This window comes from Malus sylvestris, chromosome 17 (genome assembly GCF_916048215.2).
Source record: "Malus sylvestris chromosome 17, drMalSylv7.2, whole genome shotgun sequence".
Classification (NCBI taxonomy): domain Eukaryota; kingdom Viridiplantae; phylum Streptophyta; class Magnoliopsida; order Rosales; family Rosaceae; genus Malus; species Malus sylvestris.
In genome coordinates, this window is record NC_062276.1 from 19,291,290 (window position 1) to 19,363,378 (window position 72,089).

Here is a 72,089-nt window from a genome sequence, read left to right on the forward strand (position 1 = left end):
CCAATCTCATTCATACTCTGGCCAAAGATTCCAAATCATATCATAGAGTATTCTCCCTCAACTGTTTGAAGGTTAGAGATCCCTTGTTGCGCATTTACTTGTCTCCATAGCTAAGTGGCTTAACCCCAACGATGCCGTGACACCCCTAGGGGGTGAATTAGACATAATCAAAGATTAAGGACTTAACCACAAGACAACTGTGATGCCTCAGGTCAAAGGACTACTTTGCATTATCCCAACCATGAGTTCTCATGTGACATGGAATATAAGAACTCTTCGTTGATCACGTTCAGTGAACTCATTCTCTTATTGAGCACCTACGTACTTGTCTTGATGTCACACACACCAATGACTCGAGACTAGTCACTCTCCCTGAGAGAAGACACAGTACGTACTGATCTTAACGGACTGTCAATGCCCAATTGGTAATCCTATGATCAGGAACATTTAGGATGTGTCTACGAAAGAATGGTCTCATTAATCTAACTTCATTAGATTGCATTCTCCCAATCACATATTCCTTGGACTTTATCGTTTAAGCATATAACATTTATATGAGACGGCTCAAACAATAATCTTTGCCCTTTATATGTTAAACTAGATTAGTTTAACATTTGAAATGTCCGTAAAGTATCATCATATGATTGGTTTTAGGGCACATTTCCAACAATCTCCCACTTGCACTAGAGCCAATCAGCATTGGTCATCAGTGATGATACCTCTTCTGTAGTCATTTCATAAATGGCTGAAAAGTAGGCCTAGACAATGGATATCTATATGTGTTATCCACAGAAGCAACCTTGAGAATAACGACGTCACCATTATACATGATTCTCAATCATGTGGTTCAGTCTCTCATTTGTGTTCGGATCTTGATGAGACCTTGATTCCCAGGCTTGAGCTATCGCCCCATTAGTGTCATACACTTTCTGGTTGGAATCGAATAGAGAGTTCATAAATGAACTTTCCCATCCAAACAACATTGTTGTAAACTTCTATATGGCAATATATCTTGCATTCATAATGGAACACACTAAAGTCATTACTTTAATGTTTCCATCCAAATATCTCTTTAGTCATAATAAAGAGATATTTGTTTATCTCTTCATTCATAATGAAGAAACATCCAATGATGGATTAGATTCATAATCTAATACATTTACGCTTCCATTACGTTACTCTAATTCTTCCTCATTCTTTGAGGAATCTATCCTTTAGTATTTCTTAAATACTTAAGGACTCACTTGACAGTTGCCACGGTTCTGATCCTGGGCTTACACTGATATCGTCTTGTACCGTTCTAGGTACAACTCATATCAATGTTTTTCATACAATATGAAATACATAAATCACCTTTCTGCTTATGCATAAAGGATTCAATTTACGCATTATTTCTATGGGAGTCAAAGGGTACGTTCCCTTTGAGAAGGGCAACTTGCTAGTCTCACTAGAATCGTCCTTCTTATTGAAGTTTATCATCATATGAGAAACTTCCTAGCATCCATTGTCTATTATTAGGGATTGATATAATCCAATTATATCATGAAATATATCATTATAGATTTCCATCCCATGTATATAGACTATATCTCCCATATACATTCTATCTTCATATAATGTATTAAAGTCATAACTTTAACGAAGAAGTATTCTTTTCATTTCCAAAATTAATATATCATATATACTTAAATTTTAGGAACATGATTAACTCCCACTAATCTTTTGTAAAACTCGTAAACAAAAGATTTATTTACATCTTGATGAGAAATCAAACGATTTGAACCTTTTTCCTCATAAAATGCAAATAGCTCCCACTAACTTGCTAAGATCCATGATGGATGGATCTCTACAACTTACATGTCTTGTGATTTATAGTTTTGGACATATATTATCAAGACTATCTTAATAATGGTTTCGGAAACCCATATTATGTCAAAACATTGAATCACCATTTTAGTTGTAGCTAGCAATCTTCGAATTAATTGAAACCAAGCCTATCTCAAAGATGGTTTCTTCAAAGTCAACCATTCTCTTTGATTGTAGTTACCTTAAGCTACCAATTAGCTATGAAGGTTTCATTATTTCGAGTCAAATGGTACTTTACCATTTCCTTGAGTATATATCGTATATGCACTCAATGTAGTCATAAGGATTTTCATTCTTATCGACTACCTTGGAGCTTGTGGTATAGGAACTAGGTTGTTATATTTGTTGATTACTTCCTTGTCTCTCAAAGAACCCATTCTTTGAGTTCTATCTCTCGTTCATTTGCTCTTAGGCAAATCACATTGTAGGATTACAATGAACTTCCCAACAAAACAACATTTGTTAGTTGGTTTATAGAAGCGATATCCAAAAGTTATTTTAAGGATATCCTACAAGATTGTTATCAAACGAATATTGCTTATTAGCACACAACCCCAAATCTTTAACATGCTTAAGATTTGTCTTTCTTTTCCAACTACATCTTATGGAGTCATGAAAATATTGGAAGATCTTCTCATTGACAATCATATTGTTTTAGAAGTAGATATCCTATATATGGGTAATAGATAACATTTAACGAACTAAATCTTATTCGAGTTCGTTCTTCTCCTAATGGAGAAATACATTATCTTATGATGCTATTTTCCTTGATATCTTTCAAGGAAACTCATCTAAAGTGTTACCTTTCCTTGGATCAAATCTAAGGAGGTAAATACTTTAGATATCTTACTCATCTATTTACATTTCTTGAATTCTTTGAAACCTTTTGCAAAGTATTCGGACTTGTGTTTATTCAAAATAAACTATAGTCCAACCGAGAGTGATCTTCGGTGAATGTCATATAACATGAGTAGTATTATGTTGTGGACAAGTGCCACTAACATCTAAGTGAATTAACCTCAACAACTTTGTGATTCTTTCTTCTTTCCAAAAGAATAAAGATTCGAACATTTCGCCTCCATACAATTTTAACAAGAAGGTATTGGATCCGGATCTAACGATCCAAAGCGTCCATCTATGACCAACTCGTAATTTATGTTTTTAGAGGTATCACAACTTTAGTTGGGATTAGTCACTACCTTGCAACCTTTTGGGTTTTAAGCATCATTATTTTCTAAACAGTTAACACTACCATATTATCTCTACTATAGAGACAATCAATTAGATTACTATAATCCAATTTCTTTGGTAGTTCATATGAGGAAGTAAGTACTATCTGCTTTCGCAGAGATCTATATCTTATTCACGTTCCGTATGTGAAGCACCTTTTCTTCTCTCATATATCTTCTACTTCTTATTAGTCACACTTTTACAACGATTTGTAAAACATAGTTACTAATACGGAATCATACATTCAAGTAGAAGAACCAACTGTTTTGAACTATTCAAGAACAATTTACAACACCTTCGAAAGGTGTGTTCTTGACACTTGCAAGACATTTCTTGCAAATACCCCTTCCAATGTCCATCCTTTCATAAAGAAAGTTTGTTCCCTTGGAGTTATTTATCTTCTTTATTTGACTTTCACCTTTGACTACATTAGTCATGGTCCCTAAACTCCCACTATCTCTCTTGAAACCTTTTTCAATTGTGTTATACACATCAAACAATTTGGAGAGTATGTGGTTATTGTTCACTACATAGTTTACCATAAACTTAGTGAACCATTAGGATAGGGAAACAAAGGTGAAGTCCTTGCCTAGTTTCCGTCTCGTTAAGTGGTTTATCACTTCAACATTTTATGATTCAAAATCATCATAAGTCCATGTTAATGGACTATTTTTGTCAACCAACCATTATGTTCTAAACATAATTACAAACCTTTAAGAGTTGTACAAGGCAACTCTCATTTCTTCATACAACAATTTGTAAGTGAAGAATCATGGCACATAATGTATTCATGCCTTTGTGCTTTCTTCTCAAGTTCTTTGTTCATTTAACAAAGAAACAAGCACTAAGTGTTTGCATTGACTAAGAGTTGTTCAAAGCAACTCCTATTTCTTCATACAACAATTTGTAATTGAAGAATTATGACATTAAAAGTGTTGTCCTCTTTATGATAGACCTTTTCTAACATATTCTTCTAATGATACATTATCAATAGGAAGATTGTGAGGATGAGACTACTTAGGTACATATGCAATCCTTTTTAAGACATTCTTTGGGATTGTGGTACCAAGTCCGGAAACTAAAACATTCGGTTTTATTTGTCAAGTGTTGGATAGCGTATGCAAATATATTGGTAAACAAATACATAACGAATATAAATTGATTGATTTTAAGCCATTTGATTCGGGTCTTTAAATCAAATAGCATCACCCACTATTTTTGGCAAATTCCATATCCCTCATTGGAATTCGAGAGTTTTGGATGAAACTCTTAGTAGGTTATGGGAGGCTCACTATTACCAAGCCCACCTCAGAATTATATCATGTTGGCTAGCGTTAATGATAATGAGAGAGTACGCTTACTCATTTGCAACTAATGCAAGTACCCATCTTATTTGGCCTCTAGAGAATGATTGCCTCAGAATTATATCATGTTGGCTCCATTGCACTTAGTTAAGTCATTCCCACCATGCTTAGTTCATGTAGGGGTTCAAGCATAGCCTCAGAATTATATCATGTTGGCTAAACTCGTTGCCTACACTCACCTCATCATATGCGTATAGACTCCTCCTGAGTATAAGCATGCACTTTGTACTTCCCCATTATAGGGTGAAGGCGGTGTACAAGTCATAAACGATTGGAGCCTACCACGGTGGAAGGCCACGAAAGAGTGTTCAAAGCACTCTCACGCTTTCAACTTAATATTGGGTTGGTTGAGGGTTTTAGGTCTCATCACATTTCAATATACATTTTAATCTCTATTAAAACAATTTTGGTCCTATTACAACTATTGGTCCATATGATTGTTTTAGTTGTACATAATACTCCCACTATGCTTTTAAAACGGTTTTTAAAGCAAGAGTATATGTTACTACTAACATAAGGTTTGCATTCATTTGATGGACTATATAGTTGCCTTAGGGCCTTAGGATGACTATGAACCTTTGTTTAGATTCAACACGAGCCTTGTGTTGAATCTCGGTCTAGGGATGGAGATTGATTTTAGTTACGCGTTTAATCACATTAAGGCGTGTTGTCTTAGGGGCGTTGGACCCAATTACTTCATTTTCATGCATATCATATGAAGCAAGAAAGAAATTCTTCAAAGTAAAGGATGAGCTTATGCTCATTACAACATTTGCATAAAACAAATTACCTTAAAGTAAATAAGGACTTATGCCCTTTTACAACATTTGATCAAATCAAATTACAACCAAAATTTAATCTACACATTCCCATGGTTCAAACAAATTTGAAACGCCTTTCACATAGCTCAATTATATTAGGCTTAGGTTCATAATCATCCTTTAATTAATTAACGCTTTAACTAATTAATTGAATGCAACATTTTCATTTGGTTTTTGTATCCATAAAATTGATTTAAGTGGAGCTAAACAAAATGAAAATCCAATTCTCATTTAAAGAGACAAAACAATTTTGTTCTCATCCTATTTGGGCCATCATGCAATAACCACAACTTTTTGGGTCATATTGCGAAAACATAAACTTTTGGGGTCACTTTGTAAAAACACAAAAGTCACTACTTCATGTAAATACAACTAGAACCCAAAATTTAAATAAATTCAAAAACTTCATTAAAGGAGCAAAACAATTTGTCCTTTAGCGTTTTTAGGCCTTAACGTCAAAACGTAAACTTTCGGGTCAAAGTACAAATACACAAAAGTATCAAAACTTTATGTAATTGCATAAAAGCCCCAAAAATACCCTATTTTATTAGGGTGGCCGGTTTTTAGGGATAAAAATGAGTGATGGGTGTTTTGATTTATTAGTTTTGTCAAAAAACAATCAAGTAGTGCTTTCACCTTTCATAAAAATAATATATGTTTTGATGATTGATGTTTCCATCATCATTTATACAAATATTTAACACTTTAAATACTTTCATAAAATTAATATATGTTTTGATGATTGATGTTTCCATCATCATTTATTCAAATATTTAACACTTTAAATACTTTCATAAAATTAATATATGTTTTGATGATTGATGTTTCCATCATCATTTATTCAAATATTTAACATTTTAAATACATGATAAATCATTTGTAAAACATATAACATAAACTTTATGAAATATTCAAAACTTTGAATCAAAACACAAAACCTTTTTGTTCTTGGCAAGAACTTCAAGAACAATGAAGAACATCCATGAAAACCCATAAGAGCTCCATGAATGTTTTCAAGCCATAAAACTCAAATTTTTATCATTCAAAATGAGGCTAACATCCTAGGGTACTTAGGGGTTCCAAAAGTCACCTTAAAACCATTTTAACAAGACAAACATGAACCCAAAAAATCACCCTTTGGATTTGGCCGAAAATCCCTAAAATCATGGCACCAAATTTTAGCTCCAATATTCATCCTCATATGAACTACATCTACAACATTTGAGATGGCAAATTTTCAAACAAAATTTACATTCAAAGAAGCAAGAATAAAGCTTGTAACAATTACAACTTTTAAATCATAAACTTATGAACTACAAAACCCAAAAGGATTCACCAACTACTAGACCTAGGCTCTGATACCACTTGAAGGATTTATTTTGAAAAACATGTTCATTTGAATAACATCATATGGCATGCAATTAACAAATTAAAGGCGGAATCATGCTTGTATGCATTCAAAAACAAAACATTACCCATGAAATTCAAAGCCTAGTAGATTGGTGAACCAATAATCAACTCAAAACAAAGTGAGTTGAAATTAATACCTTTGTAGATTCCTCTTTGCATAAGCAAAGGCTAATCACCCAAAGAGATAGGGCCTTCATTCCTTGCTTCTTAGATCCATGGATTTGGATGGAAGAATAGGTTCTCCAAGTTCCCAAAATTGAGAACCTCTAAGTCTCTTCACCAAGGTTTGATTGTAGAAGAAAATGAGTGACCTTGGAGTAGTAGGATTGCTAGATGTACCCTCCAAGGTGTTAGCTTCTTTAGAGAGAAAATGGAGAGACAATTCTCACCCATTTTCACCCAAAATAAACCCTTAATTTTTCCTTAATGAATTTTGGCTATAAAGTCATTTATATAGTCACTTCTTTAAGTAACCTAAACAACCAAAACCCTAATTTATCTAATATGGCCGGCCATTTAGGGATGTTTGGGCTTTTGGGCCTTTGTGAATCTTTATTCATTAAGTTGTCATACATCTTAAGTCAATGGGCTTGACATTCGAAGCCCATTGGGCCTTAAGGTCCAAAACTATCCCGAGGTCTTTAACGAACTTATTCGTTTGATTAATTAACATATTAATTAATCCTTGCCATAAATAAATGATTAAACCATTTAATCATTCTTACTCATTTCCGTTTAATCTTCAATCTCCACCTTTTATGGTGTGCGATCCATTAGGTTCCTTTTAGCGAGGCAGTGGGCGATTAAAACCATTTTTACATCGATTGTGAATTGAAACAATTTTCAATTCTCCCTTTAGTGGTTATACACGTATAGGGCTTCCACAAACCATGGTTGACGCCTAGCAGCATGTCATGGTTACCCAAGCTAATCAGAAGAGGTTAGAGAACCTATTCAGTTCGGGATTACAAATGCAATACGGTCCTTCTCTAATCTAATACTCTTGACCACATTGTTTGGTATGATAGTTTATTTACTCATGTCTACTATCCAATGTGAATCGTTTGCTTATATGATTTCCTTGAATGTGATTTGGAACGCATTCCCCAATCTCATTCATACTCTGGCCAAAGATTCCAAATCATATCATAGAGTATTCTCCCTCAACTGTTTGAAGGTTAGAGATCCCTTGTTGCGCATTTACTTGTCTCCATAGCTAAGTGGCTTAACCCCAACGATGCCGTGACACCCCTAGGGGGTGAATTAGACATAATCAAAGATTAAGGACTTAACCACAAGACAACTGTGATGCCTCAGGTCAAAGGACTACTTTGCATTATCCCAACCATGAGTTCTCATGTGACATGGAATATAAGAACTCTTCGTTGATCACGTTCAGTGAACTCATTCTCTTATTGAGCACCTACGTACTTGTCTTGATGTCACACACACCAATGACTCGAGACTAGTCACTCTCCCTGAGAGAAGACACAGTACGTACTGATCTTAACGGACTGTCAATGCCCAATTGGTAATCCTATGATCAGGAACATTTAGGATGTGTCTACGAAAGAATGGTCTCATTAATCTAACTTCATTAGATTGCATTCTCCCAATCACATATTCCTTGGACTTTATCGTTTAAGCATATAACATTTATATGAGACTGCTCAAACAATAATCTTTGCCCTTTATATGTTAAACTAGATTAGTTTAACATTTGAAATGTCCGTAAAGTATCATCATATGATTGGTTTTAGGGCACATTTCCAACAGAAACAAGCACTAAGGTTTGCATTGACTAAGGGTTGTTCAAAGCAACTCCTATTTCTTCATACAACAATTTGTAATTGAAGAATTATGACATTAAAAGTGTTGTCCTCTTTATGATAGACCTTTTCTAACATATTGTTCTAATGATACATTATCAATAGGAAGATTGTGAGGATGAGACTACTTAGGTACATATGCAATCCTTTTTAAGACATTCTTTGGGATTGTGGTACCAAGTCCGGAAACTAAAACATTCGGTTTTATTTGTCAAGTGTTGGATAGCGTATGCAAATATATTGGTAAACAAATACATAACGAATATAAATTGATTGATTTTAAGCCATTTGATTCGGGTCTTTAAATCAAATAGCATCACCCACTATTTTTGGCAAATTCCATATCCCTCATTGGAATTCGAGAGTTTTGGATGAAACTCTTAGTAGGTTATGGGAGGCTCACTATTACCAAGCCCACCTCAAAAGAACTCCATATTGGCTAGCAACAATAATAATGAGAGAGTACGCTTACTCATTTGCAACCTATGCAAGTACCCATCTCGTTTGGCCTCTAGAGAATGATGCCTCAGAAGAACTCCATATTGGCACCATTGCACTTAGTTAAGTCATTCCCACCATGCTAGTTCAAGTAGGGGTTCAAGAATGGCCTCAGAAGAACTCCATATTGGCCACACTCGTTGCCTACCTTTCACTTCATCATATGTTTATAGGCTTCTCCTGAATGTAAGCACATACTTTGCAACCCCAGAACTGGACGAATACATTGTACGAGTCACAAACGATTGAAGCCCACCACGGTGGAAGGCCACGAAAGAGTGTTCAAAGCACTCTCACGCTTATCAACTTAATATTGGTTTGGTTGAGGGTTTTAGGTCTCATCTCATATCAATATACATTTTAATCTCTATTAAAACAATTTTGGTCCTATTACAACTATTGGTCCATATGATTGTTTTAGTTGTACATAATACTCCCACTATGCTTTTAAAACGGTTTTTAAAGCAAGAGTATATGTTACTACTAACATAAGGTTTGCATTCATTTGATGGACTATATAGTTGCCTTAGGGCCTTAGGATGACTATGAACCTTTGTTTAGATTCAACACGAGCCTTGTGTTGAATCTCGGTCTAGGGATGGAGATTGATTTTAGTTACGCGTTTAATCACATTAAGGCGTGTTGTCATAGGGGCGTTGGACCCAATTACTTCATTTTCATGCATATCATATAAAGCAAGAAAGAAATACTTCAAAGTAAAGGATGCGCTTATGCTCATTACAACATTTGCATAAAACAAATTACCTTAAAGTAAAGAAGGACTTATGCCCTTTTACAACATTTGATCAAATCAAATTACAACCAAAATCTAATCTACACATTCCCATGGTTCAAACAAATTTGAAACGCCTTTCACATAGCTCAATTATATTAGGCTTAGGTTCATAATCATCCTTTAATTAATTAACGCTTTAACTAATTAATTGAATGCAACATTTTCATTTGGTTTTTGTATCCATAAAATTGATTTAAGTGGAGCTAAACAAAATGAAAATCCAATTCTCATTTAAAGAGACAAAACAATTTTGTTCTCATCCTATTTGGGCCATCATGCAATAACCACAACTTTTTGGGCCATATTGCGAAAACATAAACTTTTGGGGTCACTTTGTAAAAACACAAAAGTCACTACTTCATGTAAATACAACTAGAACCCAAAATTTAAATAAATTCAAAACTTCATTAAAGGAGCAAAACAATTTGTCCTTTAGCGTTTTTAGGCCTTAACGTCAAAACGTAAACTTTCGGGTCAAAGTACAAATACACAAAAGTATCAAAACTTTATGTAATTGCATAAAAGCCCCAAAAATACCCTATTTTATTAGGGTGGCCGGTTTTTAGGGATAAAAAGGAGTGGTGGGTGTTTTGATTTATTAGTTTTGTCAAAAACAATCAAGTAGTGCTTTCACCTTTCATAAAAATAATATATGTTTTGATGATTGATATTTCTTTCATCATTTATACAAATATTTAACACTTTAAATACTTTCATAAAAATAATATATGTTTTGATGATTGATGTTTCCATCATCATTTATACAAATATTTAACACTTTAAATACATGATAAATCATTTGAAAAACATATAACATAAACTTTATGAAATATTCAAAACTTTGAATCAAAACACAAAACCTTTTTGTTCTTGGCAAGAACATCAAGAACATTGAAGAACATCCATGAAAACCCATAAGAGCTCCATGAATGTTTTCAAGCCATAAAACTCAAATTTTCACCATTCAAAATGGTGTTAACATCCTAGGGTACTTAGGGGTTCCAAAAGTCACCTTAAAACATTTTTAACAAGACAAACATGAACCCAAAAAATCACCCTTTGGATTTGGCCGAAAATCCCCAAAATCATGGCACCAAATTTTAGCTCCAATATTCATCCTCATATGAACTACATCTACAACATTTGAGATGGCAAATTTTCAAACAAAATTTTCATTCAAAGAAGCAAGAATAAAGCTTGTAACAATTACAACTTTTAAATCATAAACTTATGAACTACAAAACCCAAAAGGATTCACCAACTACTAGACCTAGGCTCTGATACCACTTGAAGGATTTATTTTGAAAAACATGTTCATTTGAGCAACATCATATGGCATGCAATTAACAATTAAAGGCGGAATCATGCTTGCATGTACTCAAAAAACAAAACATTACCATGAAATTCAAAGCCTAGTAGATTGGTGAACCAATTAATCAACTCAAAACAAAGTGAGTTGAAATTAATACCTTTGTAGATTCTTCTTTGCATAAGCAAAGGCTAATCACCCAAAGAGATAGGGCCTTCATTCCTTGCTTCTTAGATCCATGGATTTGGATGGAAGAATAGGTTCTCTAAGTTCCCAAAATTGAGAACCTCTAAGTCTCTTCACCAAGGTTAGATTGTAGAAGAAATGAGTGACCTTGGAGTAGTAGGATTGCTAGATGTACCCTCCAAGGTGTTGGCCTCTTTAGAGAGAAAATGGAGAGACAATTCTCACCAATTTTCCCCCAAAATAAACCCTTAATCACTTTATGAATATTTGGCTATAAAATCATTTATATAGTCACTTCTTTAAGTGACCTAAACAACCAAAACCCTAATTCATTCACATATGGCCGGCCATTTAGGGGATTTTGGGCTTTTGGGCTTTAATGAATCTTCATTCATTAAATTGTCATACAACTTAAGTTAATGGGCTTGACGTTCGAAGCCCATTGGGCCTTAAGGTCCAAAACTATCCCGAAGTCTTTAACGAACTTATTCGTTTGATTAATTAACATATTAATTAATCCTTGCCATAAATAAATGATTAAACCATTTAATCATTCTTACTCATTTCCGTTTAATCTCCAATCTCTACCTTTTACGGTGTGCGATCCATTAGGTTCCTTTTAGCGAGGTAGTGGGCGATTAAAACCATTTTACATCGATTGTGAATTGAAACTATTTTCAATTCTCCCTTTAGTGATTACACACGTTTAGGGCTTCCACAAACCATGAGTGACACCTAGCAGCATATCATGGTTACCCAAGCTAATCAGAAGAGGTGGAGAACCTATTCAGTTCGGGATTACAAATGCAATACGGTCCTTCTCTAATCTAATACTCTTGACCACATTGTTTGGTATGATAGTTTATTTACTCATGTCTACTATCCAATGTAAATCGTTTGCTTATATGATTTCCTTGAATGTGATTTGGAACGCATTCCCTAATCTCATTCATACTCTGGCCAGAGATTCCAAATCATATCATAGAGTATTCTCCCTCAACTGTTTGAAGGTTAGAGATCCCTTGTTGCGCATTCACTTGTCTCCATAGCTAAGTGGCTTAACCCCAACGATGCCGTGGACACCCCGAGGGGGTGACTTTGACATAATCAAAGATCAAGGACTTAACCACAAGACAACTGTGATGCCTCAGGTCAAAGGACTACTTTGCATTATCCCAACCATGAGTTCTTATGTGACATGGAATATGAGAACTCTTCGTTGATCACGTTCAGTGTACTCATTCTCTATTGAGCACCTACGTACTTGTCTTGATGTCACACACACCAATGACTCGAGACTAATCACTCTCCCTGAGAGAAGACATAGTACGTACCGATCTTTACGGACTGTCAATGCCCAATTGACAATCCTATGATCAGGAACATTTAGGATGTGTCTACGAAAGAATGGTCTTATGAATCTAACTTCATTAGATTACATTCTCCCAATCACATATTCCTTGGACTTTATCGTTTAAGCATATAACATTTATATGAGACGGCTCAAACAATAATGTATGCCCTTTATATGTAAAACTAGATTAGTTTAACATGTGAAATGTCCGTAAAGTATCATCACATGATTGGCTTTAGGGCACATTTCCAACAAGTCACACATCCAAACCAAAAGTATGCCACTTCAAAGAATCGTATCATGTGTCAAGTGTAAAAATATTACTCCATGACTCATGACTTCAAAGACACCCTACTCAAATGCCAAAGATAGAATTCGAATAGGGACACCTAAGTTGAATAGATCTAGTCCCCACAGATATCTGTTCATAAACCCTCAGGTGACAGAACTCAAATGCCAAAGACACCCCACTCAAATGCCAAAGATAGAATTCCCACATATGAAATATGAAATATGAAATAAAAGCACAATTATGAACTAATCTCACAAAATGAATCAAATACTAAGAATATGGATAATACACATACTTACCATCACCCATGAATCCTCAAAGATTAGCTAGGTCTTTCACATGGTTGTAATGTAAGGCTTAGGCTATGGGCTATGAAAGAAATGATAGGAAATACTAGAGCTTAGGACATACCAAAGTGTCTTTGTTATGAAATAAACAGGCTCTTCACTTGAATTGGTCTTTGTTATTTGTTCTTGGTGTCCAGGATCATGTGTGTGATAGTGAAGGATTTGGAAATTGCATCTTCTTTATTTATATTTTTTTTCTTTTCTTTTGTCTCTTTTTTTTTTTTGAAACTTTTTTTTTCTTGTTTTGCAATTCCAGCACATGTTACCTCGGTACACACCACATTCACCTAGAGCTCAATCGATTTGTGCCTTCATCACTTTAGTATTCCCCAAACTATAAGGTATGGCTGTAATGGGCTAAGATTGATAGAGTTTGGTATGGGTGATGAAAGAACTAGGTTAAAAGTGTTTGACTGCAACAAGGGTGAATGGAGCACACAAAGGGATGGGAATTAGGCCTTTTAGTGGTTTAAACATGAATAGCCTAACATCGTCTCAATGAGTTCATTCATAGGTAATAATAAACACATGGTATCTGCAATATAAGAGAAATAATGAGATCATTTAAAGTGAAATTGAAAGAAAAAAAAGTAGGAGCAAAAACACTTTAAACCCTCCCAAAGAAGCAAATAAGCTCAAAATATCTCAAAGAGAAATAACTTTCTTCATATCCACCGAAGTTCTTGGAGTTGAGCCAAATTTTGAATCTACACAAAGTAAGAGTGACAATCAGTAAACTGAAGTCATGGAGCAGCTTAACAAAAATTCAAGCAAGCTAAGAATGAAGCGGTTCACTTATCACTGATAAAGGCAGTCGAAACATGTAGCTCAGAAAAGGAGTCAGACTCCCACTCTCCACTAACCTCCAAGGTGTCTCTCGCTGATCACTTTTGCATGAAGCATTAAGCAGTTTATGGCGAGACCTCAGCTGCCCCACGGATTCCTTATGGTCGATTTTGAAGAAGTACCAAAACTTATTTATGGTTAAGTCAAGATCAAAGAACCTGCTCAAGTTCGAGAACCCCACCATCACACGAACTGCATTCGGGGAACACTGAGCAGGCATGTATTTCATGGAGCATATCACTTCCAGGAAAAGACGCAGCATGAGAAAAGTAAATCCCAACATGAAGTAATATACATGGAATTTGATAGCCCTCTTCCTAGTAGTGGCACCCTTGCTGCACGGCTCATGACCGCTATCATCTTTCACCCGCTTGACACGAACCCTTGACGGAATCGCATGCTTGTACGCCTCAAGAAAATCCCAAAATAGCTCGTTGGAATTAATCTTGACATGCGCAACCTTGAAGTAGCCCACCTTGTCGGAAAAACCATCTTCATGGTACAATTGGTTTCCTTTTCCTTGAAGAAGTCTATCTCCAAATCAAGAAATGAGATCAAGTTCAAACTGGGAAACAACTCTACAAGCCTGTTAGAATAGTCTTTCTGGAAATATAATCAGTCATCACACTTTGTCTTGTACAATTGCGATTGAGTCAAATGGTCTAATTTCACTCATGTGGGAGAATGTAAGAACCTTGATGAAAGTGAGTTTCATCAGTCATATAAATGTAGTGCAATATTAATGGCAAAGTGTTGAGACAATTGGGTGAATTCTGATGCGTGTTTCTCGCCCGATTTTCTTTTATTTATAGTAGTATGAAAGATTAATTTCTTACCCCTAATAGGTGGTAGAATACCTTAGAATTTCCTAAAACAATATAGTATTTACACTATAACATTCATAAACTATTAGAACTGCAACAAATATAACACTTTTTACCGTTTAATTTTAGAGTGAAGCAGTTTGTTTGTTTGTTTTTTTTTTAAATGTAAATACCAAACGGGCCTCAGTCCCCTCTGTATGCCGTAACCATATTTTTAACGACAATAAAATTGGTGTCGTCCATGCCTACACTCCACCCATCTCTCCAGTAGCTACATTGGTTTTAGCAGAAACTGAGCAGCTCCATCTTCTTCCAAGAAATGGCGTCCAAAACCCTAATTCGAACCGGAGCTTCCCTCATAAACCGGTTCCTATCCAAGCCATTGCTCCACCCGAACCCGAGTCCGAATCGCCATATTGTCTCTCACGGCCTCGAAATCACTCCCAAGATGTTCCCGTCTCTCTCCCACTTCGACACCTCCCTCCGTTTGCCCCAAAACGACGCCGAATCGCTTAGACGGGTCTCCTCTGAAGGGTTCTTGTACCCCTGCGGCCTCCCTTATCTCCCGTTCTACTTACCTGACGGTACTCTCTCTCACTCTCCCATCATCGGTTTCTTCTAATTTGATCGTATGGAAAGTTTGTAATTTTATTCGGTATTTTGAATTTAATTTACTGTTTGGTTGCTGAGAAAATGTTGGAAAATATTAGAATCAGCAGTTTTGTGCTAAATTGCGCTTTTTAGGACTGCACGAAGTAGACAGATTTATTTGGCGTGTAATTATTTAATATTCTCAGTGAGCGGGCAGATGACATCAATTTGAGAAATTTAGTGTATTAGGAATGAGAATTTTGATTGGCTTTGTTCATAGATTTCGGTTTTTTGTTTCGGAAAGAAATAAGCATTTCAGTAGTATAATGCCATATTCCCTGAGTTGTATATTTGTATATAAACATTGTTTAGCTTCTAAGCATGTCCTTCATTGGCAGCTTTCATACCTCTAAGCGTGGCTGGATGCTTTGACTTGATAGATTTTGGGGTGTTGGGGATCTGAAACTTAGTTAATCTCATAAGCTGGGTTTGTAATCACTTTACAGATTTTGTTCTTGAAGCCTTAACTGTCATTTACGTTTTTAGGCACACAAGTATACTTCTTTGTCAATTTTTTTTTTCTAATAAATCATTGGTCTTGGATCATGACCATCACATAGACAGCGAATAGATGCTTAAAGTCGTTAGATTGGGTTCTAAAGTAAAATTTGATTTTTCATGTACAATAATTTTTCAACATGAACAACCATCAATCACATATTTTGGTAATGCTAATGCCGGGCAGAAGCAAGTTTCTTTTTGAGGTCTATATTGTTTTTTGGAGAACATTACAGAGAGAATATTATTCTTTTTTAGGTTAAGAAATATCTGTGTGAAATTGTATAGCTCAGAAGTTACTTGTATAAAAATCTCTGTCTCTCTCTCTCTCTCTTTTTAACACAAATTGTGTGGTTCTGTGTCCCGTTGTGTATTTCAAAAGAGATTAGTGTAAAAATCTTTTTTTTTTTTTGATAATAGTGTAGTTCTATGTGAAGTTGTGTAGTTTAGAAGAGATTCATGTAAAACTTTCGTTTTTATGTCCTTTAGTCTTCTTCCCCTATAATTGTCATTTTAGGATGGGAAAACCCAACTTTTGATGTTTTAATAAGTACCAAAAGGAACAGAAAAGAAGAGTTGTCCAAAAGGCAATTCCTGCTAAGTATGCCGGCTGGATAAAAGTTAACTTGTAATTTCACAGCGACTCCATTTATGCTACTTTCAGTCATGCTTAATTTATATTTTATTATTTCTCAGGAGGTGATTCTTCATCAACAGAGCCAATGCTGTTATTTCCAAAGCGAACGTTCCAGCCCAGTACCATCCGGCGGAAGAGGAACCATGGATTTTTTGCTCGGTCTCTCTCTCTCTCTCTCTCTCTCTCTCTCACACACACACACACACACACTCACTATAGAAAACCTTGGTTTCTTCTCGCAAGAGGTCTTGTTTTTAAGATATAGCATGTACAATTTTTTAGGATGCTTTTTAGATTTAGTTCTATGGTTTTAATAGTATGGCAAGTATATATAATGCAAATTTTAGGTTTATATGTTTATCAATGAAAAGGATTAAAGTAGTTATGGGCAAGTAGATATAATGCTAATTTTGATCTCAATCAACTTCTTTCTGATATGCAACATTACTTTTAGCATTTTACTTGATGCAATTTTAGTTACCTGGATAATGGATCATCAAAATTAGCCTTGTCCATAACTCTCACTAAACTTGTATACTTTTCAAAACGTGATGCTAGTTTATCTGTCAGATCAGCTTATGAGGGCGCTTACTTTTCTAAACAAGCTTTTGTGAGCCGTGTTGTCTCTTATTTTCAAGTTTCAACATCAACCAGTAATCTGTATATTTTGCATTTGTGACTAACATATTTATCACATGAACACAGCAAGGCAACCAAGGGTGGACGGAGAGTAATTGCTAGAAGAATAGCGAAAGGTCGAGCAAGAGTTACAGCTTAACATTCCTTTCGCTGGCCTAGTCTTACCTTGGGATCTAGTCGACAAGCTTACCTTTGGATCATGGTAATGTTTGGTTCTTTTTGTAGTTGTTTAGCCTTGGAGTGCTGTGGTTCTTTAGCAGAACCAGAATTAGTTTGATGACATTTTCTTCTAGCAACCTTGAAGGTGTTGGCTACTAAATCACGTTCCAAGTATTTATGCTTGTCAGAAATTTCTTGTTACCTCAGAACTTCATAATGTTAGCCAGTTTAGTAGTTGATTTTCTTTTCTGTGTGATTCTGGTTCGGCATGCTGCTGTTTTACTAGGATTCAAACAACAGGGCCTGGAGCAAGTGACCCTTTGAGCCCTTGCATAACAGCGTGAGTTCGAACACTCTCAGTGATTAATCTAACAAAATCTATTTTTCAACCAAAAAAAAAAAACAACAGGGCCTGGAAAAGCAAGGTCAAGCTTATAAACTGTGGCCTGTTTTGTTATTGAGTTACAACGGTATATGCATCATGTCGCATGCAAGTTTCTCTCACGATTACATTGTTTAAAATTATCATTTAGTGGAAGGTTTTCAACGATTTTCTCTTGTGATTTCATTGTTTGTTTAAATTATCAATTTATCAGACTCGGATGGATTATGAAACTTGAGCTTGTCACTCAACGCCAATATATTTTTCTATCAACAAATTAGAGGATTATTAATTTTGACCAACAAATAATTTAGAGGATTACTAATTTATTAGATTAATCTAGCAAATTCATCTGTAGCAAATTCAAATTAAAAACGGGCCCATTTGAACCTGCTTAAAATACCACTTCTGCGACCTAGACTCGAGACCTGTCTCATGAATCTTTTGTTTGTAGGGAAATGTTAAACATTTTTTCTCTTTCATATACATCTCTGTTTAATTTTGTCCTTTTTTTTGTTTGTTTTATTCAATTTGATGATCGTAAATAAATAATAATTTGTGAGAGGCTAAAAATAATGTGTAGCCACTTAGTATTACGGTCTGGTGGTATTCCTTTTCGTTTGTGAGAGATTTAGATTTGATTATCGCCAAAGACAAATTTGAACCACATTATTACTACCCCGTTGTGAGGCTAAGCTCATCCCCTCTTCTTTAAGGGAAATTTAGAAATTAAAATAACCAAAATTTGAACTCCATATAGAATTATAGCCAACTTTTAAAATTTATGATAATTATAATCAAAAGTTGATATAAAATTACTAATATACCATTAATGACAACTTTTAACAAAACAAATCCAAAGACTCTCAAAACCCAAATGATTTTGCTGCTTTACGCTTCCCGATCTTCAATGTTTTCCTTCACACTTGATTGTTCTTGTTTTTCAGCACAAAATTTAGTCCAAAAAATAGAAGGAAGGAGTTGGACAAATGTGGGTTCTTGGGTGAAGCGAATGTAGTTCAATTGACTAAAGGTTTCCTCATTTGACTGAAACTCCTTATGCATATTTGAATCTTGGTTGCTGAGCTCGGAAGAAGCGTGGGATTTGAGTGATTATCTGGTCTACAAAAGGGAAAGAAGAATAGAGATTATATTCATATATCCCAAATTACTTCCCTCACATCCTTTTAATTTTTTAATATTTTTTTTATCAAGTGTTAGTGTTGTGTAAAATATCTAAAAAATATTTAAAAAAATAAAAGAACGTGGGGCAAATAATTTGGGTTGTGTGAATATAATCTCTCAAGAAGAAAAAGGAGTGAACTTTAGAGTGTGGAAAACAAATGAGTTGTCCCTCAGGAGCAAAACTCGCTTCTCCTCCATCGCCTTCGTAGCCCAGACCTTGGATTGGGGTGGAGAGGACAACATGCTTACAATTGTCAGAGCGACGGCAACGTGGAAAACAGGTCTTTGAGGAGGGAGGGAGGGAGGGAGAGAGAGAGAGAGAGAGAGAGAGAGAGAGAGAGAGAGAGAGAGAGAGAGAGAGAGAGAGAGAGGACGATTCGAATGTCGAGCCACAGGAGGAGGCCAACGTATTTGTTGGAAATTTAGCTTTTGATGTTGATAATCATAAATTGAGAGGGCTGGAATTGTTAGGTTGTTGAGATGAGGCTTTGAATTTGTTTTGTAAAAAGTCTTAATCATTAAGGGTATATTAGTACTTTCATATCAACTTTTGGTTATACATTTCATAAATTTAAAAAGATGGCTATAATTCTATATAGTGTTCCAATTTTGGTTATTTTTTCAAATGTCCATTCTTTAACGTAGATAATATCGTTTGCTTAAAATTAAAAAAAAAAAAAAGTGTAAAAATCAACTTTCTAGTACTGCTGGATGGGTCAAGAATTTGTGGCCTAAATTATTTTCTAAGGTTTGACTTTAGGCTGTACTGTTTGTACTCTACCTGGTGTGCTGCACACTTCTAGCTAGTCTCGTTATAGTCTTCGTAATGAATTAATCAAAAAATGATTAACAATCAGAAATAAACGGTAAGTGTGCAGAAAGAGAAAAGCAACTCCATATGGTATTTTTCAAATAATAATGAAGAAGGTGCTAGAGTACAATATAAAAGATATTCAAATAGAGAGTACTTTGACCAGAGTATAATAAAGTGAGCAACATGTGAAAAGAGAGAGAAACATATGGTGTCTCAACAAACATCACTTCCTAGGGAGCGCGAACTAGCAACATTTAGGTTTTCTAGTAATGGGAATAGCGTCACCTTATGCAAATGTCAAGATACAAATATATGCAATTTTCATTCTATGAATATTGAATCCAACCATACAAAATACCTAATTCGCAAATTTAGATCATGTCTAATAGCTAGGATTCCAAGCAGCTTCAATGAGCGTTAAAGTTTGTGTCGAATTGGTTGCTTGATAATGGTAACAAGGATGGAGATGCCGATGAAGGCGATGACGATGATGAAGATGATGGCAACAATGATATGATGGCATCAATGCACTCTAATTGATTGGATGGAAATTGAAGATCTTGAGGGTGAGATCCATGACTAGATGTAAAGCATGATAATTTGGCAAGTGAATCAAGTTCTTCTAGATCAGATGGGTATAATATTGGCATTCTACAAACATTACCATCAATGATCTCACAAAATTTAGGTACGGTGGCTAAAATAAAAGGATTTTCATAAGTGACTGATGCTGACGATGCCATACTAATTGGAACCATGAGCTCATTACCAATATTATTATATTGAGCAGCTGCAGCTTCATTGATGCTGAAATTTTGAACTTGCTGAATATTTGGATCAAATTGGGGTTGGGGTTGATATCCTGCGGACCATGATGAGGACTCATATGAGGATGAATTATTTGATGGTAATTGGAAGGGAGGCAAAAAACAATCGACGAAATTGGAAGCGTAATTGGTCTGGTCTAACTTGAGAATGTTATTAAAATCACCATGATAATTGAGACCTAGTGATGGCATTGGTGATGGAACAATGGGGAGGTATAGCTGATCTTGTGGTTGAGAACCCAAATTAGGGTTTGTATTGAGAGTGAAGAAACCTTCCTCAGAGCCATGACCACTAGGGTTGTGAATATGATCATTAGAAAAGGTGGCAAATGCAGGAATAACTTCATGCGAAATGAGCTTCTTTTTTATGCTCGAGTTCCAAAAGTTCTTCACTTCATTATCTGTTCTTCCTGGCAGGTGCTTGGCTATCTGAGCCCATCTGCTTATAATTCACATATCAAGATCATTATAATCAAGAGAGAAAGAACATAGGGTGTATGTATTGGCACTTCAATCATGTCATCTTGCACTCCTTAAATTTTTGCTTATATTTTTATAAATTTGAAGTGCGTGATGACTTTCTTGGACTGTCAATAACAGCTATCAAAACATACACAATGGTGATATAAGCTAATATTAAACAATTCGAATATTTATACCTGTTGCCTAGAATGCTATGGAGTTCAATAATGAGTGCAGCTTCTTGGGGAGAGAAGCTCCCACGTTTTAAGTCAGGTCTCAGATAATTTATCCATCTCAGTCTACAACTCTTTCCACATCTCTGAAGGCCTGGCCTCATGGAAGCAAATTAAAAAAAAAAAAAACTAAAAATAAGAAAACTTAAGTGAAAAATTGTAATGGGTTAATTAGCAACCAATATCCCAAGCAATCCAAAACATAAATATACGTATATATGCAGAGCGATAACGAATATATATGTATATACACATGTTGAGCTAGAGAGAGAGAGAGAGAGAGAGTACCTGCAAGTTTAGGAACTGAGCTCCAGCAGCCATGGCTATGTGTTGTGATGTAGTTGATGAGTTTTTCATCTTCCTCTGGAGACCATAGCCCCCTCTTCACTTTCTGTTTGTTGCAGCATGAGTGATGTCCCATCTCTCTTTCTCTCTCTCTCTCTCTCTCTCTCTCTCTCTCTCTCAAAGTAGTATTGCAGCCAAGGCAGAAGAAGATAAAACGGAAAAAGAGATATCAATAGAGACAAAGGGAGCTAGCTCTTTAGCTCGACTTGTATGATTAAGCAGCAGAGAAAAAGGAAACAAAAAGAAACAGTGAACTGAAAATGTACAAGCTGGTAGCCACGGCTAGTGTCTGATCACTCAGAAAATATGAACAGATAAGAGAAAAATGGATGCATGACATGAACGTGTAAGTACAGTGGTGGTGGTGGATTTAACGTTTGGGAGCAGTACATGGTAATATATATGGTGGCCCCTGTTAGGGTTTCTGGCAAAGGGCTTAAAAAATGCAGTATCTTTCTGTGGGACTTGTTGGCTTGTAGTGGATTAATCCTTAGCTCACTCGGAGATATGGGCTGGCACGTGCACGTGTCTCACATGCAGGGTGGTGGGTCCTGCCTGTGTATTTGTCGGGTCCTACTCTTGGGAGACTTATCTTTTGCTCAGAGAGGATCAATGTGCAGGTACACAGGGCAATGAAAATGTGACAATTGGTTTAATTCATGAAGATTGAAGTCTTAGCTGGATTTTAATGAAAAGTATTTTAAAATGGACTTTGAAATGTTTGATTTTTTTTTCTTTTTCCAATTCTTTTTCTTGCTTGCAAAGGAGTCAACCCAAGTACATAAATTAGAAATCGGATCCCCTCTGGAGCAATATATGGGGAGCCTGCTATCCAGACCATTGAAATTTGATCAAACGGCTGCAATTATTATAACTTTTAAAAGCCCTTCCGTTTATAGTCGTTGAATCAAATTTCAACGGCCCGATGGTCCTGCTCAGCAGGCTCCCCATATATTGCTTTAGAGGGGATCCGAGTCCCATAAATTATTTAGACGATGATGTGTGTTTATTTAAAGAGAATAGGAATTTGAATACTTTTGATTCTTGAGTTTTCCACGTTTTGTTAAATATGAAAATGAGAATCATTATGAAACACGAATACTTTAGGTTATGCCTCTCATATTCAATATTTAGTTGAATATGATACTTGTTGGATACTCATCAATATGTATCAACGGATATTGCTTTGACTTGATGAATACACAAGAAAATCAATAAAAGGCAAAGCTTTAATTTAAATATGATGAATGTGAAGAGTTTTCCTCTATTAAAACTATATGAATACGAGTCTCACACTTCTTTTTCTATATTTCAAGAGAATTAGATTCCATATTTTTTTCTCCAACAAATTAAATGAACTTGAATTTAGATGATGAATGTGAATTTTTGTGTTATTAAAATATGTATTTTTATTGTTGTGTACTATTATATTTTTAATTATTGTATCCATAACGTATCGCATCCTAATTTTGAAAATTTTTTTGTATCGTCGAGTCGTGTATTGTATCACCATATCCCTATTCGTGCTTCATAGGAGAATCATCTCACTTCTTAAAATCATCAAGTATCTAGGAAACATAATTCAGGCCATTGTTTACCAATACATATGGAGTCAGAAAAAGTGTGAGTTGATCTGGTTCTCTTTACTTGGTTGTCCTATTTTTGTGTCATCTGACTCTTTCCTTTTTTTCATTTATGTTAAGTAAATCCGAGTTCTCGTATCGCATATATGTTTAATAAGAAAATTCCATGAAGAATTGAATATGATCAAGGATCATACAAACAAGAAACTTACGTAATTCATGTGTTCAAATTATTCTCTTTTAACACAACCATGAACATCCATGTCAGGTTACTATTATTAATGTGATTCGTATAAGCTAGCTTGAACGGAGAAAGGCTCAAACACTTGAAAAGAAGTTATTTGGTTTTATATATTCCTTCTTACTTTTGATGCTTTGCATGTTTAGTCATCCTATGATTTGCAATGAATAAATGTAAGGAGGCAACCAATGCTTTGCTTGAAACTCCTATAAACTTATACTACTAGAATATGAAAATCTAATAAAACTTCTACTACTAAAAAATGGGGTATAAACCACTCACTGCCGAGTTTAAATTTTCTCTACACTCAAAAGGGTTGTGGCCTCTCTAATTTTGTGACACATGTCCACTCACTTAGCCCAACTTAACAGTATAATTTCTCTATGTTATCTCCTAAACTTTCTTTCTTAAAAAAAGGCCAAGCGTCTCACATTTGTTATCACGGCGATTGACCAGCAGCCACATTCAATCCTCAAATCATCCATAGTCACACACCGAACAGTCCTTTCCTTCCCCTCCATAGCTTTGTTGATTGGGCACATCATCACCAGTCCACCATTCTCAAATAAAACTTGAATTTTTTTTTTGTTTTTTTGTTTTTGTATTCCAAAGGAAGAGTTGTCCAGCAGCCAATAGCTAATCCGATTATTTCTTATCAGTCGCCACGGTTACTGTACATCTGAGGCCATTAAAGGGTTTAGAAACACACAAAAATTACGCCTCCATTTGGTAATGTTATGCTTTTATTTAATTTTAACATTTTATTAAAGATAAAGGTGGCATGGAAACAAAGTGAAAAAAAAGGATGACAGAGAAAAAAGGGAGAGGATAGACTGCAAGTGTATTAGTGTCGTAACTGTGGTTATAAGTTTTATATTATCTTTCACGAACAGGAATTAGATAGAGAAATTTATTGAAAGGGTTGAAGAATCTTGTTGTGCACCACTTTTTGTGTGCATCTGGGGCTCCATTTTGTTGACAAATTATGAAAAGCAATTGAGAATAAAAAGCAGGCTTTTACATTCTGTTTGAGGATTCCTTGTTAATATATAATTGACTTAATTGCTTTGTTTTTTATATAATATGAAACATGATGCCAAAGTTCAAAGTACAAATTACAAACGTGTCGATTGAGCTCTACAAATTAATCGATTCATCAGTCTAATCCACATAATTTAGAATACCGTTGGCAAATATACAGATCCTAGCAGGCACTATACCCTCTCACAACATTACAAATCCATCACAACCATTCATTTCAAAGTCATCATATAAGATGCTTGCACATGTCATGAGCTATGACTCATTCTAATCCAATCTAATCTAAATACCAATTGGAATATGATCCAAAGGTTTACATTAGATCCTACACTTTGTTTATAATGAAACTACCACAGCAAATACATTTATACTTCAATACTCCCTTCTAAATGTTTTGCTGATTTCACACCAAGAGCAGTTCTCAAGTATTCGAATCGATCCTTAGGAAGAGCCTTGGTAAAGATGTCTGCCAATTGCTCCTCTGTGCTGCAATAATGCAGTTCAATTGTCCCGTCTTGAATGGCATCTCTTATGAAATGATACCTCCGATTAATATGCCTGGTTTTATGATGAAACACTGGATTCTTAGACATGGCTATGGCAGAAGTGTTGTCACACAACAAAGGTGTAGCCTCCACTTGTTCTTCTCCAAAATCAGATAAAACAAACCTCAACCACATTGCTTGTGTTGTAGCTTCTGCAGCACTTACATACTCGGCCTCTGCAGTAGATAAAGCCACACTGCATTGTTTAACAGAAGCCCAAGAAAACACTCCTGAACCTAAACTGAATGCATAGCCTGAGGTGCTCTTCATGTCATCCAAGCTTCCTGCCCAATCACTATCACAGTAGCCTATCAACACAGCAGCTTTTCCTTTCACATATTCGATTCCAAAATCCAATGTACCTTGCACATATCTCAAGACTCTTTTAGCTGTCCCCATGTGTTTTCTAGTAGGTTTGTGCATGAACCTTGCTAGCAAACATGATGCATACATTAGATCAGGTCTAGTAGCTGTCAAGTATAACAAACTACCAACCACTGTCCTGTACAAACTTTCATCAGCATCCTCACTTCCATCTTCCTTAGATAACTTGTCATCAACTGCAAGTGGTGTTTTTACTGCTTTGCATTCTTTCAATCCAAATTTCTCAAGTAGTGACTTGGCATATTTCTTCTGATGAATAAATATACTCTTATCTGTTTGAACTATGCCTAGACCAAGGAAGTGATGTAACAATCCCAGATCTGACATCTCATATTGCTTCATCATATCCTTCTTAAATTCTTGAATCATTTCATCAGAATTCCCTGTGTAGATAATGTCATCTACATACAGAGATACAATAAGCACACCTGCATCACTGAACTTTGTATACAGAGTAGCTTCACTTTGGCTTTTCTCAAAACCAGATCGATTGAAATAATTGTCTATCTCATCATACCAAGCTCTAGGAGCTTGTTTCAGACCGTATAAAGCCTTTTTCAACTTGTAGACCTTATCTTCCTGTCCTTGAACTTCAAATCCCTGTGGTTGATCCACATATACTTCCTCATGTAGTGTACCATTTAGGAATGCAGATTTAACATCCAATTGAAAACAAGTGGGTCCAACGTCAGCCGACCTCTGAGTTTCAATCACCGATGTGGATCTCCACGTGTGAACCACTAAATGAGGTTACCCGTGAGGGGGAGTGTTAAAACTGTCCCACATCGGTGTTTAAATAGTATTACCCCACTCTAACTAATACCGAGGCCTTTTGTGGTAAAACCCCACACCTGAGGATTGTGCAGGTGGTTAAGTGGGGACAGTATCGGTGTCGTTAGAGTGGGGCGGGCCCAGCGATCCAAAAAATTCCAACAGTTTATGAGTACAACTGTAAAACGATCCAATAATTAGAGGTGCTTGGTGGGACTGTTAGACTGGATCCATCGAAGTCCATTCTTTACGGTTTTTCTAGTTCGATTCTCTTTGATTCAGAATAAGTTGTAGCAACTCAACTTGAGTTTGTTACATACACGCGTCTCGCACAGTGAGAGCTTGTAGTTTAACTTTTCTTTTTGTTTATGGTGTTTGGTTCAACAACCATACTCCATGATCTCTAGAATTACGAACAAAAATTTCACTTGCATGTTAAAGAAAATTTAAAAGAAGCCGATCGACATGTTTGAATTTTAAGCGTGTTAGAAAATTTTAAGCGTATTAATTTACTTTTGTGTTTAAGAAGTCACTATATATATTGAAATTTGGGATATATGTCTATCAAATGGACACACAGAAATGCAGTTCCAGATAGATTAATGATCTTCAAGAAAAATCATGTTAGTGGTGAACCAGGGTGCAAATTAGGCTTCCTACCAAGCATGTGATATTAATTGGTTGCGTCTGATAGAAAAAGCAAAACTTTGGAATGCTTATGATGGAAGAAATAAGACCAACCGAGATTCTTGATTTATTGTTTCACATGCAACAATTAATTGCAACAAACTCTTTTGCTTAAAATGTTGAGCCATCAAAGGACACTAGCTGCAAGAGATTTTTGTTTTTTTCCCTACATATTGGAGAATCAAATGAAAAAAAATGAAAGAATGACTAGGTCATCCATTGTCTTCTATCAACAGGTTATTGATCCTGGTATGGGTCATTTTCAATCAAAATATTGTTCGACAAATTTAATCAATTTTAGATTGTACACATTTTCCATGTTTGTGTTTTACTTTTCCTCTCATTGTTTTTGCTTTGCTTTACTTATGTGAGAATGATTATGTACAAATGCAACAAAATCAAGAAAGAAGTAACAACTTTAATTTGAGGACGATTATATACTCTTTTTTTTTTACGAACAATAGCGTTAGTGAATTAAACTGTTAGTTGTTAAGAGGGAGGAAATCAATGAAGATCAAACCAGCACTAAAGTGCTTATACATCATTGTTTTCTGTCACTGTGCCAAAGCACTATAAGCAAACCTTATTTTCTATTTTTATACCTTCTAAACACCATTTCTCTTGAATATGAGTAAAAAGTCAACAGTAATCAATTCTAAAATTACAGAAAACCTTTTTATCCTTAGTGTGTGTGTGTGTGTATATATACACATACATTCATTATATGTGGTTTAATTAATATCCCAGTAGATAAAGTGGTGAATTTTTATCTATGCTTCCTATGTTCCAAAACTCCTATTCTTCTAAATTATTATAATAGTTCGAACTGTTCTCCCTCTCTTTAATAAAAATATATTTTAAAACATATATATATATACATTCTTTCTATGTTGCGGTTAGCTGCGTTTATAGATATAATATTGAGACAAACCTATAACATCGACCATATCAACGACCCCATATCGATTACATACCTTCATTTTTTTAAATGTGGTTAATCGCAACATGAACCCTAAACTCCAAACTCTAACCGCACCCTCTGAAAGACTGAAATGAAAGATATGAATCAAGTATATATGTCAGCGTATAGTTTGAAACACAATGCTTGGTTAAGTTGAAAGCTTCAATAACTATATATCATTTTCAATTTTTCATCCATGTTGGATTTATCCAATATAAATCAACCTTTATATGGTCTACTCCATGTAATAGGAATGTATAATTAGAGAATAATGTGGATTGTGATTTGATCTCTTAAAGATATCAATCATATAGAAAGTATCTTATAATGGAAGTAGGATTGATAGAATCCTTAATTGAATGTGATTATGATACTTTACCCTTGACGCTAAGAAAGTAGGTTTAGGTTTCCTTTATGGATGAAAACCCTAGCCCTTAACTTATTTAAATACAGCTCTCTATAAACCCTAGAACACACGACAAGTGTTCCCATAGAGCATTGTCATAAGGCTAGGAGTTTGTAGAAAACTTGGTGTTTCTTCTTCTCAGTTCAACGACTGCCATGACTGCTAGAGCTTCATCAAGTTAGGGTTTCAATATAGTTATATTTATTATCACATGCATTAGTGTTCTAACCATGCAATCTTAAAGGACAACAATCCACTCTAGGTTCTGTACGATAAAGTGCAACGCTACTAAAAGCAGAAGTTTTAAAGAAAATTTGGAACCACAAGTAATTGGCCTAAGGATCAGTGTCAAGGGGGGTTGGTAGGATGATTTTGAACCTGAAAATATATATCATCAAACTATATATGTTGCAAAATATTGGATTAAACATGGAAGTTGAGGTAACCCAACTTTCTTATAAATCCATACAACATATTCTTTTTCTTGATGTGAGATTAATACTCTCAACATGCCCCTTCAAAGTACGTGGACAACATAAATTTGGTGACATAGAGCATATGTGGTTCTTGGGCTTTACACGCGAAACAACCTACTTTGATACTGTGAAGAAGGTTGAGGTTCCACAAAACCAACTGGCAATATAGGTGAGTAGCTTAACTTACTTATAAGCACATGCAAAGTCTCTCATTTTTTTTATGTCAGATTCATACTCTCAATAACCAATGAGCTACTCTTTTTATGACATGCATAAAGGAGTTGAAAATTTGTAAATTATAGAATCTAAAGCAAATACATTATTAACTTTTTAATTGATTGCAACAAAAGGTCAAAATCCACAAAAGAAAGTGTTATCGAGTCCTTCTGTAATCAAACACGATGATGATATGAAATCACATTTTAAATCTACTCCATAAAGTGTAGGCTGTGTAGCAATATTGAAACAAAGTAACAATTAAGTACTGCAGAAAAAATGACACAGAAAATTAAAGCTGCATGCAAGAAAAAAAACAGATTGTAGTACTTGACCCACCACACTGAGTTGCTTTTCTTCATGTGAAAGAAAGTTTACGTGTTTACTCACAGTTGAAGAAATGTCGCCATTCTTTTTTCTTTCCAGTTTTACTTGCAGAGATCCCCATCAAATGACATGAACAAAATTTCATAGCTTTTGGTGGAATCCTGATTTCTTTCCTCTGTTAGCACGTACCTCCCACGTGAGCAGCTTGTGGACCAATCACAGTGCACCATCTTGGGAGAGAATTGCTTGCATGTAGAGACAAGTCAACCTTTAACGGATTGGAGAGATACTGTCTAAAATTTCTGAAAACATGTGCCCTAGCTTGTGAAATTGACCTACGAACCATTTCATCCTAGTGTGGTCTAGTTGAAAACGGGGAAATTCAGCCATAGGAATATATATGAATTCCAACATTGTGTGAATCGTCAGATCAACATTATTTTACTGATCAAACGGTGTGTGTTTACTTACTGATCAAACGGTGTGTGTTAACAAGGACGGAGCCATCCTTTGGTGCTATTTTCCTATGAAGTTCATCCACTTAGTGAACAATAGGCCACCCCACTGAACGAACAATTGGTCTAATCTACCTTAACAACTTCTAAGACGAAGGAAGTTACTCTAAACACTGGTACAAAAATCAATTTGCGCGACGGAGCAAATTTCGTCGCACAAAGTATGTTTGCGTGACGCTAAACACAAAACGTCGCGCAAATGGCTTTTGCGCAACGGAACTTTGTGCGACGCTCCTATGCGTCGCACAAGATTTTGGCGCCAAACGAAGGATCTTTACTACTTTTTTCCCAACTTTGCACGACGAAGCCTGACGTCGCACAAAGCAGTTTTGCCCGATGAAGGCCCACCCGCGTCGCACAAAGTGAACCCAAAAATTATTGTCCTTTTGTCATTTATTCTAACACAAGTCAAAAGCCAAAATAGAATAGGAAAAAATACAGACATCCCAACTCTCTCCCTCACCTGCAGACCCTCCATAGCCGCCCTAATCACACTCATCACTCCAATTCCAACACTTCACTCAAAACTGAGAAAACCCAATTGCTAGAAGAACCATTTAAACGTACCAAAGGTGAGAGCTTTCTTTCCCCCACAATTTTGCTACTTTTCAAATTTTCATTTATTTTTTATGACTTCTTTTTCTTTTGATTTAGTGTATCTGTTTGTTTTTTTAGACAAGACTCGAGGAACTTGTAGAAATTGAAAGCTTTGAATTTTATTTTCCGTTGTAAAAATGAATCTTTCCTTGTTGATGGCTTTTAGAATGAAATGGAATTGTAAACTATGTGACAGAGATAGGCTTTCTAATTTAAATACCTTGATGATACAGGGAGGTGGAAGTGGGCATGAGCCTACACATGCTTGGGTTGTGACTAATATATTTTTCTTATCATCATAGGATTTTTGAACTCCTTCAGGTTGTCTTCTTATTGTCAAGGTATAATTTCTACTTTGTCTTGAAGTTTCTTTGTTGGGTTATCCTCTGTATGGTCGGGATGCTAAATGATAGCTGTGGCACAAGTTTTGGAGCATTCTGAAAGACCATTGCTGGTAAAAAGGAAAATTCCACCTTAATTCATATTAAATTATGAAATTGCTTTTAGCTGTAATAGAGACATGAGTGTTACAACACAGTTACCACTGCTATTGCTGACTTCAACATCAATCTGTGCAAGTCAGGCGGTGAATTCAATTAAGATTTTTGTGGATTTAAAGGAGTTATTATGTTATAACTATTAATTAATTAATTAAAATAAAAAAATAAAATAATAAACATAAACCTTTGCAATTTTAACATAAGGTAAAGCTTGCATGCAAATGTGAAAAACAATTAGAGAAATCTGATCAGACCTAAGAAAATAACTAGTCCAAAAAAACACAAATGCCATTAATTTAAAGGAGTTCAAACCCTATGATAATAAGAAAAATATGAGAAAATAAGTAAAGTGACACACAACATTTTATAAGTTAATTATAAGAACAATAGATCACAAAAGTAAAATAAAAACACAAACACTAAATTAAATTAAATACGAAAACTAATAAGATAAAAAAACTTGTTATTGTGTACCTTTGCATGCGTGCTATGCCCTATTTTGGACATGGTGGAGTATTTTAGGATTGAATTTTTAATTATTCTTTATTAATTTTATCTATTTTATTTAGTTTTAGTAATTATTGTGATTTAGTTTATTTGTATGCACATATTTTTGTAACCTTTTTTTCAAGAAAAGCTTAGTTTCTCGTTTGAGAATTAGTTGGATTTCATGCATGGATGCAAAAGCATGACTGCGGTCCAATTAATTCTTGAATTGTCCCATTTTTTATACAATTTAGGAATGCATAGTTATGTGTTGTAGTTTGCGGTTCACGGATTAGATTTCGCTAGTGGAAATTTTGGTAACATTTCCTGATGTTCTTCGAGTACAACGTGGATATTATGTATATACATCGTGCACTTGAAGAACAGTAAGGAGATGCTGCCGAAATTAGCCCACATCGAAATTTAATCCATTGAAATCGTAAATTACTGCACATAACTGTGCGTTCTTGAATGGGATAGGGCCCTTACCAGAGGAATAAGGTGACAAGACAATAGTTGAAGATGTTGTAATTCTTGTACTTTTATTGGGATTGCAGACAATTTTTCTAATTCTCACAACCAGGTAGTTTTTTCTAATTCTCACTACGTTGTATTTTTTTTTCATTTTAAAACTATTACTTTTATGATTGTGAAAAAGTGTTGCGGGTTGTGACTCACTGTTTTAAGGTACTTTTATGATCAAGGGAGGTTTTGCCGAATTTTCTGTACAAATTTAAGCTTAGGGTTTTTACCATTTAAGTTCTTTTGGGCAGCTAAAAAAAACACCAAGGGGCCCAATCGAATGCTGAATGAGGCACAAGCTGTACGTATGTCCGCCTCCTTGATCAAGATTGCGTATGACTCGCGACATCGTGGAGCGGCTACCTCACAGCAGCATAGCAGCATCATTAATAGCTATGGTTTTATTATTTGGAATTGTTGTCCTATACAGTGGGAGTGTTAGGCACAAATTCCCGAGGAGACGAAGGAACTGGTGCAAGACAAGTTGACGGTTAGTATATTAATTTTTAGCCTTTATCATTTTTTTTTAATTTTGTTCACAAATATTATAAACCAAAGTATATTATCTTAATATTATTAAATTTCTTAATATTATTTTATTGTTTTTCATATTTGTAGGTCAATTTTGATCTTTAGGACATATCCCCTGATGTAAGTGCCTACTTAGAGGAGACCTTAGCAAACCAGTACAAAGATTGGAAGAGCACTTTTCACAAGCATTTTTAGCTATGGGATGATCCGAGATTGCTCACCTAGAGGGTTGCCCAACCAAGTTGAAGGACCAGCCAGAGGATTGGGAGTGGCTCTGCAAACATTTTATGGACCCAAAATTTGTGGTATGTACATAATACTTTAATAATAATTTCTTTCAAATAGTCGCACTAACATGTGTATTGTATGATTAACAGAAGAAATAAGTTGCTGGCAAGAAAGCTCGGGACTCAAAGACACTTCTCCACCATATTAGTTCAAAGCCCTTTTGGTATAGGCTTGAGGCACAACGTCAGGTAAAAGTATATTAATTTTAAAATTTTATACAATTTATTTTTTATTATTGATTAATAAAATTTTCTTAATGTTTTTTTTCTTCAAGAGGGTTCTAATTTCCCACAAATTGACCTGTTCAAGGACGTTTACGTTCGACCCGGCAAAGAGATCGCTGAGCAGCTTGATGTAAGTAATTGTTATTATTCTTATTTTTATGAATTGTTGAAATATTATTTATATTTTGTTATTAAACATTATATGTTTTTTGTTTATTATTACAGCGCGATATGGTGGAAAAGAGCACTGCTGTTCTCTAAGAAACAACATTGCAGCTTCCCCCGGAGACCCCGATCGAGGACGTCATTGTACTTGAGGATGCAGATCTTCAGATCGTGACTGAGGTCCTGGATCAAAAGTTGGGTCGTCATCATGGCGGTGTACGGGGAAGGCGAGGGTTCGTGAGGCGGGTGCCTCCTCTTCCAGATCGTCCACAGGAGAGGTCAATTCCTTGAAGGAGGAAGTGACAACCCTAAGAGGTCAGCTTGTGGCCTAGGGCGAGCACATTAGGGCCCATGACTAGATGATGAATATGATTGTTCAAGCCTTAGCGATGTCCGGCCTCCAAATCCCGATGCCAGCACCTAATCTTGCTCCACCTTTGACTTCCCAGCCACTTCGCCCAGCCGATACCCAGTAGCATGATGTATTAAACCTAGAAGACTTGTAGTTTTTTCTTTTTTGTTCGAACATCTTGTATGTACATTTTCATATATTCTATAATTAAATACTTTTTCTTGGTTCATTAATTATTGTTTAGAATTTAATTACAATAATGGTTTTGCACGGCGCAGCTCACTTCTTCGTCGCTCAAACCCTTCCTTCACTGCCTTGGCGCTACGGTAGGTGCACGACGAAGGTTCGTTGGGCTAATTTTTGCGCGACGAAGGTCCTGCGTCACGCAAAGCCTTTTTTGTACTAGTGAAATTACGGAAATACAAAAGAACAAATTTCTTTCTAAGACGAAGGAAGTTACTCTAAATGACGGAAATACAAAAGAACAAATTTCTAACTCCACCCTCGTATGTCAGTATGACAAACAATCTCTTACTTTCATGTCACTCAAGTTTTTTTATTTATTAATCGTCTATGCTATAGGGATGTTTTCATGATGCTATTTGAAAAATAGAATAAATTGAATTGTTCCACAGGCCCTCACAAAATTTTTTCTCCTGTTTTTTTCAAGGTTCTAAAAAACGCTAGGCGCTAGTCGGGCGGCGGGGTAGCACCTAGCGCCTAGGCAGCTAGGCGGGGTCTAGGCAGGCGCCTAGGCGGCCTAGGCGGATTTAGGTAAATTTATTGTATATCTTGTAAATAAGTGCATATTGACACTTACAAAAATGTATACTTGTATGAAATTCATGGATAAAATAATAAAAGAATGATAAAATGCAAAAAGAGTATCCAACAATGTCTCTCCAATAAATAAGATTTTTTTTTAATGAATTAGATGGTATAAGATGAAAGTTCATAAGTATGTATTACTTAAAAAATATTTTTTAAAGATTATTTGTTATATAGTGAATGAACTTAAAAAAAAGTAAAGGGGTAAACCGTGGTTTGTAGTCCGTAAAAAGGAAGGTGGGGGGACAGTTACTGCACCAAAAAGAGGTGTGGAGCACACCAAACAATATTGAATGTATTATTTGACAATTGATTGGAAGTTGATTACTTTAAAAAATATAAATCAACGTGGGGGAGGTGGGAAGAGAGAGAAACTCATTTATATCATCTTCTTCCCTTCGACTTCTTCTTCTTCCTTTCGTCTTCTGGAAACACAGAAGACAAAACCAGAACAAGAACCCGGCTCTCTGCAACGACAAAACGTCTAAAACGCCCAGACCGCCTAGGTCATCAAATCGCCCGCCTAGGCTGCCCAAGCTGTCTCCGCGCCCGCCTAATCCTCTTGCCGATTTTTAGAACACTGGTTTTTTTCACCTTGAAGATCATGGTGTACAGCTTCACGATACTTGTAGGCAAGGAAGGTTGATAGTAATACATGTTATCCTTGTAACTAGATATGAATGTATGAAGGGACCATATGATGTTTTCCATTTGGTTAATTACTAATAGTGGTGATATGATATCCCTTTTTTATCTTTTTAAACTCCAATCTGGATAACCCACAAGTGCATAATTCATCCTCTTATAACTTGTTCAGAATCTAATTCTGGCCCTTAATGGTGATGCCCACATATTCTCTGAGTGGAGTTAAAGTGATTAATCTTTTCTAAACATGATTAAAAGGGTAATCATAGCTAAGGTTGAACTTTAAAAGTCAAGGTTTTTTAAAGAAAAGCTAAGAAAAGAAAAGGGAAAGTGAAACAGAAAAAATAAAAGGCAGATAAAAGTCCTTTTGGAGTTCACAAAATAGTGAAAGTCAAAGTCTGATAGGTTTAGAACACCGCCATCTTGACGTCCCCATTTCATATAATTATCTCTCCATGTAGTTCTATTATTCTATGTACAACTTGTGTGTTTTGCAAGCGTAATGCCGGTAACAGTTAATTTGAGCAATTTTAGGCCACAAACAATTTTCTTTGGAAAGTGACTTTTTTTTTTTTTAGTACAACAATATATATTACACTAACAGGAGGGGGAAGTTCGTCTAAGCCACATAATAAGTAACATAATTCGGTATCGAATTTACCATATATGAGATTTGAATCTAAGACCTCTCACTTATAAGTGAAAAGAAATATCAATAGACCATAATACTGAGTGGCCAGGCCACAAACAATTTAACTCTGCAGGAAACAATCACGGCCACAAACAATTTAACTCTGCAGGAAACAATCACACTTTACCTGAAATTACAAGATTACAGATAGCAAACCAAGTCCTGTGAAAAATGGAAGTTGCACATTCATTTATCCATATAATCACTCACTCAAAAAACGTTACTTCCCACTATACTCACAACCAATTGTCCAGAAACTTGTCTTAGTTCTCTATCGGTAATCCTTTGAAGCAAATCTCTTTGTAATTTGAACAAAAAGGAAGTTAAAAAAAGGGCAACAAGCTTTTGAAAGCATGGACAAAAATTCATTTAATGCAAGAGGGCAATTTTCAGTAGACCTTGATCTCACTGATATCTTACTCGTTCAGCTTTGCAAGTGACTACTGGAGAATACAGATCAGAATTGTCATTGCTCCTTGTATCGTCATTGAAAAATCCCATTAACTTGTTATGATAATGATACTCCTCTATGGGATGCCTTTGGATATTAGAACAATTGGAAGTTCTCTGCTTGCCTAAGCTTCCTCTACATTTTCTACCTTTAGGTAGTTTCCAAACACTAAAGTTGAAAACGTAGAAGAATTTGATCCGGAGGTATCATCCTGTACAGAATCAGAACTCGGAGCAGAAAACGAGCGAGTAATTGGATTTGTTGTACGAGGCCTAGCAGAAACCCTAGTTGTAACATTGTTCCTTCTCACTTTCACCTAGTTCTATTAAGAAGAAAATGGATAAAAGCCCACATTTCCATCAGTTCTATGAGAATAAGGAGGAGTCACTTCTGATGGCACACTTTGAATCACTTCCATTAGCCTACTTTCCCAAGGCTTGGCTGCCATCCACTTTTCCAACCAACTCCATCCCGAATTGTTTTCGTCTACCTTCTTATGTCTAACATCCTTTGGTGTCATGTTTCCTCTACTATTTAGAGTGGCACTTGATCGTGGTCTCTGAAAAAGATACATATCAAAAACTCCATTCAACTAAGCTATGATGTTTAACTCTTTTACCGAAAAGAACAAAAAAGACTTCATTACCTGTTGAGAGGAGTATGCAATCGCTCTCTCCCTCTTTATGTTTCCTCTTTGCCTCATTTGAAGCTTTGCTCTCACTTCAGTCACCGTTCCAGGATTATCACACCATCCTTGCTGAAATTTGTTGTAAACAAAATGTTGATAAAGCGGAAAAATTTCTAGATGAAGTGTGCAAACATCCTCAGAATGTAAAATGCAAAAAAAATTCGACAAGTACCTCAGCCTGTTTGACGGGATCAAACAAGGATTGTTCATCCAATGTGTTCATCCAAGGATTGTTCGACAAGTACCTCAGCTTGGTAGAATTGTTCATCCAATGTGTTCTTCAAAGATTTCCCTTCTTCAGAGTTTCTTTGTGTTCGCACTCAAGCTTGAACGCGAACAAGTGCCTGCATGCACCTCAATGTAACTGCTGCTTGTTTCCTAGCCTGTCGACCGCGAAATATAGCTCGAAACCTTACCACTGCTCTTAAGGTCCTCAAAGCCTGCCTTGCCTGCAGTTATTAGTTGTCACATTAACTATCATTAGGAAAGCTATGATTCAACATCTCGAGCCAATGACATCAATAAACTCCGATTAATTCCAGCATTTGGAATTATCTATGTTTCATTTCTTTTAATCTACTTAATCTGCTTCAAATTTATTTTGTTATAGTTTCTATTTGACATCGAACCAGCTTAAATAAGCGTAAACAACCTAAAATTCGTTCTCACACATGGTAATTCGGATGCAAATTAGACAATTATTCATAGGAGCAAAATTCAATATTTAATTTATATGAGATACATGAAATGAAACTAGAAAAGGAACGCATGATTTTTCCTCTCAACCATCAATCAATTCATAATTTTTTTTTTTTGAAATTCAAGTACGATATTCATTCAAAATAGGAACAACCGTACAAATAGCAAAAAGGGTGCTAACAATGGGCCTCGATAAAAACCTTCTTGGAGAATAAACCGAATGAAGGGAAAAAGAGTGTCTCGGACCAACAAAATAACAATTAAGACTAACCACCCAACTAAACAAACATTAACAATGAAAACCATCCTCCAAAAGAAGGTCCACAATTAAATCAGGTGGTTCCTCAAACCACGAAACTAGGTGCTCCAATGTGAGGCTGAATCTAGCTAGCCGATGAGCCACTGTATTAGCATCTCTTCGCACAAAGCTTGCTCTCCACGTTTTGAATGATTGCAAAATCCTTCGAGTATCCTTTAATAAATGCCCAAATGGCCCGTGGTTAACCACCGCATTGTTTTGAATTGCCACGATCACCAACAAGGCATCTCCCTCTAATATAATATGCTCAGTCCTCCATTGATGCACAAATACGGCTGCTTCACGAGCAGTTGAAATCTCAGCCTGCATAGGAGACGCAATGCCAGACAACTTCATAGCCAAAGCCGCTATAAAATCCCCAGTTGCATTCCTAATAATGACGCCCACACCTCCCACTGCCGCATGTTCATCCCACACACCATCAAAATTACACTTGAACCAACCTTCCTCTAGCTTCCTCTATGTCTGTGCATTGACAGGTTTGTTATACTTTTGGACCATATTCCACTTTTTGAACTCCAATAGCCAAGTATGGGCTTGTAACTGGATTTCATATGGTGGTAAAACTGATCCCTTCCAAAGCATTGCATTATGAGTGTTCCATATCTTCCAAATCAACACCAGCGCCAAATCAAAACTCTTCCTAGAGAGAGACTGAGCCAACCGAGCCAACCATTCTTGAAACCCAACCTCTTTGTGCCGCAACGTTTGCAGTCTTAAGGGACAATAGAACCAAATCGTTGCTGCACGAGAACAATGCAAAAGACCATGTTCAATTGTTTCTGGTACGTTAGCACAAAAAGGACAATAATCATCTAGAAGGACCCTCATCTTCTTCAAATTGACTCTGGTTGGTAGAGCATTCAAACAACTCCTCCATATACAAATTTTCACTTTACATGGTACCTTAGCATACCACAAAGCCTTCCAAAGAAACCATATCTCTTCCATCATCTCTGAACCATTAGGTACATCACCACAAATTTCACTACACGATCGAGAGATGAAGTATGCACTTTTAGTCATAAAATTTCCTTTTGGTTCCTTAATCTAAATCAACTCATCAGGTGGACTAAACAAACTCAAAGGAATACTCATAATGATATTGGCCCTTTCTTCAAAGAACATCTTGAATGACACACCCCGACCGGAGTCGAAGCATGTTGGTCGTCACCCGAAGGTAATGTAACAAAAAAAAAAGAAGAAAAGGAAGTGAAGCATAAAAATATGGATACATTTAAACTAAAAATAACATTTATTTATTTAATCTAATATAGCGAGTATGTAGTAGTGGGAAGAACCCATAAAACATCAATGTTCAGAGCATAGATGATCTAAAAGTGTGTAGTCGAAACTAGATAAAGTACTTAATACGCAACTGGAAAAGTCTTGTTGTGTTCCTTTCAAGTGCAAATATAAGGATATTGTAATGACACAAGTAAGGGTGTCGAACCATAGGGACTGATTAGACTTCTACAAATTACTAGCTTTATGTGAACCCTAACTAAGCAATGAAAATGAAAACTAAATTTAGATTTTTGTTTTGAAAGCTAAAGTAACTTAAAATGCAAAACAAGATAAAGATGAATGATAGATTGATTCAGAACAATGGGAACGGAACTAGGGATACCGATTTCACCATTACAAGAAAATTCCATGAAAATTAAGTTAAAACGCATTCAACTCTCCAATCTGCAACTAGGGTTCGTTTTACTCATTTATGATCATCCATTTGATGTGTAGGTGTGATCAAGTACTCCTAATCTGCAACCTAATTATGATGTTCAACTTAGACTACCAAATAAGAATCCATTAAGAACAAGAAAACTTCAAGGAACCAAAGAAATCACATGGTAGGATATATGCATAGCAGTTTCTTCATTCATTCACATGTCTACCAAGATTAAGCATAATGTGTACTATAACCTTGATCAAATAATCTGTAAGAAACCCTAATGGTGATCAAACATTAAGATAAACAAACAAATTGAACTATGAAATCAGTGAATGAAACAAGAACACAGATTGGTAATTTGAATACTTTAACTTAATAACAAAGACTAGTTTTGCAAGGCGACATCGAAATCCCCACTTATGAACTTAATTATACAACATGATTACATAATATATAAATATCAAGAACAACATGAGTGAAACTAAAGTTCATAGAAGAAACCGCCTTGAAGCAATTATGATGTTGAACTTTTCCAAGAACAGTGCAGCTGCGTGGCTTTTTCAGTGGCAGCGGATGGTGAATGGAGAAAGGATTTTGTTTCTAGAAGAAAGGCTAAAGAAAGAGAAGAGAGAGAGCTTTGGGCGACCCCCAAGGGGGCTTGTGTAAAAGTGGCTAAAACTCTTAGTTTTATAAGGTTAAAAAGGCTGTTACATATTGCCAATACGTCTCAGTAATTGGGCATTTAATGCCCAGTTTTTTTTGCTGTTATTGGTCTTATAAAGAGCCATATTCATCACCATATTCAGTTTCCACTTTTAATTCTTTATCTACATCAGCATCCTTATTCAATTCTCCACTTTTAGCACCATTTTGCCTTATATGTCCTTAACTGAGCTCCAAAATATGATTAGCTGCACACTAACACAAAAGAGGGTAAAATGCAACTAGTTTAACTAAAAAAATATCACAAAAGGACTAGGAATGAATGGTATAAATGTATGAAATATATAAGTTATCAGTCCCCTACATTTATTTATGGATATGTTAGAACTGCCGGATATTCCTCGTACGCCACAAAGTAATTCAACTAACTAGGACCTGAAGGGGTAAAGAACAGAAGGGTGAGTGGGCAAAAACAAAGGTTTATAAAACACATTTATTTTCTGAACATACTAACCCCTCACCGTAAAAACATGTATAGTTTCCAGAAAAATCATATTACGAATAAGTATGCAATCTAATGCAAATTAACAATAAGTCCAGAAATACGCCAATCATAATATCTCAAAAGTAGTATATGTAAAATCGGGTGTCATCAATCTATGCTGACACACAAGCTTATGCAGAGGATTTATGACATGAACAAGACTGGGTGTAATCATAATTTACGCTCTAGTACTATAATCACGTGAAGACTAGCGCTATTCGCAGTTACATACGAGTCGGAGTTGCCTATTGCAACTTGTACAACATGATTGGTACCTACTTGGATCCAAGGCGAGCGTGCGGTGCGGATGTGAACATACACGTGAAAGACTAGCCCTGGCCCTGGGCGAGCACTAACACCGGGTGCAATAATGTATGATGAGCATGTAAAATGTATATGAACATGCCATGACAATATATAAATCTCAACCACGTAATAACATTTCTAAAATTAAATAAAACCTGGCATGACAGGCATAAATCAATACAAAAGCACATGTGGAAACTATAAAACTTTATATATATATGAAAACAAATGCCCACTCACTGATACGTCGATGGATCGTAGCCTCCTAGCCTTGTTTGTCATTGCACGTCCTCGGGGTAATTCTCGCCTATTATGCGAAATAATTAAAACTAATTAATTAAATAGGATATATACTAAAAGGCTAGGAAAATTCCCCATAATTTGCTTAAACGGAGGGTTTAAATATATGAAAACGTTCTACACGAAGTCACAGACCCATACACATCGGCCAGAAGCTGGACGTGCCCTCACACGTCACCTAACCCATGGCCACACACGCGTCCATGGGTAGGTCAGAAGCTGACAGACCTAGGGAATATTCCATTAGACTTGACGAATACTCCGCTGAACAGTAACGACATTAGTTAACGGCGTTACCTAACGGTGTCAGAATATTCCGTCAACTTTGACAGAATATTCGGTCTTCTTCTCCAGTGGTCCTCCGCCGTTTGGTGCTGCCATCTAGTTCATTGGTTTTTGGAAAAAAAATTTTAAATCTCATATCTTCTTAATTTCTCAACCATTTTTGACGTACTTTATAAGGAAATGAAACTTATGAAAAGTAGAACAAGATTGTACCTTTCAAAAGTCCAAAAAGTGGATGGAAAATATTTGGAAATTGCTTGAAGTTCTCAGGTCAAATTCCAACTCTTTGAAACCGTGTGTTTTGACGTCGACTTGGCTTCAAGCTTGTACTAGGGGCCTAAGGGAGTTGTGTGGGAGTTATTAAGCTCCCAAAACCTTGTAACCCGATCAAACATTCATCGGGTGAAAACTCACCGAGTAGGAGCTTCCGAGTGGGACGTTCAAAACTTAACCATCTTTGAATCGGCTCGTATGGATGAGTTCGTGAGGATGAGAGGAATGTGATGGTGGTGGTTTGAAGTTTGATCTGCGAGCTTTGGTGTGTGTTCTTGGTGGTCGCAGAGAAGAGAGAGTTTCAGTGAGAGGGAGAGAGAAAGAGGAGAAGAGAGAGAAAAAAAGGAGACAATTTTTGATTGGGTGAGATAGGTGATGAGAGTGACTAATTGGTTGAGGGAAAAGAGGGAAAGTGAGTGATTGGTGGTGAGGGAGACATGGGACAGATTTAAAGAGAGAAATATGATAAGATTTCAGATTTTTGTACAATATAAAATGTACATAAAATCTGGCTCACCTTATCAAAAACAGTATTTCTAGCACTGAAAAATTCACACGCACGTGTACAATTCTACCCGTTGTTAACGCACTTTAAATAAGTGTAACTTTTTTGTTACAAAACCGTTTCAGGTCTAACTCATGGTCACGCGATCGTAATAACGAGTACTATTTAATTATGACAACCAGAAAAATGACTTAAAACCGAATAACTACGTCCACATCACTTTGCCAACAAGGTCATAAACATCAATTTACACACTCGGGAAGAAAATTACATAAAAAATTAGGGACGATTCGTCGCATTAAAAATCAACTGCATATTCCATTGAACATGATTCAAATCCACCAACAGAGATCTCATGGTAAGGTTAGGATGAACTCCTACCGGTATATGATTGAACACTTTTGCATAATTGTCTCTTGAGAGCCAGTTATCACCCCATATTTTTATATTCAAACCATCACCCACCGGCCAACATGTTCCACGTTGAATCAAAACTCTAGCTGCCGCCACACTTTTCCAACTCTAGCTTGGAGAAAATCTGTATCAGGGAAATAATGAGCTTTAAAGCTTTCAGCAACAAGAGAGTGTGGGTTGTGAATAATACGCCAACCTTGCTTTGCCACAAAGGCTAGGTTAAAAGCATACAAATCTTTAAAGCCCAACCCTTTTTCACTTTTAGGCTTACACATCCTTTGCCAACTTACCCAATGTATACTTTGTTTACCCGCTTCTTCCCCCCACCAAAATCGTGCCACCATTTGATTTAACTCTTCACAGAACGTCTTCGGAAGCAACAAAGTCTGCATGGTATAAGGGGAACTGCTTGGGCCACAGATTTAATGAGAATCTTTTTACCCGCACTACTTAAGAGACTCCCACGCCAGCCATTAAGTTTTTTTCCACAACCAATCTTTAATATATGCAAACGTTGTCTTCTTAGATTTACCAGTAAGAACTGGCAATCGAAGATAACGGTCATGGTATTCCACCCAGTTCATACCAAGGCAATCGGCAAGTAATTGAGCATCCATTTAATTAACATTCGCACTCAACGCTATACAGCTTTTTGTAAGATTAACTGCTTGTCCCGAAGCCAACTCATAACATTTCAACAATTCCTTCAAATCAAAACACTCCTGCAAAGAGCTTCTGGCAAAAATAAAACTATCATCTGCGAAGAGTAGATGAAGAATACTTGGCACACCATTACAAACCTTTGATTCATTGTATCCGTCCTTGAGCTTCCTAAACATCCAACAAGGCCCAAAGACATTCTGCACAAATCACAAACAAGAACGGTGATAACGGATCCTCTTGCCGAATACCTCTTTTAGGCTGTACAAAGCCCACTGGTTCCCCATTAAGCTTGAAAGAGTAAGAAACTAAAGTGACACAACATGATCCAATTAATCCATTCCTCAGCAAACCCCAAATGTCACATCATTTGCTCGAGAAAGGACCATGCGATGTGATCATATGCTTTACTGATGTCCAATTTTAGTGCCATCACACCATTCCAGCCACTATTCTTTTTTTTTCATAGCATGAGCAATTTCCGACGCCACCAAAAAATTATCTAAGATTAAATGTCCAAAGATAAATGCACTTTGTGATGGCAAAATAATGTTGGGCAAAATTAACTTCAACCTATTTGTGAGAACTTTAGAACAAATTTTGTATATCACATTACACAAATTGATTGGCCGAAGTTGAGTCACGGAGGCAAGGTCCGTTTTCTTAGGAATAAGAGTTACATGCATAAAATTTATTTTGCGCATGATACTCCTTAAGGAAAGGAGAAAATGAACACCTTTACAAATATCTTGACCAACAACAGCCCAATGTTTTTGATAAAACCGGGGAGTCATTCCATCAGGTCCAGGGGGTTTTGTAGGATGCATTTGAAACAAAGCAGTCTTGATTTCATCCTCAGAAAACGGCACCAAAAGGCTTTTATTAATTTCATCCGTTACTTTTGGTGAAACCGCACTGAGAACTACTCTTGCATTTACATCTCCTGTTGAATCAAACAATTTCTAGAAATAACCCACAATTACCAAAGCCATCCCATCTTTACTTTCCTGCCACTGCCCTGATTCATTGAACACCCATATATCCCATTCCGTCATTGTCGACGAAAAGTTTTTTGATGGAAATACTTGGTATTTTGATCACCAAGACGCAACCAATTCTCTTTGGATCATTAACGCCAGAACGCCTCTTATTATGCCAATAGTGAATGTAAACGAGTATTGATGTGAAAAATAAGTTAACACACAAAATTAAACCCTCTTTTTATCAATTGTAGTAAAGTATGTAAGTAGGGATCGTTCTAGGCCGGGGATTAGGAGGGATTGCTAAATCACTTGGAAACTGACTTGAAAACGTAAAAACAAAGTTTAAAACACTAACTAGACTCAAAGAATGCAAAACTATACTTTAAAACACTAAAACAAACCAAAAGACTCAAAACAGCCCCTAAACACTCAAAACTACCTTAAACACACAATCTGGGCAGTTTTGGGACTCTAACACAAACTTGGACGAATTTTGGTTTTCTAATGAACTAAAACACTTAAAAACATAATCTAAGACAAGTTCTAATTAATATGACTCAAAGAAATAAGATGGGGTTGATTTTGGACGAAAATAATTAAATTAAGACAAGAACAAAGTAAACAAATTCTTAGACAAATTTAAGTGAATCAAAACAGATTGTAAAATGAATTTGAATGAAACTTATGGATGGAAGGCTAGCTAGGAGGTTCTTCTCCACACATGTCACACTTGCATACAAAACGATTTCCAGTTGCTTTTCGATAAGCTATGAATACTCAACGCCCCAAATTAACCGTGAATTGCACTAATTAACCCTCAGTTTTTCCACAAGTTATTGGATTGGATGATTGCATACGACAACCCAAAACATTCCCTACAAGTTCCCTACATGAATTGCATAATAGAGATACAAGCAAGAATCATTAAGTTCTATGAAAAACATAAGCATTGACGAGGCACTCGTTACTATGATTTGCATGAAACTTATGCCAAGAATTTACTTAACGTGATTGTGACTAGCAACCTTCACTACTTGTGAATATAAGTTCATAACGATTAGGTGAAACTCCCTTATATTCTAGCGTTAAATTCATGCATGAAAATTAAGCGTGCAATCTCAACCAACATACACAAATCATTTTTTATACGATCGGATAAGTAAATTGAATTCACAACTTATGAATCACAACTGGATGTAATCAAATCATATTGCAAGTATGAACATGGTTTCGAATCACCCCCTAACTAAGAGGGGTTTAGTTCCTCATACTCACAAAGCAAAGATACATAAAATTAGACATTAAAATCAAAGGAAAGAAAACACCTAAAATGCTCCAACTTGGGTAGCAAGTGCATCCAAGAATTCTCCTTTGCTTGCTTGCGGCAGATTGCTTTGTGGACGGATTTTTGGGTAGTTTTATGATGTAGAATGGATGGGGAATGGTATGGAAAGGTTTAGGGTAAGTGTGGAGGAGTGTTTGAGGGTTGGAGGGTGGTGGAGAGCTAGGCAAAGAGGGTGGAAGAAGGTGGAGTGGCTGTTATGTTTTCTAGGCACTAGAATGGTGTTTTTGGGGTGTTTTGCTACCTAGAGGTTGTATGGACGAATTTTCTGTGATGAATGATGAATATGAGAGTGTGAACCCTTTGCCAAGGGGTGTAAACATGTATTTATAGGCCCCAAAAAGCTTAGAAAATCAGGTTAGGTTAAGGATGAAATGCATGGCAATTTGTGTGTGTGGTGTGCAATGGTCCAAGGGTGAAAATGAAGTAATGATGCAAAGTGTGAAGGGTAAAATGGAGTGGTGTTGTAGCTAGGGAGCATGAATGATTGTGTACATTGCATAGAGATGGAAAGGGAGGTGAAATGTGTCAACAAATGGGTCAAAGGTGCAACAACATGTGTTGCACATGGCATTGGATTCCAAATGTGAATGATGGAGCATCAACTGGTGCATGTAATGGATGTAAATGTTGTCTAAAATCTAATGAGTGAAGGGAACAAGAGGTATCAAGCAATTGAGTGTAATAATTAAATGAATTGAAGCATGAAATTAGAAATTATGTAGGGGACAAGAGTGATCAAGCATGGCATGGAATCCAAAGGGAATTCTATGTGGTTTGCATGGCAAGGAATGCAAGTTGGGGTGACAGATTTTTGGGTTGTTTTCTTCATCTTTTGGACCATAATTCTTCATATTCTTGGCCTCTTTAGTTCTCAAATTCGTCCATCCACTTGGCCCATGCATTTGCTATCCATTCCAAGCCCGAAACATGCTCCAAAGGCCTCCAAAATGCATCTTCTTGCCTACTTTGTCCATAAAATCTGAAAACACACGAAAATGACTTTAAACATTAAAATAACTAAGGAAACACGACATAAATGCACAAGAACAAGCCAACTAAGTCGCATAAATATGCTCCTATCAAGTATACAAATTGTGCCTTTGGGTAATAGTAGTTTCAGTAAAAGGCTTGCCAAAGAGAGCATGTAGTTTATCTTCCATCGCAACAATTTCCCAAGGAATGGATTGTTTTGTGGTCTTAACCCACTTTAGCAATTGTACCCGTGTTGCCTTAATCTTTTCCACAACTAGATACATAGGGGACCCCTCATAGTTTTTAGACCATTATTCTTGCACAACAGTCTCACAACCGTCCCTCACTGACCAACCATCTTCGTACTGAAAACTCTTTTTGAACTTGGCTTGTTTCCTTATCTCCTACTCCAATAAGATCGGGATGTGATTGAGGACATAGGCTTCAAATGAACAACTCTAAACCTTGGGAATAAGTCTAACCACTCATGTGTAGCAAGCGCTTGATCTAACTGAACCTTGATACCACCACTCCTCGTCGTTACCCAAGTGAACTTATTGCCAACAAAGCCCATATCTTTCAATTCACAGTCCCTCAACGCATTCCAGAATCCCTCAATTTTCCTTTCACTACGTACATCACCACCCTCCTGTTCAATGGCTTCGAGAACTTCATTAAAATCCTCTAAACAACACCATGGTAATGATGAATTCTCCTTGAGACGACGAAGCAAATCCCAAGACTTGTAACGATTAGCTTCAACTGGGAATTCGTAAAAGAACGTAAGCCTCAAGTGAAGGGCATCCCCTACTCTCCCACTTCAAGATCAATGTGATTTGAAGAGTAAGAGCAAAGAGAAAGTTGCGCTTTCTCCTTCCACATTACACACAGACCACTAAACCAACCTTAAATTGGTACCGTAAACACACATTGAAATTGTAACTGTGATTTTAACCTCTCCATATGTTCTCTGCTTGCACAGAAAAATCATAGCGGGATCTTTGAAAAGAGCCAGTCTCTTTAGTGCTTGAATTGCACGGAGGTTCCTAAGCCTCCGACAATTCCAACTAATACGATTCATTGCTCTTGGCGAGGCTGAACCTCGTCAGCCTTCAGTGCTGCATAAATAATTGAGTGCGAATAAGCACGTTTCTTGGTAGCATGGGATCATACAACATAATTCTCAAGTCACTCGTTTCCCCAGTTTAGGGAGCACAACCTTACCATGGTGTATCTTTCTTTTTCCTTTGATACGGCCTGAACGATGTTGGATCTCTCCCTTATCAAAATTCCCAGTTCCAAAAATGAATGGATCAGAACCTAGCGAAAATCTAGTTTCACTATGATTATCATAGCTTGTCTTTCCAAGAACCTTACCCTCCTCATTTGGTGGCCATGCACTCAACTTCATTATCTCAGTACCAAACAACATCAACGGTTGGCTTGGGCTCACTGCATTCTTACTACTTGGTGCCATGTATGGCAATATTGCCATACCATTCGTCTCCTCTATAAGATCAACATTCAAATCAGAGATATCCTGATATATCTGCCTCTCCTCTACCATAGTTTGCTAGCATAATTCCAAGCCACCTTCCTTCGTAGTCCCATTCCACAGAGCTTGTATTCCAAAAATTGCACCAACTTGATTCCTTCCTCTCAGCGCATCTTCAGGTCCCTTATCATCAATCATAATCTCATCCATGTCCTCCACAATTGGTACTGACATAGACCAACCCCCCTTAGACCCCAAACCAAACTGTTTACCCACATGCTTTCTGTAATCCTTCCCTAAAACATTATCTTGAAACCATCTCCCATATGGCTTAGCATAGTCATCATCCTGCCGTCCACAATATTTGTCACACTAATCCTCCACGTGGTTCATTATTCCACATAAAAAACAAGTGGCAATTTTTTGTATCAAATGTCAACATTCAACGTTCGACCTTCTAACTGCAATGCCACATACCGTCTCAAGGGTTTTCGAATATTCAACCTAACCCTAATTATGAGAATGCTTCCAAACTGTTCTTCCTTTCGACTCTAGTTAGTGAGTACATACTCCCCCAAGTGGTTGCCCAAGAACTTCCCCATCTGGCGTGTCATATAATAGAACGGCAAGCCCTTGACTTGAATCCAAAATTCCTGATGAAGCAACGGAACCCTCGATGGATAAGTCATATTAACTGCTTCCGCTAAAACCAACAAAATTTGTTTATTAAACAACCAGGGACCCCCTCTTAGAATTGTGGTACGCTTAGAAAGAGAATTGAAACCAAAAGCGAAACGATCATGTTCAAGATAAAAAATCAGCATCTGCGCCTTAGGGCGCCATAAATTCCGCATCTGTCTCTTAAAACTTTCCTTGTTAATTGGTTTTGAGGCCAGCACCTTACCCACCAGAAACACTTTGGATGATTTCAGGGCTCCCCACTCTTATTTGTCAACCACAAGTACTTCTTGTTCCTCTTCGGTAATAGCAAACTACCCCGAAAACTTTGAAACAATTTCTTCCATCGTCGTCAGTCATGTTGTAATAAGAGACCAACCCCATGTACACACTGTAAAGCACCGTATAGAGAATTGTATGATGCTCATCCACACCATTAGATAACTGGGCCACACCCAGCCTTCACGCTTGCCTCCTTGTTTGAAATAGCAGCTCGAAAGAACACTGGGAATCAAGGTTTCCTGATAGTAGCAGACGACACTCTCCTAGGGTTTACACAGAAAACCTAGAGAGCCTTTTTTTTAAAAAAAAATCTAGTTTTTTTTTTAAAAAAAAAAAGAAAATTAACAACATAAGACATAAACCTTGTGCAGATTATGATGTTTTTGATAAAAAATGTACTCGATTCTACACACTATAGACTTACCAAGAATCCGCAAAACACAGCTTGGATACGAATAACAGCCCATTCTTGCTTTCGGACTTTGAAATCTTTATGCTGAGTCCGTACCAGTGCAGCCAATGCATTATCAACCGAATTCAATGACGGCTTTAAAGCCGCCACTTGGCTCCTCTTCATCCCACCTTGGGTACTTGGTGATCCAAACCCTTCCAATGAACTCCTCTATAGCTTCCACTTCATCCTCCCCTTCTCCCCCACCTTCTCCTAAAACAACAAAAACATATTAAAAATAGAGGAACTATAGGAAAATTGGAAAAGGTAGAAAAACAGAGGATTGTGAATTTTTATGGTTACTTGGTCATTTGTGGTGGGCTTTTTGGGATTAAGTGATTTTAGCCATTTTCCTGGATTACCAATTTGAGAAAACAAGCTGTAAAAGCTGAATCAACCTTGAACTGCTATATGCTGTTGTGGAAAACGCTTTTTTCTAGAAGTGTTTCTAGGAAATAGAAATATAAACTAGTGTTGGAAATGTTCCCTAAAGCCAATCATATGATGATACTTTACGGACATTTCACATGTTAAACTAATCTAGTTTCATATAAAGGGCAAAGATTATTGTTTAAAGTTATAAATGTTATATGCTTAAACGATAAGTCCAATGAATATGGAATTGGGAGAATGTGATCTAAAGATGTTAGATTCATGAGAACATTCTTTTTCGTATACATATTCTAAACGTTCTTGATCATAGGATTGCTAATTGGGCATTGCCAGTCAGTTAAGATCAGTACGTGCTATGTTTTCTCTTAGAGAGAGTGACTGGTCTCGAGTCACTGATGTGATTGACATCAAGACAAGCATGTAGGTGCTCAATAGAGAATGAGTCCACTGAACACGATCAACAAGGAGTTCTCATACTCATGTCACATGAAAACTCATGGTTGGGATAATGCAAAGTAGCCCTTTGACCTAAAGCATCATATCTTATAGTTAGGTCCTTGATCTTTGACTATGTCAAAGTCACTCCATCAAAGGGTGTCCATGGCATAGTTGGGGTTAAGCAACTTAGCCATGGAGCCAAGTGAATGCACAACAAGAGATCTCTAACATTCAAACCGTTTGAGGGAGAATACTCTATGATATGATTTAGAATCTCTGGCCACAATATGAATGAGATTTAGGAAGTCATTCCAAATCACGTTCAAGGTAATTATATAAGTAAAAGAATTACATTGGATAGTAGACATGAATAAATTATCAAACCAAGCAATGTGGTCAAGAGTATTGTATTAGAGAAGGACCGTATTGCATTGTAATCCCAAACTAAATAGGTTCTCCACCTCTTCTGATTAGCTTGGGTAGCCATGATATGGTGTTAGGTGTCACTCATGGTTTGTGAAAGCCCTAAAGGTGTATAATCACTAAAGGGAGAATTGAAAGTAAGTTTCAATTTATAATCGATTTGAAGAGTTCTAATAGCCCACTGCCTCGCTAAAAGAAACCTAATGGATCGTACACCGTGTAAGGTAGAGATTGAAGAAACAACAGAGATGAGTAAGGATAATTAAATGGTTTAATTATTTATGGCTAAGATTAATTAATATGTTAATTAATCAAATGAATAAGTTCGTTTTAGCTTTTGAGTAATTATTAGACCTCAAGGCCCATTGGGCTAACTTAAGTTGTATGACAACTTAATGACTAAAGATTCAAAAGGGCCCAAACAGCCCAAAGCCGAAGGCCAGCCATATCATGAATGAATGTTTTTTTTGGTTCTTTTTGTCACTTAAGTGAAGTGACTATATAAAGGACTTCATAGCCAAAATTCATTAGGGTTCTCTCTTGAGGAAATTGGAGAGAATAAAAGCACATTTTTCTCTCTAGGAGGCCGGCCCTTAGAGGGGATTTACTAGTATCAATCCTCCTCCAAGGTCACTCGTCTCTTCTTCAAGTCCCTCCTCGGTGTGGAAACCTAGAGGTTCCCTTTATTGGGAACTTGGAGAATCCATTCAACCATCCTTCTCCAAGAAATCCATGGAGCTAAGAAGTAAGGAATGAAGGCCCTCTCTTTTGGGTGATTAGCCTTTGCTTATGCAAAAAGGTGCTTCAAATGTATAAAAGTTTCTCAACACTTTTCTTTAAGATTTGAGTTTAGTCTTGGTTCACTACAACTACTAGGCCTTGAATTTCATGGGTAAAATTTTGTTTTTAAGTGCATACAAGTATGATTCCGCCTTTAATTGTTAATTGCATGCATAGAGGTTGCACAAATGAACTTGTTTTCACAAATTATTCCTTCAACTAGAATTTGGAATTTAGAATAGTTTTAGACAAGCGGGATTTGTGTATTAAATTATATATCAAGGTGCCTTGCTTCAAGGAAAAAAAATAGATTTTATTACCAAATTTGAATTTCGAATTCGGAAAAATGTCAATTAAAGCATAACGTTAAGCTTGGTAATTTCTAACAGGACCCGTTAACCCGAAATGAAACAATACAATATTAATAGGTTATTGGGTCGACATGATAACAAATTTGGTCATTATCAGGTAACCCGATTAGCACCTGTTAAGATAACGGGTTGATCCAGGTATACACGTAGGTAACATGAGACAAGAAAAGAAAAATATTAATTTAATAATTTTATACCCATAAGAATACTATTATATATATATATATATATATATATATATATATATATATATATTAAACCAAATTTAGAAAATTTGGAAAATGAGGTAGTATCTTTTAATATGGGATAGTGCTATTGTTTTATTTCTTTTCATAATTATTTTGGTAAACTTCTCATAATTTGAATGGTTTATAATGTTTGGTTTTTCTATACTTAGTTTATGCAGAAGAGAGTTCTGATGTGGAAAACCTTATTGAAAACATCATCAACATAACTTTTGAAGGCAATAGATCAAGCCAAAGTTCCAATACAATTTCCCCATGATGATTGATGAAAATTGAAGGATTTTGTAAAAAAAAATAACATGCAAGCTTTGAGTTTCATTAACAAGGTTTTAACTTCTGAGAAAAGCTTCACAACCTTGAAAAGAAAAACTCCTTTATTTTGCATATCATTGCACATTTGAGATTTTATAGTAAACTATTAGGCCATGTTTGTTTGGCCTCGTTAGACAGGATTAGCTAGGATTGGCTTAGGTACTGTCCTAGGCCCTTATTTGGTGCGAGTAATGGACTATGTTTAATGGGACTAGACGGGACTTTTGCATTCGCTAAGGGCTTCACTACTAATACCGTGCAAAAGCTTGAGATTAGCAGTCCCGTTTCATCATCCCATTGTTTTCACCCATTTCAGTGAGAACCCTCTCTATTATGAACATCCACTCCAAGCGCTATAGGATCTTAAGCACCTCGTCGTCTTCATCGTTTTTTAGTTTCGGCTGCAGAAGCGATTTCAGGGCATCAATGGCTTCTAAAATCAAACTCAGGAAGTCGGAAAAGGGCGATGAGGATTGGTTTTATTCGTCATCTGTGACTTGGGCTGTTGTGGTAGTTAACTGGGGGAAGGGTGCAGTGGTGGTGGGGGGAGGATGAGGTTGTGGTTTTGAGGGATTCGAGGGAATCGATATGGGTTTCAAACGGGATCCAATTTTTGCTTTTGTCTTTATCTTCTGCATTTTTTCTTCCAGATTGATTCAGTCTGGAATTCAAACAGGAAGGGAGGGATTTGTTTGTCTTGCGTTATGAAGCTCTCCAGCTTCTAGAGTTGGACGGAGAAAAGGGAGAGGGGAGGGAGAGATGAAGAAGACTTTAGAAACCAAAAATAAAAAAACAAAACTAATAATTCAGTATTAAAAAGATATAAATTAAATAATATAGTTTTTTAGAGTTTATTAATTATCCTGTTTTCTAGTCCTACACTGCACCAAACGCTTTGCTAAGTTAGTCCAGTTTAGTCTAGTCTAAGCTAGTCCAACTTAGTCTCTAAAGCTAGTCCAGTCCGAGATAGTCCGGTGCAACAAACGCACCCTTAGTGTATTGGTGCTTTTTTTATTAGGGTCTTATTTTAGAGTGTAGATGTAGTACTTAACCATAAATGTGTTTTTATGTAATATTTATGTGGTAATGTGGTGTGTAAATTTAAGAAAAAAATATTTTTCTTAATGGGTCAGATCATTTTACATGTTGGGTAAAGTAACCCGACATATTAAAGATCCGTTAAGATAACGGGTGTGACGTGTCATGATCTATTATGATAACAAGTATTACACGAAAACGACACGAAACAAGACAATTAAGACCTGTTTGGCAGGCCTACATAACGGATACAAAATTGCCATTGAGGGTTTTCCGCAGCTGCGATCTTTCCTAAAACGACAACGTTACATCCAAAACTCTGTTGATGTGGTGGGGGCCCAGTAGAAAGTTCGTTAAAGAGTCAGTAGATCAGTTACGGGCCTTGATTTGGGCCTCACTTTTGGAGCCGTCTTAGTTAATATCATCGGTTAGTGTTTTAATAAGACAACTTTTCTGAAAAAAGTTTTTGACCATGTAAGTAGATGACTTATGTCTATTAAGCATCAAATATGTTTTATAGAATAAGTTAACAGTAATTGGATTCGTTTTGCTTCGGAGTTGAGACAATTGAACAACTTAATTCAGTCTGCTATTTTGGTTGAAAATTGAACCGAATCGAAGTATGTCCACCCCTACTTGTAATCCAACTTTAATTTTAACTACAATGAATGAATCCAATAAAAAAAAAAAAAAAAAAAAAAAAAACCTAAAGTGAATGAATATGTTGAATAAAACCATTAAATTTTTGCCTGAAAAGCTAAAATAAATGAATATGTTCGATCGAAGAAGAAGAAAAACAATGATTAAGTATCTAACCCCTCAACCCTTTAGTGTTATTTCATATTGATCTCAACCTTTTTAAACATTCCAAACAATTGAAAATATCGCATACGGTAGCCCTAGTTAAGAATCTGTTAAATTAACTAGGCTTAATAGAGGGGCATGGAAACATAGCTTCCACCAACTAACGATTACCACCACCTCCATCATGCCATCAGCTCCAAACCCAATGCAAAACCACCAACTCTACCTTACAACTCAAGCCATGAACATGTAGAAGAAGGTTGTGGAGGCTGTTGAAATGGTATGGACTGCCATAATGCAGCCACCACCATCTCCACTACTCACAAAGAATAACTGGAAACTTTACGAGTCGAGAATTGACAATGAGGAAATCACATGAGCAGAAACAAACTCCTTGAAACCCTATTTGAACTCTTAACCCTCTTCTTTATTAAGAGATTGCCCACCTGATGTAATTTCAATTTTGGTCAATTTTCGATTTAGTTCAATACTTGTTTGATCATTGGGCTCCATATTATATATAATCTAGGGTGAAATGCCGATTTAGTCATTGAATTATTACCTCAGTGAAAATTAGGTCCTTAAATTATTTTTTCGGTAAAATAAGTTCCTAAATTCATTAAATATTACTAATTTATCCCTACTATAATATTCAAAGCTATTTTATCCAATTTTTCGTCAACTTAAGTCACTTGACACACTTTAGAGTGTAATACCGTTATTTTCTCACCTATAAACCCTTAATATTTCACATAGGTTGCAAATCTAACGTCTAATTTACCCTCTAAATTTTTATTTATTTTTTGATTGAATTACCCTCTAAAGTTAACTCCATACATTACTTATTTATGTAAAATTATTGATCAACCTTCCAATGTGTACCACATGCAAATAACATGACTTAAATTGACGGAAAATTGAATATAGTAGCTTCGAATATAATATTAGAGATGTAATTGGTAGATTTTATAATTCAAGGACTAATTTTTCTGAAAAATAATTTAAAAACCTAATTTTCATTCAGGTGATAATTCATGGATTAAATGGCATTTCACCCTATAATCTATGTTTGAAGTTTAGATAATCTATGTTCGAAATTTAAATTTTGTGGCACCTGATATTAACATTGTCCATGATATTGGTGGATTTTGAATATAATCTACGTTTGAAAAGTTAACTGAGACTTATGAGAAGTGACATTTTTAATAGGTTGGGTACTTGTTTGAAATGTTTAAAAAGGTTAAGACCGATTTGAAATTGCACTAAAAAGTTTGGGAGTTTTAAGTACTTCATCCTAAATACAATGACGAAATTACAAGAAAAAAAATGAGCAAATCCCCAATTCTCAATTAATTCAACAAATGCTAAGTAAACCTTTTATATTAACCAAGTGATGATTTAGCAGTCAAAAGTATGCAATCTTGCGCTAGGAAGTCCCACGTATGCAAGCCTAGGTGACAGGAGGATTTTTGGACTCGGTCTTGGTGAAGGGATTGGAGCATTGCTGGCACCATTAGTGGAAGTGGAACCTTCAGTTTCAGTAGACTTAGAGTTGATATATTTTTTCATAGATTTCGAAGGTGGAACATCATCATCTATGGGAATTCTACAGGAAACAATTTTATGGAATTGTAGGTATTGAGATAGAGAATCATAATAAAAATGTTATATTTTTTAGAATCATACATATGAACCAACTTTAGGCAAATTATGGAAGCAAATTTGAAGACTAGAATAATTTACCTTCACATTTGTCAAGTCCACCTTATGCTCCTCTAGGAAGCTATTGAATTCCAAAAAATTCTCTTCAATTGGGTAGTAATGACCGCTGTAGCACCACACAGCCTGAACAATATGAAGATCAAAGGCTAAAAATTACAGGAATAACTTGCATCTCAAAAAATACAATGTTCGTATTAGAATGTATTTGTTTGGATCAAAACTTAAACTTTGGGCTCGGGGGAAGTTGGCCCAAAGAGCAGCCGAAAAGGAAGAAGCCCAGTCAAGGCCAGTCGAAACCCAGCCGAAGTCCAGAAGACAGGAAAAGCCCGTTTCTGACTAGGTGTAGGCCATGCAGACTACTTGCTCACCTACCCAATGACCAAGTGGTATAGACCAGCCAGCTAATCAGCCCAAAAAGTACTTTTAAATGGCAGTACAAGTAAATAGCTGATGAGTCATTATCCTTCAAACTACATTCGGGCAAGATTATTGCTACAGGAGGCCAAGCCAAGGTGTCTATAAAAGGAGAAAGAGAAGTCAGAATCAAGGACACTCAAACAAACAAACAAAAGCACAAACTCTGCTCAAAGCCAGATTTGCCTTCAAAACGAAGCTGTAGTCAGCCCAAGCCTTCATCCCTTTCGGGATAAACCCTTTGTAATAGCTCTGCTACCCTGTTCAACACCCGCTGTAGTATCGATTTTCTTTCTGCAAACTCATTTCCCAACCCCTTTTCTAAGCCTTCAAACCTTCTGTTAACCCACAAAAATAGGAAGTTGTAAGACGATCAACCTTGCCCGACAAGGTTAAACCTTGCCCGACCTTCTTTGTTTTTGTCTTTTTCATTCATTCGATTAGCAATATGTTGTATACTTCAAGTTGTATCCAAGTTATTTCTAGTAATATGGCTATTAAAAGACTCTCTGAGCACTTGAATCCGATTTGAATATGTCTTCATAGTTCAAGCCAGATCTAAGTTCTAAGCCCTCGGGCATATAAGATTTGATCACCCTAAAAGTCCTTGGCCTCAAGGCATGAAAAAGAACCTGATGTGGACTTATCCCATCCACTACAAGCTTTGATAACAAGAAGTCTGAAGTTACTTGGGGCGCAAGTAATCGACCTGTCACTTGGTTTTATTTTTGTTATATTATGATGACCATATAACGTTCGAGTACGGGATGAATTCTGATGGGAAGCCTCAAGGCCTATTCAAGGCCCCACAAAGGCACCTATTTGGATTCATCCTATTTCTCGGGTAAGAACATTGAGTATAGAAGGGGTTCTGATGGGAAGCCTCAAGGCCTATTCAAGGCCTCACAAAGGCACCTATTTGGATCCATTCTGCTCTTTGAGCTCAGGTAATCAGAAGTATAATGGTTATAAGACCCATATAACTCATAAAAGGAACCTTATGTGTTTGAGTACTAAGTTAGTTATTTATGGAAAGCTTCAAGGCTTACACCTAAGGCCCCACAAAGGCACCTGTCAATAACTAACATAGTCTCTCGAATATATATAATTAAAACTCAAACATCCGTTCTACATCTACCATGCTGAAGATGGTAGTGGCACGCCTGAGCAATTCAAAGTTAATCTTGATCGTGAGCCTCAAGGCCTACATTCAAGGCCCCACAAAGGCACATTTCAAAGTTAACTCTGTCCTTTTCTTTCAGCCTTGCCCGACGAGCCTTGCCCGACAGGCTTTGCCCGACAAGCCCGCCAGTAAAGCAGAAGCCTGACAGAAAGCATCAACCGGCGCCAACCTCTTGGGGAGCTGTGTGCTCGTCGGGCAGGAAGCATTCCCCACGGAAATTCCCGCCACGAACAGTATTAATATAAGAAACAAACCTCAAGAACCCCATTGCAAGCAACCAATCTTCCGGTTGCAATGGTGGCACCTTCTGCTAGAAAAATGGAGTGCTGGAAAAGGCCTTTCTTCTTCTTCCCAACGTAGATGCTCCTTGATGCGTTGAGGACAAAGATCCGTTTAGAACCCTCAACACTATTCACAAGGCTCCTACTTTGTACACGAGCTTCCCGCCGTATGCAATCACTTCATAAGCTTCCCTCTCTTTCTGCAACAGCAATTTACAACAGTTACCATACATTAAAACTTCAAAACCCTACATTTCATTCCCTAAGTATCAAAATTCGACTTTTTTTTGTTTAGAAAATTAAATATCGACCAAGGCTCCATCCGTAACCTACGTGGAAAAACAATTAGAGATTTTAATACTTACTGGTCCAAGACATTTGATGCATTAACGCTGCAAATCAGTTCTCAGACACTTCTCAAGATTTTCATCTTTTCCATCTCCAACATCCAACCTTCATTAATTTCAAATGCAACATCAATATATTAGAAAATCCATGTACATTTCTAAACCACGAAAAACATGGTTTATGTATAAATTCTACCAATAGAAGAATAGTTGGTCCAAGGCGCTCGAAGCAGGTAATGATGCGTAAGGGTGGGTTCAATACGGTTACCGTACCAATTACCATACCAAACTTTCAGTTCGACAAAATCCATTACTATTACCGTACCAAACTTTCGGCATACCAAATTTTGGTATGCCAAATAGTTCAATTGGCATGGTATGAAAATGGTAATTGCCACTTTGTTGTCTGCCACTTTTTTGGCCAAAATTTGATTTTTTTTTTCAACCCAATTCAAGGGCAAGAATTTTTTTTGTACCTTTATCTCTTATATTGTAGCCCAAATTCATCTATCATTCATCATTCCAGTTCACACACATAATAAATCAAATGATGCATCAAGATTCATGATGGAAATTAAGGTTACATTCCAAATAGAAGTTACAAACCAAACATAATAGAAGTTTGCAACCCAAATGGAAATTAAAGTTACAAACCAATTGAAAGTGGATCTAAACTTTTAAAAATAAAAATATATTGTATATTACTTCTTAAAACATAAATTATGAGTTTTGTAAAATCAAATCAGCAGCCAATATTTTATTAAAGTGTGATCAAATCTTAGAACAGTCTACCAAATTCCAAAGGCCAATCACATCTTCAAATGCAAGCTAAGGGTGATAAAGTAATATATAGATATATCATATTATATAAATATATATTATATTTTTTCGGTACGATATGGTAATACCATGGTAATAGTATCGAATACCAATATTGTACCATATAATTTCGGTTCGGTACAATACTGTGTCATTACCGATTGGCACAAAATTGGTTTGACACTATTGGCAATTCGGTTGACATAATAATTTGGCAAAATAATCCACCTTATGCACATGAAAATAGGAGTAAGATTGCAAAGGCCAATTTTGTAGCAGATCAATATCTTTTTCAGTAAAGGTGATTGGGAATTTTAGACCCAAGTCCAAGTACTAGGAATGGATCCTAGTACAAAGACGACTAGGGTTAGAAGATTTGGGAAGAGGCCCTGTTACGTTGTGGCTAGCCTCCCACAAGACTTTACGGTCGTTCAATAAAGGGTTACGACCGTTGAGAAAAGCCTTATCCTCCTCCTTATTACAAACCTTAACCATGGGAGGATGAAAATAAACATTTAGATTAGAGTGAGGAGCGGGAATGACAAATGAAATGGCGGCCATATTCTCTGAAAGTTTGAAGCAATTTTGTAAGGGAAAAGATTTTCAAGGTAGCAAAGAAGGACGAATTTGAATTGAAGAATGAAAAGATAGTTGATGAGTTTTTGGGTAGATGTCAAAAGAGGCGATTTGGTAAAGAAAAGAATACGAGGTTCAAGGGATATTTAAGAAGACATGTCAAATCATCTAGCCATTGAAGACGGACCGAATTATTAGAGGTAATTTCTTGTTTTTCGTGCACACACAACGAAGGTAGATTTCATCATTGCTACCTTTACGACATGGCACTCGAGACTCCATGTCTAAATTCAGAACGTGTTCACTACTTTACAAGGAATTAGATCACCAAATAAAGATAGAAGACCAAACATGATGTATTCCAGCTTACTCTGAAAGGCATGATCTTTGGATAACTATCTATCCTCAAGGGAAAAAAATGTCTTTCAAATACATAGGTAGGGGCAATTGTGAGATCATGATTTTCTATAGCCGAAGTAAGGCTGATCGAGATACTGCTACCTAAGAAGTCTAGTCATGGACTCAATAGCTCCAAGTGGAGTTAGATTAATGGAGCAGTGGTGCCACCATCATCTAGTTCCGAGGCAATAGGCAAAATCTGAGTGACTTCCAAGGATGACCACACTTTTTTTGCAAGACATACGATCTGATTTGATATGGAATCAACCAGATTTCGATATGTCTTGGAGTTTCTACAATCTAGGAATTAACGTGAGCCGTAAGTTATTACACTCCTAACGATGATGGAATATCTACTTCTAGATATTCTCTAGGATCCTCCTGACTTTTAACAAGCATTCTATCCCAAAAAGTTCTCTTTCCCGACTGGTATAAGTAATAGGGTCTCACACATCATGAAATTGTTTGTTTGTTTGTTTGTTTGTTTTATACTCTAACCATAATTTTTCATGACCTAAGTAAGGCAGATCAGAAATACGAATACCTCAATGTTGGAACCAAATTCACGTACTATTGCATCTGGTGGAGATGCACAAATCCGGGTAACTTGTAAAAGAGCAAACAACCGTGAGTGTGGAGTCAAAAATAATCAAGAGACGAGACATGGATTTTTGGGCAGAAAAGAAAAAATTATCCTTGAGGAGCACCGGAATTCCGACTCGCGAGCAGTGGACAATCATCCCATATTCAAGTCAAAAGTGCCCAAAATAGGTATTTATTCAAAACCTATTTCATCCATCTTCTCCATAAGGTAACCTCCAAAACATTCCTTTTAAATTATGTTAATTAGCTAATTAATATATTTATTACCTAATTAATCTATTATGGCTAATTAAATTACCAATTAACTACAAAATGCACTCAAAAACACCATAAAGGGTCGGGCCACCTTCTCCCCCAAAGAGGCCCGCCATGCCCTATATATACTACCCCATTTTCTCTAAAAACCTAGGTCAACACTCTTGCTAAATACTCAAAATTCTCCAAACACCTTTCCCTCAAAATTCTAACTTTGGCATATGAGGTTCTTCTGCCAAAGCACCCCCATTCATCATGGGCGCGTGATGCTATTGGCCTTGACCTAAGGTGCTATTTGTTTTTTAGTTGCAATTTTGTCCAAAAACAAGGAGGAAGAAACTTGCACCAACAAATTGGTGCTTTCATTGAGAGTTGAGTCCCACACTCGTATAATACTCTCGCATCCAAGAGATGGGACCGCGGATATCCATAAAGTTAAATGTGACAATAAGTGGGGCGGCACCACCACCACGAGTTTCCCCCACGGGAACCACCGCGGTGGCTACCCGCGGCGAGGTCCATGGTGTCACCACCATGGCCTGAGCCGTACCATCCAAGGCCTACGACACCTAGGTCATGACCCAAGCCAAGTCACTTCACGCCCAACGTGAGCCTAACGCATTGCCAAGCCGAGCCCAAGCCTTGCACCCGCATGTGCCACAAGCTGAGCAACCCACTCCCGTGGCCCAGCCTGTTCTCGTGGCCCAGCCTGTTCTCGCGGCCCAGCTTGCTCCCACGGCCCAGCTTGCTCTCGTGGCCTAGCCTGTTCCCGTCGAGCAGCCGACTCTCGTGGCCCAACCTGCTTCCTGATAACTCGTATATTTCATACATTTATACCATCTATTCCTAGTCCCTTTGTGATATTTTTGAGTTAAACTAGTTGCATTTTACCCTCTTTTGTGTTAGTGTGCAGCTAATTGTATTTTGGAGCTCATTTGAGGACAAATAAGGCAAAATGGTGCTAAAAGTGGAGAATTGAATAAAGATGCTGATGTAGACAAAGAATTAAAAGTGGAAACTGAATATGGTGATGAATATGGCTCTTTATAAGACATAAGACTAATAACAGCAAAAAAAAAAATGTGGGAATTAAATGCCCAATTATTGGGATGTATTGGCAATCTGTAACAACCTCTTAAACATTATAAAACCTAGCCTTTCAGCCACTTTTACAGACACCTTTCATTCTGAGCGAATTTCTCAACTCCAGTCACTAATTTTCTCTCTTTTCATCCATGCTCAAAATTCCACCCATTCTATATAGTCCAACATCACCGAAGACTCATCCCGACAGGCTGTTCTTTGAGAAGTTCAACATCAGAATTGCTTCAAGGGTTTACTCTCTCTTTGATTTATTTTCACTCATGTTGTGTATTTTCCAATTTCATCTATGTGAACATGATGTATGACTAAATTCATAGCTAGGGATTTTGATGTAACCCTGCACAATTGACCCATGTTTTTGTGTTAAAATATTCAATTCATCAATCTGTCTATTGTTTCATTCACTGAATCTTTTGTTAAATTTGTTTGTTAATTTTAATGATTGATCACCATTAGGATTTCTTCTAGATCATTTGATCAAGATTATAGTAAACATCATGCTTAATCTTGGTAGACATGTGAATGAATGAAGAGAATACTATGCAAACATCCTGCCATGTATTTTCTGTGGTTCTTTAATGTTTTCTTGCATGCTAAAGACTCTTAATTTGGAACCGAAGTTAAACATCCCAATTAGGTTGTAGATTAGGAGAATTTGATCAAAACCACACATCATATGGCTGATCATATGTATGTAAAACGAACTTTGGAAAAAGGTTGGTAATTGAATACGGTTTAACTTTATAAACATGGAATCGGTTTTGAAATGGTGAACTCGAAATCCCTGGACCCATCCTCGTAGTTTCTCAATCAACATATCATTTGTTGTTACATTTTTCTTGCATTTTTAGTTATTCTCATTAACAACACAAAACCTACATTCACTTTGTTATTTTTATGGTTTAGTTAGGGTTCTTTCAAGGCTAGTAATTTATAAAGGTCTAATCAGTCTCTATGGTTCGACACCCTTACTTGTGCCATTATACTAACCATATATTGTACTTGGAAGGAACACAACAAAATTATGGTGCCGATGCCAGAGACTGATTTCAGCCCCTTATAATTGCTTGTTCTTTAAACCCTATCTATTTTCATTTTCAGTTTAGATTTCTAAATTTCATTTGTTTTCTTTCTATTTCTTAGGTAGTATATGTCCGATAAACTTGCTAAGATAGGCCAAAGACTTGAACGTATAAAGAGAAACACTTTTGAGAACTTTCTATCAACAGGTGTAGGTGCTTATTCTGAGCACTCCAATTCTGAGCAAGAAGAAGAGATGCAGACAATGATGATGACAATCGAGCTTTGCAGGATTATGCTCAGCCGGTTATACAAAATTCACCTTCATGCATCTTGTTGCCTGTTGAAGCTAGAAACTATGATCTCAAATCTTCACATTTTCATATGCTTCCTTCTTTTTATGGTTTATCTAATGAAGATCCATTAGCTCATATTAAAGAATTCTATAATGTTGTGAGTGGTTTACCTTTGCAGGGAGTGAGTGAAACAAATCTAAGAATGAGAGTTTTTCCCTACACATTGAAAGATAAAGCTAAGGGTTGGTAAATGACTTTAGCACTTGGTTCGCTCACTAATTGGAATGCCTTAGCAAAGAAATTTTTCTCTACTCAAAAGACAGCTACTTTGAGAGGGCAAATCTTCAACTTTGCAAAACATGATGGAGAACCTTTCAATGAATGTTGGGAGTATTTTAAAGGGCTTTAGCTACAATGTCCACATCATGGGTTACCTCTTTACTTACAAATGCAATTTTTTTACGATGGATTAACCTAAACATGTCAATCTACTGTTGACAATGCAGCAAGTGGAGCTTTGAAGAAAAAGAATGCTCAAGAATCATATAACATCTATGAGATGTTGGGATCTAATGATCAAAACAAAGATACAAGAGGTAAATGAGCTGGAGTGTATGAAATGAGCTTTAATAATGATCTTGCATTGCAAGTGGGTAGTTTGGAAAAGAAGCTTGATTTTGTGCTCAATATAGTGCCCAAGATAGCTGAGGTGCGTGTCATTTGCAACATACCAAGTCATCCTACTTATCAATGTTCAGGTAGTGAGGCTTATCCTGAATTCGTCCAAGAGCAAGTGAATCTTATGAACTCTTACAATCAGAGGCCACGAAATGACCCATTCTCTAATACATATAACCTTGGTTAGAGAGATCATCCCAATCTCTCATGGAAAAATAACAATCAGTTTCAAAATTTCTAACCAAAGCATGCTGCTACACTTGAAGATGAGGTCAAATTGCTAGCCCAAAACACCGTTCAATTCCAGCAAACTACCAATAGTACTCTCCAACTACATTCGACTGCTCTATCCAAAATGGAGACTCAATTTGGTCAAATTGCCGATGCTTTGAGTCAAAGAGAGCCTGGGAAGTTTCCGAGCCAATCGGTGATACTTCAAAGAACCAAAAGCAACCCAAAGCAATCACTATTGAAAACAAGTTAGTTGACAAGGCTATGCTTGATTTGGGTGCTAGCATCAATCTAATGCCCTATTCAGTGTACCTTCAACTAGGTTTGGGGGATTTGAAGGCAACAACCATTTCATTGCAACTTGCTGATCGATCAGTGAAATATCCAAGAGGTATAGTTGAAGATATCTTAGTTCAAGTTGACAAACTAATTTTGCCTGCTGATTTTGTAGTTTTGGACATGGAATAGGCTCCTATACATGATCGTGAGTTACCAATTTTGCTTAGGAAACCTTTTATGGCCATTGCAAAGACTATCATAGACGTGCAAAATGGTTTTCTTACCATGACCGTGCTAGGAGAAATTGTACAATTCAAAGTGTTTGAATCTCTTTCTCACCCTTCTAGTTCATTTGATTGTTGTTTGATTGATGTGTTTGATTCACCTGTTTTCTCTAAGTTTTTGTAGACACAATCTAATGATCCGTTACAATTTGTTTTGAGTCAATCTCAAGATGATTTTCATGAAGAATCTGCACTCATGGAAGTGATGGCTGCCTTGGAAGCATTAAAACCATATCCCTCCATTATTTCACCTCTTATAGAGTCATTATAACCATTTTCCACACATCTGATCCCTTCTATTGTTAAACCTCCAAAACTTGAACTTAAACCACTTCCACCACATCTAAAATATGCTTACCTCGTTGAATTTGAAACTCTTGCAGTTATCATAGCATCTGACCTCAATCCATTGGAAGAAGATAAGTTAATTAGGGTATTAAAAGAGTTCAAATCAACCATTGGTTGTTCTATTGTAGATATTAAGGGACTAAGCCCTACCATGTGCATGTATCGGATTTTATTGGAAGACAGAGAAAACCAACCCGTGAACCACAACGAAGGCTCAATCCACACCTGAAAGAAGTAGTGAGAACTGAAGTGTTGAAGTTGCTAGATGTGGGTATCATATACCCAATTTCAGATAGCAAATGGGTAAGCGCTGTTCAAGTAGTGCCTAAAAAGATTGGAATCATGGTGGTAAAAAATGAGAACAAAGAGCTTGTACGCAGCTAGTTGGCGTGTTTGCACCGATTATAGGAAGTTGAATTTGGACACTAGAAAAGATTATTTTCCTATGCCTTTTATTGATCAAATGCTTGAGCGATTAGCTGGTTACTCACATTATTGTTTTCTTGATGGATATTCAGGTTATAATCAAATTGCAATAGCTCTGGAAGATCAAGAGAAGACTACATTCACTTGCCCATTTGGCACTTTTGCATATCGGATGATGCCTTTTAGCCTTTGCAATGCCCTATCAACTTTCCAAAGATGTATGTTAGTAATCTTTTCGGATATGGTTGAGAGATTTATTGAGGTATTTATGGATGATTTTTCATTTTTTGGTTCTTGTTTTGATGATTGCCTTAACCACCTATCTCTAGTGCTTCAAAGATGTCAGGAAACAAATTTGATTCTTAATTGGGAAAAGTGTCAATTTGTGGTGAAACAAGGTGTTGTCTTGGGCCATGTAATATCTAGCAAGGGAATTGAAATTGACAAAGCAAAAATTAACATCATCTCAAATATGGCAGCCCCTACTTCAATAAAGGGAGTAATAAGCTTTCTAGGACATGCTGGTTTTTATTGTCGTTTCATTAGAGATATTTCCAAGATCACTAGTCCATTGTGCAATCTTTTGGCTAAAGATGTTGTATTTGACTTTGATAAAGTTTGTATGAATGCATTTAATACCTTGAAGCATGAACTAACATCTGCTTCTATTATTATGGTACCAGATTGGTCTTTACCTTTTGAATTAATGTGTGATGCCTTTGACTACGCTATTGGTGCTGTTTTAGGTCAAAGAGTGAATAAACCCCCACATGTGATCTACTATGCAAGCCAGACATTAAATGATGCTCAACTCAATTACTATACAACCGAAAAAGAGTTGCTTGCTGTTGTTTTTGCTTTAGAGAAATTTCATTCATATCTTGTTGGCTCTAAAGTGATTGTTTACTCTGATCCTGCCAAACCATGCTTAATTAGATGGATACTCTTGTTACAAGAGTTTGACCTGGAAATTCGAGACAAGAATGGGAGTGAAAATGTTGTTGCTGATCACTGGTCACGCCTTATTGATGAAAACCATGGAAATGGACAAATTTTGCCTCTCAAAGAATCATTACCAGATGAACAGCTCTTTGTCATTCAAGAAAAAGAGCCATGGTATGCTGATTTTGTTAATTATCTTGCTTGTGGTGTAATTAGAGATGATTTCACTTTTTAGGAGAAAAAGAAGTTCCTTTCAATGGTGAAACACTATGTTTGGGATGAGCCATATTTGTTCAAGTATTGCCCTAACCAAATCATCTGAAGATGTGTTCCGGAGACTAAGCAACAAAGCATACTAAGATTCAGTCATGAGTTAGCATATGGAGGTCATTTCGGTGCCAAATAGACAGCTTTAAAGGTTTTACAATCTGGTTTCTTTTGGCCTACATTGTTTAAAGATGCTTTTAATTTTTGCTCTAAGTGTGGTAGGTGTCAGAAAATGAGAAATATCAGCTGCAAGAATGAAATGCCATTGAACAACATTTTAGTGATGGAGTTATTTGACGTGTGGGGAATTGACTTCATGGGCCCCTTTTCATCTTCTTTTGGATACCTATACATACTAATAGAGGTAGATTATGTATCAAAATGGGTTGAAGCAGCAGCTACACGAACTAATGATCACAAGGTTGTTTTGAATTTTCTCAAGGATGTGATTTTCACTAAGTTTGGAATTCTGAGAGTTATCATTAGCGATGGTGGCGACCACTTCTGCAACAAGCCTTTCGTGGCACTGCTAAAGAAGTACAACATCACACATAAAGTGGCAACTCCATACCATCCTCAAACCTCTAACCAAGTGGAAATTAGCAATAGGGAAATAAAGAACATTTGATGAAGACCGTCAACCCTACAAGGAAGGATTGGTTACTTAGGTTGAATGATGCACTTTGGGCTTATCGAATAGCGTACAAAACCCCAATTGGAAAAAGCCCTTATCGACTTGTGTTTGGAAAAGCATGTCATTTGCCTATAGAGCTCGAGCATTGTGCATATTGGGCCATAAAGAAGTTCAATTTTGATCTCAAAGAAGCTGGTACAGTGAGGAAGCTCCAACTTAATGAGTTGGATGAGCTCAGAAATGAATCATATAAGAATGCTAAGGTCTATAAAGAACGAACCAAGCTCTAAGGAAAGAGTTTCAACCAGGTATGACTCACGTTTGCAACTTTTTCCAAGTAATTGAAGTCTAGATGGGTTGGACCTTTCAAAGTGATTAAAGTATTTCTTCATGGAGTTGTGGAGAGAGAAACCATTAAGAATGACACTCGTTTTAAGGTCAATGGGCAGCATTTGAAGGCTTATTTAGAGAATGTGGCACAAGCGCAGGTCTATCCAATTGTGGATTTTCTCGAGTTTACAACTTAAATATGTTGTCATGCCTTGCCTAGACATTAAATAAAGCGCTTGCTAGGAGGCAACCTAGCTGGGTTTGTGTTCTTTCCTTTTATTTGTGTTTCTTTGTTTTTGTTTTATTTTCATTCCATGTGCCCTCTACCTATTCGCATTGCATGCATTCCATTCATTTTTAAGCATCGAGGACAATGCTTAGTTTAGGTTTGGGGGTGTTGGAAATTGAAAATTTTCTTTTGATTTCAGTTTTGGTTAAAGTTTGCTTTTGCTTACTAATGTGAATGTATATTATGGCTGTGTATACAATCTAACTATGGTGCTGTCATGAAAAGTTCCATATCATAATTTTTGTAGTTAACAAAGTTATTACTCTTAAATTATGGTGATTAAAGTGTCATGCTCAAATTATGGAAGAAGAATAGTGGAGACTACCCTAGTGAGCTATTTTGAGCCTATTTGCATCTTTGAGAGGGTTTAAAGTGTTTCTATTCCTATCTTCTTCTTTCAAATTCACTTTAAATAATCTCATTATTTCTTGTTGATTGAATGCTAAGAATAATTCTTTGTTGTAGGTACCATGTGCTTGTTATCACTTATGAATGAACCCATTGAGACGATGTTAGGCTATGCATGTTTTAACCACCAAATGGCTTTATTCCCAACCCTTTGTGTGTTCCATTCATCTTTTTTATAGCCAAACACTTTTAACCTGATTCTTTCATCACCTACACCAAACTCTACCCATCTTAGCCCATTACAGCCATACCTTATAGTTTGGAGAATACCAAAGTGATGAAGACAAAGATAGATTGAGCCATAGATCAAGAATGTGGTGTGTATCAAGGTAACATGTGCTGGAATTGAAAAACAAGAAAAAAAATGTTTAAACAAAATGAATAAAAAAGATGCAATTTCCAAATCATTCACTATCGTACATGTGTCCTGGAGCCAAGAACAAACAACGAAGATCAATTCAAGAGGAAAGCTTGCTGGTTTCACAACAAAGACACTTTAGTATGTCTCAAGCTCTAGTATTTCTTATCCATTCTTTCGTAGCCCTTAGCCTAAGCCTTACATTACAACCTTGTGAAAGACCTAGCTGATCTTTGGGGATATATTTAGAAATTGTGCTTTTATTTCATATTTCATATGTGAGGATTTTGATTCCCTTTTACATAACTTCACTCTTCACTCACATATGTTTGATGAGAGAAAAAACCTTAGGATCTAAGTGAAAATTTGAGTGATAATCTGTGAGAATTAGAGTTGAGGTGAATTCTATCTTCAATCTTTGAGTATGGTGTTTTTGAAGTCATGAGTCATAGAGCAATACTTTTACACTATACACATGATATGATTATTTGAAATGGTAGTGTTTTGTTTGATGGTATGACTAAGCATTCATTGGTTCTTATTAGTTTGTTTCAAGTGAGTTTTAACCAATTTATTTGTCAAGTCTATAGATGTTTATGGGCATCAACGCTATAAACCCTCAGGAGACACAACTTCTCCTACTAGGGACACCTAGAGGTTTAAAGGCTTGTTACAAATGGTCAGTGCAATCGTTTAACCAAAGAAAGAGGTCTAGTTAGATTTTTCTTTGTTTTGTTTGTTTTCAGTTTTAGTTTTGCTCGAGGACTGATGTGAAAATTAAGTTGACACACAAATTAAACCCTATTGATGACAATTGTAGTATTAAGCAAGTAGGGATCGTTCTAGACCAGGGATTAACTAGGGATGCTAATCAACACAAATAAGACTCAAAAACACTAAACTCTATAGACTCAAAACTGACTTAAAACACTTAAAACAGCAACAAACAATGAAAAAGACTCAATTCTAGACCAAACAAGTGATTTGGACGAAAATAAGACTTAACTTGACTCAAAAGACTAAAAGAAAATAGGTTTTGACTCAACTAACAAGACTTAATGAATGGGGGATTGTTTTTGACGAATTTTAAAACTTAAAAACAGAAACTTAAGAAACAAACTTAAGAAGACACAAAATTGATGAAATAGAATGGTGAAAGGCTAGTTAGAGGTCCTTCTCCACACATGACATATGCATACGAATCGATTTCCAATTATTCTTTCGACAAACCATGAATGACAATGCCCCGAATTAATTGTATTGAACTAATTAATTCTTAGATTTCCCTAGATTCATTGAATTGAATGGATAACGCATCACAACCAAATTATTCTTTATCAAGTTCCCTAACTATGGAATACGCATGATAGAAACACGTAACAATGGAATGGGTTAAAACCAATCAGAAACCAAAGGGAAGAAGATAACAAGGGGTGCGGCAGGTATTACGCTTCTAGAAAGGATGTTCCAGCACCTATTTCTGAACCTAAATGGACAAGGATACACGGCATGGTTTTAGAGAAGGATTACAAGTCCTAATTCACCAAGGTAAGGGCATATATGCGGCACTTGAGGGATAAGGGTTCTAGAATTTGAAATATATATTTTAAATGCATAATTATCCCTTATAAATAGCTGGAATTAAGGCACAAACTGATTTGGATAAGATAAGATAGGATAAGGCTAGATTAGGCAAGGATAAGATAAGATAAGGTTGGATAAGTTTTTGGATAATGTTCCTTCTTTTGAGTTGATTCCTTATCTTCTTGGTCTTAGATTTATTTCTTCACTCGTTTCAGCACATTCCTAGCCTCTAGAACTTCAAATTCGTCCATCCATCTTGCTTCATTCATAAGCTATCCATTTGATGCCCGAAATTGCCTCAAAATGCTTCAAATTGCACTTTTTGCCAACTTTGTCATATAGACCTACAAACACACGAAAATAGCTTAAAACACTATAATAAGTAGAAACTAACTACGAAAATGCAAGAAAACAAGCTAACTAAGTCGCATAAATATGCTTCTATCAAGGACCAGCAAAACCAGGTTTGGGGGTATTTGATAACTCATATATTTCATACATTTATACCATCCATTCCTAGTCCATTTGTGATATTTTTGAGTTAAACTAGTAGCATTTTACCCTCTTTTGTGTTAGTGTGCAGCTAATCGTTTGGAGCTCAGTTAAGGACAAATAAGGCAAAATGGTGCTAAAAGTGGAGAATTGAATAAAGATGCTGCTGTAGACAAAGAATTAAAAGTGGAAACTGAATATGGTGATGAAAATGGCTCTTTATAAGACCAATAACAGCAAAAAAATGTGTGCCCAATTACTGGATGTATTGGCAATCTGTAACAACCTCTTTAACATCATAAAACCTAGCATTTCAGCCACTTTTACAGACACCTTTCATTTTGAACGAATTTCGCAACTCCAGTCACTATTTTTCTCTCTTTTCATCCACACTCAAAACTCCACCCATTCTATACACTCCAACATCACCGAAGACTCATCCCGACAGGCTGTTCTTGGAGAAGTTCAACATCAGAATTGCTTCGAGGGTTTTCTCTCTCTTTGATTTGTTTTCACTCATGTTGTGTATTTTCCAATTTCATCTCTGTGAACATGATGTGTAACTAAATTCATAGCTAGGGATTTCGATGTAACCTTGCACAATTGACCCATGTTTTTATGTTAAAATATTCAATTCATCAATCTGTCTCTTGTTTCATTCACTGAATCTTTTGTTAAATTTGTTTGTTAATTTTAATGATTGATCACCATTAGGATTTCTTACAAATCATTTGATCAAGATTATAGTAAACATCATGCTTAATCTTGGTAGACATGTGAATGAACGAAGAGAATACTATGCAAACATCCTGCCATGTATTTTCTTTGGTTCTTTAACGTTTTCTTGCATGCTAAAGACTTTTAATTTGGAACCGAAGTTAAACATCCCAATTAGGTTGTAGATTAGGAGAATTTGATCAAAATCACACATCATATGGCTGC

The 72,089-nt window shown here is 36.4% G+C and overlaps 2 protein-coding genes and 3 pseudogenes across 3 annotated transcripts; 2 read left to right on the plus strand and 3 right to left on the minus strand.

Annotated features, from left to right (window-relative positions):
- The first annotated feature begins 15,203 nt into the window (after nt 1–15,203).
- On the plus strand, nt 15,204–17,800 carry LOC126612652 (uncharacterized). The gene is made up of 3 exons (XM_050281112.1): nt 15,204–15,556; nt 16,818–16,917; nt 17,464–17,800. Exons 1-3 carry the CDS (start codon nt 15,292–15,294, stop codon nt 17,534–17,536), a joined length of 438 nt encoding a protein of 145 aa, XP_050137069.1. The 5' UTR covers nt 15,204–15,291; the 3' UTR covers nt 17,537–17,800.
- Nucleotides 17,801–20,102: 2,302 nt separating this feature from the next.
- Nucleotides 20,103–22,146, minus strand: LOC126612650 (transcription factor MYB26-like). Of its 2 annotated transcripts, XM_050281111.1 has the most exons (4): nt 21,748–22,146; nt 21,424–21,553; nt 20,929–21,203; nt 20,103–20,799 (listed from the first exon to the last, which is right to left on the minus strand). In XM_050281111.1, exons 1-4 carry the CDS (start codon nt 21,878–21,880, stop codon nt 20,345–20,347), a joined length of 993 nt encoding a protein of 330 aa, XP_050137068.1. In that variant the 5' UTR covers nt 21,881–22,146; the 3' UTR covers nt 20,103–20,344. The 2 variants fall into 2 exon arrangements, with proteins under 2 accessions (XP_050137068.1, XP_050137067.1); XM_050281110.1 differs by having other exon boundaries at nt 20,103–21,203.
- A 10,189-nt stretch (nt 22,147–32,335) lies between these two features.
- On the plus strand, nt 32,336–33,855 carry LOC126612651 (uncharacterized; annotated as a pseudogene).
- A 2,336-nt stretch (nt 33,856–36,191) lies between these two features.
- LOC126611872 (protein IQ-DOMAIN 6-like) lies at nt 36,192–54,889 on the minus strand (annotated as a pseudogene).
- A 9,033-nt stretch (nt 54,890–63,922) lies between these two features.
- Nucleotides 63,923–64,029, minus strand: LOC126612715 (small nucleolar RNA R71; annotated as a pseudogene).
- Between the last annotated feature and the right edge of the window lie 8,060 nt (nt 64,030–72,089).

Bases quoted from the DNA above. Each gene is read 5' to 3' on its own strand.
- LOC126612652 (XM_050281112.1), top strand. From the start codon at position 15,292: ATGGCGTCCAAAACCCTAATTCGAACCGGAGCTTCCCTCATAAACCGG. The intron at 15,557-16,817 runs GTACTCTCTCTC...ATTATTTCTCAG, and splicing joins CCCGTTCTACTTACCTGACG to GAGGTGATTCTTCATCAACA. The intron at 16,918-17,463 runs GTCTCTCTCTCT...ACATGAACACAG, and splicing joins AACCATGGATTTTTTGCTCG to CAAGGCAACCAAGGGTGGAC.
- LOC126612650 (XM_050281110.1), bottom strand. From the start codon at position 21,880: ATGGGACATCACTCATGCTGCAACAAACAGAAAGTGAAGAGGGGGCTA. The intron at 21,554-21,747 runs GTACTCTCTCTC...CCATGAGGCCAG, and splicing joins CTCAGTTCCTAAACTTGCAG to GCCTTCAGAGATGTGGAAAG. The intron at 21,204-21,423 runs GTATAAATATTC...AATTATAAGCAG, and splicing joins CATAGCATTCTAGGCAACAG to ATGGGCTCAGATAGCCAAGC.